The sequence below is a fragment of the Neovison vison genome, chromosome 1 (assembly GCF_020171115.1).
Source record: "Neovison vison isolate M4711 chromosome 1, ASM_NN_V1, whole genome shotgun sequence".
NCBI classification, from domain to species: domain Eukaryota; kingdom Metazoa; phylum Chordata; class Mammalia; order Carnivora; family Mustelidae; genus Neogale; species Neogale vison.
The window spans coordinates 306,327,598-306,399,686 of record NC_058091.1 but is presented as its reverse complement, the minus strand read 5'-3'; positions in this window follow the sequence as shown (position 1 = coordinate 306,399,686).

Sequence of the window (72,089 nt, the reverse complement as noted above, 5' to 3'; positions counted from 1 at the left end):
CTGAAATATCTTTGTTAAAATTACCAGTGTGGGGGCGCCTGGGTGGCTCAGTCCTTAAGTGTCTGCCTTAGGCTCAGGTCATATCCCAGGATCCTGGGATGGAGCTCTGCATCAGGCTCCCTGCTCAGCGGGATGCCTACTTCTCCCTCTCCCACACGCCCTGCTTGTGTTCCTCCTCTCATGTGTATCTCTCTGTTAAATAAATAAATTAAATATTAAAAAAATAAAATAAAATAAAATAACCAGTGTGATTGCTCAATCCTAACAGGACCCTGACTGATAAACTCCCCATTGCAAGTTCCACCACTCCAAGGTAGGGATGCAGATCCACTTGCCCAGTGGCCAAGACAGCCAGAGCACAGGCCTGTGCCAGAATGCTCAACTTGCCCTAATTTGTATGGGGCAACTTGGTTTTTGTACCACATGTCCCACATCCCAGAAACTCACCCAGTCCCAGATAAAACTGACAGTTGGCCACCCTACCTGTGGCCCATGTGTCACTAATCAGATGTACCTTGCAATATTAAGGAGAGCTCTCAATATTCAGGGAAGTCCAGGCATTTCCCTTGTATAAATGAGAAATAAGATATATAGAAAAGTACAGCACTCTATTTTTTAATAACTTTATAAATATACAGTAACTGGGATACAAAAAGCTGCATCTTTAATGTATACAATTAATAACACACTTTAGCACTTCACAAATAAAGATATTACTCTTGAAATACTGTAAGTATATTAAATCTATAATGTAGGCTCCTGAGAATAAGACCCATATTCTAGATGCGTTCTGTATCCCCAACATAATTGTATTAGTTTGCTGAAGCTGCCGTAATAAAATCCCACAGACTGGTTGGCTGAAATTTTTTATTTTATTTTCTCACAGTTCTGGAGGCTAGAAGTTCAAGATCAAGGTACCAACAAAACTGGTTTCTAGTGAGGTCTCTCTTCCTGGCTTGCAGAGAGCAATTTCTCACTGTATCCTCACCTGACTTTTCCTCTGTGCCCAAGTGGACAGAAATCTCTGGTGTCTCTTCCTCTTCTTATAAGGACACTAATCTTATCAGACTAAGCGCCCCCACCCCCGAAACCTCACTTAATCTTCATTACACTTTTAAAGGGTTCCGTCTCCAAATACTCACATTGGAGGGTAGGACTTCAATATATAAACTTTGGGAAGACACCGCTTAGTCCATAATGTTGATCTTCAGCCAACTGGGGAACGGTGGGATATATGTGGGATTCTATCTTTACATTAATAGATATGAAATGATGAGGAAAAATTTTTATTTTTAAAAAGTTTTTTTTATTAATTTAAGCATAGAATACCATATACCTTCTTCCCAATTCCATATCAAATAATTATCTTCCTTCAGAGATCAGTTTGGGATCCATGTGACTAACATGTGAGTTGATACACTTGTCTGGAGGAGTGACACAGTTTTCCAGAGATTGAATATGAAGTATTTTTTATATCCTTTTAGCAGATCAGAAGTAAAACTTAATGGTTTCATGTAATTTACAATCCTTATATCATGCATTCAGAGTGAATAGCTTGGGCAGGCCTAATCTGTCTGTAAACACCTGTCTTAACAGTTACTGAAATTACTGCAAAGTAACACTGTCTATTGTGCAAAATGCATTATTAGGATTACAGTCCCACTTCGGGGGCCATTATGTAGTATCTGTCAATGTGAGGTGTCTCATTAATTAATTCTTTCTGAGCTTTCAAATGGGTACCAAGGGATACCATCAACAGCAGGAAGGAAAACAACTTATCCCATGTAAAATGAGGATAATTCCCACCCCTGCCAGTTTCAGGAAGCTTAAATGAAAATGAAAATGTGGACATGCTGCAAGCTTTGGCACATTTAAATTGAAGGTAAATCTTAGGGTGTGTATTTTATAAGAGAAGTATGTGACAAAATTGCATTTCTGGCAAGCAGGGGAAAGACTGATGGCCTAATTTTGTCAACATGTTTTTCTTAAAGTTTAGGGATTTTTTCCCCCATTGTTGCAAAGTTGCCCTGATATTCCAAGACACTAAAGCTCCCCAGGACTAAATGATTCATTAAGATGAGGACACACTGGAATCACAGCCCAGGGCATGACCAAGGAGGAGATATGACTTGCCTCTGAAGAATGTGATTGCCCAATGTGTTATCAGCGGGAAGTTCTGACCACTCTAAATGTCAACGATTTCATAGCTATTGTCTTTGCAGGGAAAACTTCAACCCAATGATCAAAATTACAAAATTATGAGTCAGTTAATGATTTACTCAGCTTAAAATTAGTGACAATGTAGATACTAAATATTCAGACAGGTAAGAGGAAGGCAGGGCTAAAAATTCCATTCAGCCTCTCACTGGTTCAGCTTCCCTGGCCTTTCTCAGCCCTGGCATCCCACCGCCACAGAGGTCCATTCCTTACATGAGTGGTTAACTCCTCTTCATCATTAAAGTCTCCACTGAGATACTACCTTCTTTGGAAAGATGGTCTGGCAATCACAGTGTAGGAGAGAAATGGAGGTCCAAAGCCCTCTGTTCCCATTCCAGCTGCAGGTCTTCCCAGGCTATCTGACTACTGACTTCTCTGAATCACCTCAGTGGACTTGAAGCTTTATAGAAGGTATTTCAGTCATTCATTCTTTATTTAGACAGCCAATAGATATTTGCTGGGCATGTTACATGCCTCAAGCTGTTCTAGGAACAAGGACACCTCAGTGAACAAAATGGCAAAGTCTCTGACCTCGTGAAGCTTGTGCTCTAGTAGGGAAGGCAAGTAATAAAGAAATACACAAGCAATACTGCTTTCAAGCAATCCATGAAGTGAGGTGAGAGATAATGATGAGGGTATGATTTCATTCAAGGTGAGTGGTCAGAGAAGACCTCACTGAGGGAGCAAAAGAGAGATGAGTGCAATCACCCGTGGACAGAGAACCAAGTGTGAGAGTGCTAAGGTAGGAGCAGGCTCCAAGAGCTGAAGGCACAGGAAGAAGGCCAGATGTGAGATGCAAGAAGCAAGAAGAACCATACAAAGAAGGCAGAGAGGAAGTCCAGGACCAGACTATGTAAGGCCTTGGGGACCATGATAAAGGTACTCGGCTTTCTTCCAGGAATAATGAGAAGCCCGTGCAAGCTTTCTACTGGTTGGGGATTAGGTAAAGGTGGGGAAAGGAGACCGCTCATGAAGCTATTTCAGGAGTCAAAGAAAGAAGGGATTATGGCCTGGAACAAGGAGTAGAAACAGGGGCTGTAACAGTGCTCCAACTGGTCTCACTGGTTAACTGGCTTCAAGTTAACACACTCCTTACTTGCTAACCCAAGTCCCTGGATCTGGAGCAGACAGATGACTGGCCTTGAGGTCAGGAGGACCAGAACTTTCTCAGGCTGCAGAGGCCAGCAAGTCTGTGTGATGCAACCTCAGCTTTCTGATTAACCTAGCAATATTTTAGCAAAAAAAAAAAAAAAAAAAGTCATACAAATAATTTTATTAACCTCCTTTTGTGCATCTGTAGACCTTGTCCTCCTTTACAGAAAGAACACAGTCCTCCTACATATCATGACACAGGAGCCTGACCCCTTCACACAACCGTCAAACTTGGAGGTAACCTTTGTAGCTGGCATCTTGTAGTTTGTCCATAATCAGGAAACATCACAGACCACTCACTGTACTTTCTTTTTGATCAGCTATCCTGAACCCCTTTAAAAAGCCCTCAGGCCAGGCAAAAACCTCAAAGTTGGCTTTTGGACAAGACCCAGCTTCTCCCCAGGCAGCCAGCCTCCTGAATAAAAACTCATATTGCTTTCCACTCAAAACTCATCTCTCTTTTTTTTTTAATTTCTTTTCAGTGTAACAGAATTCATTGTTTATGCACCAAAACCAGTGCTTCATGCAATCCCTGCCCTCCATATTACCCACTACCTGGCTTCCCCAACCTCCCCCCTTCGCCCCTTCAAAACCCTCAGGTTGTTTTTCATAGTCCACAGTCTCTCATGGTTCATCTCCCCCTCCAATTTCCCTCAACTCCCTTCTCCTCTCCGTCTCCCCATGTCCTCCATGTTGTTATGCTCCACAAATAAGTGAAACCATATGATAACTGACTCTCTCTGCTTATTTCACTCAGCATAATCTCTTCCAGTCCCGTCCATGTTGCTACAAAAGTTGGGTATTCATCCTTTCTGATGGAGGCATAATACTCCACAGTGTATATGGACCACATCTTCCTGATCCATTCATCCACTGAAGGGCATCTTGGTTCTTTCCACAGTTTGGCAACCATGGCCATTGCTGCTATAAACATTGGGGTACAGATGGCCCTTTTTTTCACTACATCTGTATCTTTGGGTAAATACCCAGTTCAAAACTCATCTCTTGACTATTAGCCTTTTGAGCAATGTGAAGCCAAACAGGTTCAGGAACAGACTCATAAGAAGCAGATTTGGGATAATTTTTTTTTTTAAGATTTTATCTATTTATTTAACAGACAGAGATCACAAGCAGGCAGAGAGGCAGACAGAGAGGGGGGGAAGCAGGCTCCCTGCTAATCAGAGAGCCCGATGTGGGGCTCGTTCCCAGGACCCTGAGATCATGGCCTGAGCTAAAGGCAGGGGCTTAACCCACTGAGCCACCCAGGCACCCAGATTTGGAACACATTTTATAGGTAGACCAATAGCATTGCTGATAAATTGATAAAGACATGTGAGAAAACGTAGGAAATCAAAGATGACTCCAAGGGTTGTAGTTTGAGCAACTCTATGGACAAAAATGTCATTTACCAAGATGAGGAATAGAGGAGAGGATCAGGTTTAGACAGGGAATCAGAATTCTGTCTTAAGAAATTAGTTAGGCTTGAAAGCCCTACTAGTATCCAAGATATCAAGTGGGCAACTCAAGATACATGACTGGAGTTGGGGAAATGCATTTATGAATCATGATCATTTAGACAGCATTGAATCCACTGGCTTGAGATTACCTCAATCAAGGTCCGCAAACCTGCAGCTTGTGGTCAAATCACGACACTTCCCTATTCTGGCAAAAACACTTTCTTGAAACACAGCCATGTGTTCTGCTCCTTCATGCACTATCCATGGACACACTTTGATGCCACACTGGTAGAGCTGAGAAGTTGTAACAAATACTATATGGCCTGCAAAATCCTAAAATAATACTGTCTGGACATTTTTTTTTTCTAAAGCCAACTCTTGACCTAGAAATGAAGAGAGGAGGCCCAAAGACTGGGCTGGGGACTGTCCAACATCCAAGTCAGGGAGAGGACACAGGAAAGGGTCAGAAGGAGCCATGGCAACAAAACAGGAAAGCAGCTGCTCTTTTTCACAGTGTGTCCGTCACATCTAGAACAGAGTGTGCATGAATACTGATGGATGTCTGTCAGACTAATGAATAAATAAGTAATGGTATTAATAAAAAAAAAAGATTGAAAACTCTTTGCATTCCAGTCTACCAACACTTGAACACAGTTTTATGACGAAAGATTCTGAAGTCACCATGAGATTTTTTAGGGGAAAACATATTTATAAACTCATTTATGGGTAAGATGAAAACAGCAAGCTCCAGTCAACTTTTGATCTAGACTTCCCTCTTGATCCTAATAATGGGTTCTGTGTATTTTTATTGTAGGAACCAAAACCCAGTGGAGACTGACCAAAATAAAAAGGCTCAGACTCACATCATTCTCCATGTTCTATCACTGGAGAACATGGACATTTCAAAGTCAATTTGCATAGTGTAATTCATCCCAGCTGTCTACTGGAAATAAGTAAAACTCTGAGGCCCTCTCATATCGTAAGATTATTTTTTACTCTGGACAGGCACTTCTCACATCTTTCAGCTGCATTAGGTATCTGAGAGAAAAATCTGTTAGTCAGGGAGGCTATGTGTTTTGCTTCCCAACATCAGGCTTATCACCAAGTAGTCTACACAGCAGGTGACCTCTCTCTGCAAGTCAGAGCCTTCCTCAAAAGTGAGGCTAAATACAGGGAAAGGTGAATAGGAAAGGGGGATCCCAATTAGGGAGCCCCTCACATTTTTTTGAGCTACCTCTATATCCTACCTAGAAATACCAAATTTTCTATACGATGTAAGGAAATATATTCGGTGTCAGTTGTAATAATCATCAGCCTGCACTGAGCACCCTTCTTGCTAAACTCTCAGAAAAGCCTCACTATTGTCTTTGGAAGAAGAGTTATTTTCCTTTTATAAAGAAGGTAGCATGGACAAGCATGGTAAACTTATACACTACAAAACAACCTGTAATGTGAAGAGCCGTATTTTCACAGAAGTTTTGTGGGTTGTTGGTTTTTTGTTTGTTTGTTTTTTAACATCACCTCATGCTTCCGCAAGACACACCACTGAACTATACATAGATTAAAAAGAACATAAACAACATTTCTCATTAAACTAAACATTTCTCATTAAACATTTCTGAATTAAACTGTTCAGGCATCCATGCAAAGTACAGATCCCTGTGCCAAAAGGTAAACGGAGACACAATAAAAATATTTTTTTCAAGACTTTCTTTGAGCATACATGGGTTCCAACTGGGCAGCATAAAACCAAAAGTGGTTAAGAATAGACAGGAGAATAGACACAGACAGGAGCTGAGGGGGTAAAGACGCAGAAACAAAGCAAGGAAATTACTTAATTGGCTATAGCTTAGAAGGGTGCCTTAGTAGAAAGAGCCTAGTTGGCTGTCTGTGGCTGCTGTTCTTACATTGCATTTTCTCAGATTCAAGTGCACTGACTCTGGCTGAGGTTTTGGTTTGCTTACAGAGGCTACCAGAGCATTAAAGCCACTGCAATCTAATGGCCTCTTTGTTTCATTACTTGAACACTTTCATGGGTGGAGAGAAAGCCACTCCAAGTCACAAGATCCAAAGCCAATAAAGTTGACAGTAATTAACGAAGGCACTTTCTGAGACACAGACAAGCTGTCAGTCATCTGATTGGGAAAGATCAAATAACAGTTCCTAATCTAAAAAACTGTGCATGGTTACATTGATAAGCTTTTCTTCTTCTGAAATCCATGCCAAGTAAATATTATCAACCAAGAAATTTCAGGGTGCATTTCCTTAATCGTTTCTAATTATTCTGTTTACTAAGCGAAAACCAAAATTCTTATCCAGAACAAGTCCTTTTAACAAGCACTTTCTACAAAACATCTTGTACTCCGCAGCATTTTCATGTAGAGTAGCAGGTGTCTCACCTGATTGTCTCTGGCAAAACTTTTAATCTTTAATCTACAGGTTTAAATACTGGCATGCTGTTTTTTAATCATCGTTTAACTTTTGTACTTACTGTTTCATTTATCCTGCAGTTCAGAGTGGAGCCATGAGATCCTGCAAGTAATATTCTCTAATGTGTATTCATTTAAAAAAAAGAAAAAGGAAAAAAATACTTATGTTCAAGTTTCCAAACTCTTTCAAAGTACCTACTTGCTCCCAGCCTCGAGAAACACCATTTTTTGTACATCGTCTTTTAACACAATTTTCTTCACTACTCATTTATTCATCAGTTCCCAGTCAACAGTGTTAAAAGAAATGAACTGTGGGTTCTCTTTCTCTTCTTTTGGAAGACACTGGTTAAATTTATTATAATTCTATAAGATTTATAAGGGAACTATAATGTGCTTGTGTAGGGACAGTGAGTCTGGCAGATAAGAAACATGTATTTCTTACACAGATGTTTATGTCCCTCCAAAATTCATGTGTTGAAAACTGATCCCCAATGTAATGGTATTAGGAGGTGGGACATTTGGGGAATGATGAGGTCATAAAGGTAGAGCTTTCATGAATGGGATTAGTGTCCCTATAACAAAGGTCTCAAAGAGCTCCCTCACGTCTCTAGCCCCGTGAGGACACAAGAGGGAGAACAACCATCCGTGAGCCAAGAAGCAGGTTATTACCAGACAACAAATCTGCCAAATTCTTGATCACAGATTTCACAAGACTTCAGAACTATGAGAAACAAATGTTTGTTGTTTATAAGCCACCCAGTCTATGGTGCTTTTGTTATAGTAGCCCAAACCGAAAAGACAGAAATAAATTTATATAAGTAGATATATATAGATACATCTTAAATATGTATATATATATACATATATATATAAATATATATATTACAAGTTTTTTTTTAAAGATTTTATTTATTTATTTGAGAGAGACAGTGAGAGAGAGCATGAGCGAGGAGAAGGTCAGAGAGCAAAGCAGACTCCCCATGGAGCTGGGAGCCTGATGTGGGACTCGATCCCGGGACTCCAGGATCACGCCCTGAGCCGAAGGCAGTCGTCCAACCAACTGCGCCACCCAGGCGTCCCTATATATTACAAGTTTTGAGACTATAAAATGCTCAACTATTCCCATGAACTTGGCTAAAAGAAAAACAAACAAAACCTGTTTTACTTTCCTGGAAAGTCATCCTCTTTGTAGCACTTAGCTACAAAGGGAGAAAGAGGCACCTAGCTATCCTTCTGCCCTGTAGTAGGCAGAATAATGTACCCCCTCAAAGACAGCCACATCTGAATCTTTGGAATCTGCAGTAGCCAGTGGGACTGACCTCAGAAACCGGAGGTGGGGAGATTGTCCTGGATTATCTCAGTGGACCAGTCATCGAAGGGTCCTCATCCGGGGAGGTGGGAGGGTGAGAGACGAGATGTGATGAGGATAAAGGCAGTGCAGCAACAGAAGCAGAAAGACAGTGGGAGATGCTGTCTTACTGGCTTGGGGGATGGACAAGAAGCCAAGGAATACTGGCAGCCTGTAGACTCTAGAAAAGGCAAAGATGGGGTTCCCCTCCCGAGCTTCCAGAGGAACACAGCTCTGCTAACTCCTTTTAGAGTTCTGGTCTCTGGAGCTGTACAATAAATTCTTTTGTTCTGAGCCAATAAGCTTGTAGTAGCCAATAAGCTTGCTATAGCAGCCATAGAAAACTAATACATCTGCCAAATCCATTTTGACAATGAATAAGGGACAAGTATCACAATCAGACTACCTTGACAATAAAGACTCATGTGCATCAAAGAGAATAAACCTCCACTGATATCCACTGCTGTAAGCTGGTATCCCGTGACCGTTGGGTTCTTGTGTCATGGGGCTATTTCATCTTTCTGTGGTTCTGCAAGTGCTGGGCTATATCTCAGAAGGCAGAGCACATCGGTTTACCTGACAGGAGAAATCACTGCCAATGTCAATCATATGAGTAGAGGTGGGTCTTCAACTCTGTGAGGGCAGGCAGAGGAACCCAGTATCTCACCCTTGATCTGGACTCTGAAGTGACTAACCAGAGTGATGGGAATCAAAGTGAGATTTCTCCTAGAGAATCATGCCAGAGGCTAGAAAAGGACTGACCTTGGAAGTATGTGATTTCTCCCAGGACCACATGCTGACAAACCTGGTTTATAACCCTCAGGGCCAATCATATTTTATAATTGCATTTACCTTTATCTCTTAGTTATGAGTAAACTAAAAAGAAAAAAAAGAGACATTTTCTCATGTTATCTATAGGATATTTATGTAGGAGTTATAGAAGATATTTATGAATGGTCACCATCCCACATTAATGATGAATTTTAAGGACTTTTAAAGAAAAGGCCAGCTTGATTACAGAAACAGCAATTCAAGAGTAAAGGCAATTTCAGGGATCATCAGGCCATGGGGCTGGGTGCCCATTCCCACCAGCTCATTTTCTTTCCACTGACAACCTTGGTGATGTCCACTTCGTTTTTATTGAGAAGAGCAGCATTTTATGGAGCACAATGAGTGCCATGGGAGTGCAAGAAGCACTATGAGCATGCACTGACAAATTGTTGAAGGGAATCAGGGAGACAGACGTGAGGTGGGTCTTCAAGGGCATATGGATTTGGATGGGTGAAGAAGAGGAAGGAGAGTGTTCTGGGCAGAGCTGCATGTGGGCTGATCCCAGCAGGGACTCGGGCGGGCACTGGTAGGACTGTAAACTGTTACTAATAGGACCATAGTATTGAGCCATTCTCCCTGAAGTCAGTAAAATGATGGGATGGTGTTCACATGCAAGGAAAGAAGGCAGAGGCTCTGAGAGAACACAGCATGGGTGGAAAGACAGACCAATCTCAGAGGAAAAGGCTGGTGCTTCAGTTCAGTTAGGAAGAGTAAAGACTGCTGGGCAAGCACGGCAGAAGTAGAAATAGAGGGAAGAAGGGATGAACCTGAAACATATATGGAAGAAAATACTTAGATTGGCTGTAAGAAAAAGTAGAAATAAAAGGTGCTGCTTTGAGTTAACTAGGAAGAATTTCATAAGGTAGGTATATTAGATTTCTAGGGCTGCTATGAAAATGTATGGGTCTGGGTGGCTTAAAGAACATAAATTTATAATCTCCTAATTCTGTAGGCTAAAAGGCTAAGATCAAAGTGTTGGAAGGATAGAGGTCTCTCTCTATGGCTGGCCATCTTCTCCTGGTGTCTTCATGCAGTCTTCCCTGTGTATGTCCTAATCTCCTCTTCTTCTTAAGAACACCAGTCTTCCTGGATAGGGCTTACACCAAAGACCTTATTTTAACTCAATGTCCTCTTTAAAAATCTTTCCTCCAAACAGTTGCATTCTCAGGTATTGGGGGTTAACACTTCATATATAAATGTGGAGAGAATGCAACTCAGTCCATAATAGTAAGGTAGATCAGGGAGAGGGAGGGAGAAAATGGTAAGTTCAGCTTTGAACATGTCGAGTTAAGAGGATGTCAAGATCGTCCTACAACTTTCTGCTATGAAGGTTTCTAAGCAGCAAGCTTCTTTTCAATCCCCAGGTAATGATTCATTTGTTTTAGGAACTGTCAGTGCAATTAAGTGCTGGGAACTCTAGAAGCTGATTTCCTATAGATACTGGAGTACAGAGAGGTTCCTAATTCTTTTTAGGACTCTATGCTTTATTGCATATCAGAATGCCTCAGTGTGTTCCACAGATCATTAGGCCCACAAAATGCTCTGCAAAAACAAGCTTTCTGAGGCCAAATAATTTGGGGCCCTGCATGCTGTGGTATCCTTCCTGGAGAACCACAATTCACATTAAAAATAGGCCTTCAAGTCTTTCAGCTAAAAAATAACAGAATTCATTTTGTTTAATTTGCATTCCCAGCATGATCTGACCACGATTTGACCATTTTTTCCCCATATACCATTTATTACTGTATTGCAGAAGAGATTTCTGGGGAAAGCTCTTCTTAGATCTATTTCAAAACCATACTCTTATCTCAATCTCATAAGTCAACCTCAAGATTAGGGTCTTGAGTGTGACATGAGCTCAGCATGAGAAAGCCCTCAAACACCCGACAATAATGTCATATGCCATCAGGGAGCATTCATGGCAGGCAGAATAAGGTAATGGTGCCAACTGTGCTCTAGAAGTCTATGGCAGGCAGAATAATGATGGCATCCTCAATATGGTCGCATACCATCTCTGGAACCTGTGATATGATATAAGGCAAGAGGAAATTGTTTGCAAATGGTTAACTTTGTTGATTATCTTACTTTAAGAAAAAGAGAGTATCCTGAACTATTCTAAGTGGGTCCAATATAACCATAATTCCCTCTAACCGGGCAAGAGAGCAGTAAAAAATCTCAGAACCAGAGAGAGATGACAGCATGAGAATTCAGGGGCCACTGCTGGCTTTGAAGGTGGAAGCGGACCATAAGCCACAAAATGCAAGTGGTCTCCAAGAGCTGGAAAAGGCAAGAAAAGTGATTTTTCCCCTTGGGTCTACATGAGGAACACAGCCTTGGCCACATCTTGATATTAGCCCAGCGAGACCCACTTTAGACTTCTGACCTCCAGAACTGTAGGAGAACAAATTAGTGTCAGTAAATTTTTGGTAATTTGTTACAGGAGCAATAGAAAATTAATACAGAACCTCACCAGAATAATTTAGATAGATCTTACAAATTGCTGGTTTCCAAGGGTAAGTCATAAACTTGCTAGAGAAGTTAAAAAATAGCGAAATATAAGTGCTTAGTATTCATTTTGCATGCCAGTGATGTTTTAAATATTTATACTCCAGTTTTGATTATAAGAGAGCAACAGCAAGGCCACCCTAATTATAAGATACACTTTGCAGATCAGAGCATAGTATATCTACCATTTGGGGATGGTGTATTTTTTGATTGGAGGTCATATTCCAGAGCAAATCTGTGCTTCGCATTAGTATTACACATCGACTGTGTGCTTCATTTGATCCAGTCAAATCAGGACTCCATCACTCCTGCATTCATCACTCCCCATGCTAGGCCCAACAGCAACAATTCAACAAATACAGACTGCGTTGTACATACCACTTCCAGGCATGGTTGTATGTGCCATGATGGAGACAAACAAAGTAGGCAGCTTACACTCCAGTCAATGAAGGAAGCAGACAAGTAACTAAATAACATTTACCTCTCTAGCAAAGGGTGATATATTAATTCATGAGGCTGCCATAAAAAAGCAAACAGACTAGGTGGCTTTAACACCAGATATTTATTGTCTCACAGTTTTGGAGACTAGAAGTCAGAAATCAAGGTATTGACAGTGTTGGTTCCTTCTGAGGGCTGTGAAAGAAATCTATTCCATGTATCTCCCTTAGCTTCTGGTAGCCTCAGCTTTCCCCTGGCTTATAGGTGGTATGCTCCCTGTGCCTTCACTTCATATTCCCTCCACATATATCTGTCTCTATATCCAAATTTGTCCTTTAAAAAAAAGGATACCAGTCATATTGGATTACAGCCCACCCTACCAACCTTAACTTGATCATCCACCAAGACCCTATTTCCAAATAAAGTCACCTGAAATACTGGGGGTTAGGACTTCAACATCTTTGTGGGTTGGAGGGATACAAAATTCAACCCACAACACCACTGGGCTTAATGTAGAGCATGAAATCAGCCCTAATACCTGGCTTGCTAAAATGTAACATGGAGGCTGCTGAGGTCGAGGGCAGGTTTTGGCGAAGGGTGTAGACCTTTAGAATGCTTAGGCCTGTGTGACCACTCTGCCATTGGAATGCTGTCAGGACTTGCCTTCCTGAAGCTTTCTTACCTCAAACAGCCACTCTGTGATCTAAAAGGTATAAGCACTGTCCCTTAGGCTATGTTTAATAGAACGTGTAGAACATGCAGAGTAGCAAATCCCATCTTTCCCATAAACAGATTCTCCTAGTTTCAGTAAGACCCCTTGTCACACATCACATGCTTGAGGAACAGTGATAAGGACTGGTGATTATCCTGAAGGACCAATAAAAGCATGAGCAAAGAAGAGCACACGGTCTTCCTCTCTGATCACTGACCCCCTTGCCTTCTCCTCTCTTTCATAGCAAAGTTCGGAGTAATCGTTCATTCCTCAGTACAGGGATTGCTGGCCATTCCCAGCACAACACATAGGCAGGAAAGCCCTAAAACCAACTAACTGAAAGCAACGAGGTATCAGTTTAATCCTTGGGGATTTCTCCAACCAGTACCCCTCTCCCCCACCAATGTTATACTGGAAGACCTATGGTAAACAGCACCAGGTCCAGCTGTTCTACCAAGATGAGTCATTCAGTTACTCATTCACACTCTCCCTGGCATTCAGTTCTATCAAGTTTTCAGAATCTCTTCTTCAAATTACTGAGTGATGTTTACTTCCCTTCCCTTTCACCGTTACCTTGGATCTGCATGATAACATTTAACCTGGTCACCTTTCACTGGAGGCAAGTCTTACACATTTTAGTCACTCAGATCACAGTTAAGTTAGGTGTAGCTTAAATTATGGTCGGCTTAAGATATTTCTTCTTTGAGCATTTACAAATATTGCTTAGTCATGTCTGAAAGTGAGAGGACAATGTAACAACAATGCACATATTTGTATTGCTTTCTAAGTAGCTTCCCTATAGATATATTGCATTTAGTCCTTGAAATAACTTTATGAGATGTAAATTAATATCCTCATTTAATGAAGATAATCAGTTCCAAAAAGCTTACGACCCATGTACAAAGTCACAATGTTTCTCAATGGTAGGTATGGGATTCAAACACGAGTTACTAAAACATGACTTAAGATCATCTGTAACCTGAAATTATCTGACCTTTGAAAGGATGGTCACAATAAAAGGTGAGAAAATACAAGAATATGATTCAACTACTCATTAGATAAACATTTCCCCAAAATTATTCTTTCCTAGTATATCCTTTAAGTGAACTGAGAAACTGCCTCTTCAGGATCTGACTGAAGAGCTGATAAATCTTTCTTCCCTATGAGAGACATGTCAGGATCAATATTTTCCTACATTGAAACAACCTATGTTTTATCACAAAAGTTCTAGCTTTTAACGCAATTCCATTTATTTCACTTTCATACTCCTCTTATTCAGATTTTTAAAAAATACATATCAAACAAAGTTTTCAAAAGGCAGATTATGATTCCCACATGGGGGCTGCTCTAAATGGGCTTCAGAGAGAGGTTGATGCTGTCGGAGTTGGTCAAAAGGCTATCCCATCAGTAGGTGGTTATTAATTGAGAAAGAATATTGTCTGTATTCTCCAAAGGAGGAAGAAAAGCCTCACTTTTCATTACAGCTCTACCCTGTTTTCTCCATGACCTCTGTTGGAACTTGCTAGGTGGCAGGGCAGTGTACGGGCTTCAGGCGAAAGGAAGTGAACACTTAGCCTGTATAGGTCAAAGACTTCACCCCCTCATAATGAAATCTCAGAGACCAGCTCTTAATTCCAATACAGGAAACTCTGAAAAGGTTAATAGCAGGGAAAATCCACGGCCAGCAGTCAAGTTCACACCTGGAGAGTGCATACACTTAGGTTAACTGAGAAGAAAGCTTTGTCTGTCATGCTACAGTATGTAAGCCAGGAATCAACTCTCTGGCATCATTCACACTCCTTCATTCCCTTGATTCTCACCCAAGTTGAATATATTCTTTGGCTGAGTTAGCCTCTCAACTCTCTTTTGGAAAAGATTACAAGATTTCTGCACTGAGAACTGCACTGGTTTCCTCCACGGCTTCATGTCCTGCCACTTCGTGCTAATAAAACAGACAAGAATTTTGGGCAAAGGGCTTACTGGAAAGGTTTACAAAGAGAAAGCCCGTTTGTTATATAAATATAACTCCACTGGAAAAAATTCAAAAATGTCTTCTAGGCTTCCCTTAAAATGGTACTAGGAGGCGACAGGAAATGCAATCTTGTCAACTGTTTAGGAAGGAAAGTTGATGATAAGCTAAGTGCCATGACTTGCATAGATCTCCCTATATAGTTCACAAATTACCATGATATTTAGAACTTGTTCTTTAAAAAAAAAAAAAGAGGAAGTTAATGACATCCAATTAAACCAGAGCCTTTAAAGACCTAAGCAGTTAGGTACCAGTTCTTTCTTTCTTTTTTTTTTTTTTCCCAATTTATTTATTTTCAGAAAAACAGTATTCATTATTTTTTCACCACACCCAGTGCTCCATGCAAGCTGTGCCCTCTACAACACCCACCACCTGGTACCCCAACCTCCCACCCCCCCTTCACTTCAAACCCCTCAGACTGTTTTTCAGAGTCCATAGTCTCTCATGGTTCACCTCCCCTTCCAATTTACCCAAATTCCCTACTCCTCTCTAACGCCCCTTGTCCTCCATGCTATTGGTTATGCTCCACAAATGAGTGAAACCATATGATAGTTGACTCTCTCTGCTTGACTTATTTCACTCAGCATAATCTCTTCCAGTCCCGTCCATGTTGCTACAAAAGTTGGATATTCGTCCTTTCTGATGGAGGCATAATACTCCATAGTGTATATGGACCACATCTTCCTTATCCATTCATCCGTTGAAGGGCATCTTGGTTCTTTCCATAGTTTGGCGACTGTGGCCATTGCTGCTATAAACATTGGGGTACAGATGGCCCTTCTTTTCACGACATCTGTATCTTTGGGGTAAATACCCAGGAGTGCAATTGCAGGGTCGTAGGGAAGCTCTATTTTTAATTTCTTGAGGAATCTCCACACTGTTCTCCAAAGAGGCTGCACCAACTTGCATTCGTCTCCAAAGGCAAAGGAAACAAAAGCAAAAATAAACTTCTGGGACTTCATCAAAATCAAAAGCTTCTGCACAGCAAAGGAAACAGTCAAAAAAACAAAGAGGCAACCCACGGAATGGGAGAAGATATTTGCAAATGACAGTACAGACAAAAGGATGATATCCAGGATCTATAATGAACTCCTCAAACTCAACCCACACGAAACAGACAAACACATCAAAAAATGGGCAGAAGATATGAACAGACACTTCTCCAATCAAGAAATACAAATGGCTATCAGACACATGAAAAAATGCTCATCATCATTAGCCCTCAGGGAGATTCAAATTAAAACCACATTGAGATATCACCTTACACCAGTTAGAATGGCCAAAATTAACAAAACAGGAAACAACATGTGTTGGAGAGGATGTGGAGAAAGGGGAACCCTCTTCCACTGTTGGTAGGTACCAGTTCTTAAGTGAATTTGTTCGGTAGCCCTAAGCAGCAACAACATGTTTGTTTGTCTTAGATCTCTGTAGCTCTTTACAGATCAGATTACAAAGGATCCATATGTCTTCCGATTTACCCTTCCCCATCCAACTGAAAGGAAGAGGACCTGGGGTATCGCTATCCTTGTTTTTGTTGTTGTTGTTGTTGTTTTGTTTTGTTTTTTTAATTTGACAGAGAGAGATCACAAGTAGGCAGAGAGGCAGGCAGAGTGAAAGGGGGGGAAGCAGGCTCACCACCGAGCAGAGAGCCCCACGTGGGGCTCGATCCTAGGACCCTGGAATCATGACCCGAGCCGAAGGCAGAGGCTTTAACCCACTGAGCCACCCACGTGCCCCTCGCATCCCTGTTGTATAGATTAGGAAATTGAAGCTCAATTCACTTCTCCTTCAGTTAGTAACTGGCACACCTGAGATTCTTATTTTTGTCCAGGCTACACTACAACTCACTGATTAATATTATTATCTTAGCAAAAGTAAAATCTCCTACTTCCTACATCATCTGCTTCAGTTACCATTTAAATATTGATGATGATTTCTAAAATAAATAAATAAACAAATAAATAAATACTGATGATGCCCAAGTCCATACCTGTGAGCAAACCCACAGACGAGACTTCTTCCTGGATATATAAAACCAGATATCCCAGAAGCACTTCAAATTCAATAGGTTCAAAATTAAATGCACCACCAAGCAGCCTCCTTCTCATGGCATCACCCCTCACTCAATTGGTAAAGATAGATGCTGCAAACAATTTGAAGAAATGCCCCAGCACTAGCCAAATGTAATCTATCCCCCTCTCCATCGTCTCTCCATAGTCTCAGCATTTACAGGGTGTAGCATTTATGCCATTCTCTATCTCTTCATATCCCAGTGTGTGTTTACACATGTGTCCTCCTGGATATTTAAAAGTCTTTGAGAGCAAGGACTATGTGACCTGCCGCTTGGTAAGCCTGACATACATATTTGCTGAAGCTGATCTGAAAATTAACATAACTTTTAGATTAGAAAGTCGTTGGTTTTTTTTTTAAGATTTTATTTATTTATTTGACAGATGGAGATAACAAGTAGGCAGAGAGACAAGCAGAGAGAGAGGAGGAAGCAGGCTCCTCGATGAGCAGAGAGCCCGATGCAGGGCTCGATCCCAAGATCCTGGGACCGTGACCCGAGCTGAAGGCTGAGGCCTTAACCCACTTAGCCACCCAGGCGCCCCTAGAAAGTTGTTTTTTTAATAAAGTTTTTATTTCAGAATAGTTTTAGAGAAAAAGTACAAGGATAATAAGAGTCCTTGTATGCCTCACAGATTCCCCTATTAGTATCTTCCATTGGTATATTTGTCACAATTAAGGAGCCAACACTGATCACTATTAAATTCCATACTTTATTCTGACTTCCTTAGTTTTCACCTAGTGTTCTTTTCCTGTCTTCCAGGACCTCATCCAAAATTCCACATTACATGTATGTATAATGTCTCCTTAGGGTCCTTGACCCTTGAGACTCAGGGTCTACTTGTTTTTGATGACCTTGACAGATTGAGGGAGTACTGGTCAGACATTATGTAGAATGCGCCTCAATCTGCATTTGTCTGATGGTTTTCTCATGACTAGACTGTGTTTATGGGTTTTGGAAAGAAGACCAAAGAGGTAAAGTGCCACTCTCATCACATGATATCAAGGTTACATACTATCAACATGACTTGTCTTTGTTGATGTTGACTTTGATCACATTGCTGAGGTAGTGACTGTCAAGTTTTTTCCACCATAAAGTTATTCTTCCCTCTGACCTGTTCCATATGGTACTCTTTGGAAGTGCGTCTCCATGGGCAGCCCACACATGAGTTATGCTTCACCTCCTTGAGCGCGGAGTATCCTCAAGAACTATTTGGAATTCTGAACAGACTTATCTCTTCTCTCCCATTTACTAATTCACTTATTTATGTCAGCAGAGACTCATGGATATTTACTTTATACTTTGAGTTATAATCAAATACTACTTTATTTTCTTGTTCAACTTGTTCCAGCTTCAGCCATTGTGAGTTCTTTCAGTTGGAAGAAGTCTTTTATTCATAAAAATAAAAATATCATTTATGGATGCAAGGTAGTTTTTTATAATTTCAGAAACTAACACAGGCCATGTCATTTAGATGCTTAGGACCTAATTTTAATGAACAGTAACATGTGGCTTCTGTTCTTTTTTCGTGTTCTTCCTCCCTTTTCTTATTTTAACAGTTGTAAAAATTTATAACCCTTACTCATCTTCATATTGTACCTAACTAATCCCCACATCCAGCCTCGCAAGATAATGAAGGATTTTTATCTCTATTTTACAGATGAGAAACTAAGACACAGAGCAGCTAAATGGCATGCCCCAAGGCTTTGCATGGCACACTAGGGAAATCAAATCTGTAATTCATCATGCCCAATCTTCCTTCAGAGACCTGGGTCACCACTGCCTCCCTCCCTTCTCCAATTATGGAGGGCTTTGCAATCAACGTGGTAGTTATCTTGCCCTTTGCTAAGGCTCCAGTTCTCCAGCAAAGGTTAGCCTGTGTTTTGCAGTTCCTTGGGCATGTTTTGCCTTCTCCTGCATGTAGAGCCCCGTAGAGCAGGGAAATTTCAGCTACTTCTCAAGACCACCTGGAATTCTCAATTCCCAGCTCCCCCAAGAAGCTTCACAAACAAGCTTCTTGTTTTTGCCCTGATCCCGCAAGACCTTTATTCAACATCCAGTAGCCTGTTCAGTTTAGCTTTCCTTTCAAAACAAACAGGACTCCTTTCTGTTCTGAAAAGCTAAGCCCTATTAAGCCACTGTCTAACACTGACGGGAGATGAGATTTTGAGCTCCCCATGCTGTATTACATAGGGATCGAAAAGGAGGACAAAGAAAGAAGAATGAACACACAGTAAAACAAAAAGTGCCTGTGATTCTATTTAGGGCTTTGCTGATAATTAGCCTTCATGACCTCGGGCTACCCCCTCACTCCCTGCAGACCTTAGTCTCTCCATCTGCAAAATGAAAAGGTTGTGGAGACTGAAGTTTTGTGGCCTTTTATATTAAAGCCTTCACAAGAACAATTTCATTTCATACATTTATAACTGAAATCAAAGTTCACTAGCCATTACTTACCCTTTCTACATGTGATTACTCTGATATTTTATATTCTACTCCATATCATTTTTTTTTTTTTAATGCAGGTGGCTTGGGAGTCAGTAAAATGGACAACCTGGCCCATGAATGGATCACGGTCTGCAGTTCTAAGAATCTTGAGGCTGGACCATATCTGAGATGCTGGCCAGCACTTGTTCACCAAACCTCTAAACTAAGTTCCCAAGAGATGTTTATTGTCAGAGCCACCAGGGCACATCCTAGAATCCTGCCCACTTGTTCCGATTTTGTCCCAACTCTGCATTAGTTGTGTGACCTGCAGCAAGGAACTCAACTTTCTGAGCCTCGGTGTTTTATCTCTAAAGGAGTTCTGTTGTCAGGAGTATATTAGAGCATGTACAGAGCAATGCAAAGTAGTTGGCATCATTATTAAAAAAGACTGGAGGAAAAAAAATCTTACCCAGGATGAGGCATCTTCCACAGAAAGGGAAAATGAACAGTGGAGACTTCTCCACGGAGGAGTCATGGAGCACCAGGTGAATCCTTGCTGCACCTTTGGGCATCGTTCTCTCTCTCTCAAGCCGACTGGCTGCATGTGAGGATGCTGTAGATCTGCGGGTGCTGAGCGTCAGCAAGACCCTTAGAAACCCCTCAGCTATGTGCACGAAGATGCCATCAGACAGCAATACTACTACTTAATTTTATAAGTTCATTGTCTCTCTCATACTTTATAAAATAGAGAATGTAGACTCGAACAACAAAATGTCTTTCAAAGCTTTGCTCGGAAATCTCTCTCTGAGTGTGTTCCAGCCCTTTCTTACATACCCCGAAACCCCATATCCACGCATTCCAGACCCATCAATCTCCAGGTTCTTCAGCCAACAAGAAGTGTTTTCCAGGAAGAGAACAGGTTGGCCCAAGCAAGGCAGGCTTGTCAGCAGGTGTCATCTTTAAGTCAAGTCTTCTATAGGGAAGGAGGGTTTTTTAACTCCTCTGAAATGAACAGATATGAGAACAAATGCAATGAAAGTAAGGGAAGAAACTCCTCGCTTCTCCCTTTTCTTAAAGCAATTTCTTCAGAAAATTTGCAACTGTTAAGTTCTTTATCTCTTTGAAATATATGTAGATCTTTTCAAATGCTAAATGGGCTTCTCTGCTTTAGTTTCTCCAAGGATCTGACCATCTCTCAGAAATGGCTCAGCGGGTTAAAGCCTCTGCCTTCCGCTCAGGTCGTGATCCCAGAGTTCTGGGATCGAGCCCCGCGTCGGGCTCTCTGCTCAGCGGGGAGCCTGCTTCCTGCTCTCGCTCTCTCTCTCTCTCTCTCTGCCTGCCTCTCCGCCTACTTGTGATTTCTGTCAAATAAATAAATAAAATCTTAAAAAAAAAAAAAAAATTTTAGAAATGAGATCATCAAAGAAGCCAGCGCCTTCTCTAGGGGAGGGTAGGCGTTCAGGGGAGGAGGTGTGGGCATGGCTAGTCATAGTGATAGTGATGTCTGTGACTTTCACCAGGGAAAAGTAAAAAAAGTACAATGAATTAATCTCCCTAGGAAGCTAAAATCCTATGGGAGGAAGTGAGCTGTGTTATGTACCAAAGGTCACTGTGACCCTATACAACTCTATTCCTCGCTTATAAGTACGTGAATAGGACCCTTTTTTCTACCTTGCCTCCTCTCCAGGCTTCTTCTTTTTCATTAGCATTCTCTGAATCTAGAGGTAATACCTGGATCAAATAAAGATTCGAAGTCTAAAAAAAGAATAGCAATGGACAGCTCGCCCTGCCCTGGCCGGTGCCAGGTCCAGGGGATACGTCCACTGTATGATGGCAAACGTCCACTGTATGATAACCTCTGTGAAATAGACAATGCTAAGTGCTGTCTGATTGTCACAATAAGCCACGAGACAGACCATGAATCCCATTTTACAAATGAGGAAATTAAAGCTTGGATCCCTGAAGCAACTGGTGTGAGGGAAAATTCCAGCCCCAGTCTTGGTGACTTCAAAGAGCAGACAATCACCACTGCAGTACAGCTGTAGGTTTCAGAAACGTGGGCTCGTTCCTACTCAGTGTGAACTTGGGAAAGCAGTGAACATCTCTGGCTCTCATGTTCATCTGAAAGGCAGTAGATTTATACTGACCTGAGTCCTGCTGCCTCAGAGGATCAGGCTACACAGCAGATACGAAAGTACTTGGAAAGGTCTGTATAGTGTGGTGCAAGCACAAAGCACTGTTATTTACCCTAACAGCTCAGAGGATAGGAAACCGGGGAGAGTCCTGCTCAACAGAAATTTTATTAACACACTCAGAAACCAAAAGAGCGGCAGAATTCCTGAAGATCCTCCCCAGGCTTCCCAGTCACCGTGGGACTGCAGAGCACATTCCAACTATGGGGCCATGGCCTCCCTCACAGGCTCCATCAGAAGAAGCTTCCAGAGGACTCTTCAATGTGCAATTCATGTGAAAGACCTACTGGTCTGGGAAGATCAAGGCCATAACCTTGGGACAGAGGCTCCTATAGGGGTATTTTCTATCCAAGACCTGGCAAGTGGTTCCTTTTCAGAAATACAGGAGGAAGTTCCCAGACTCCAGTACAGTACAGTACTCCAGTACAGTACAGTGGCTTTCAGAGTGGTGAGAGGGTAGGCTCAGGCCACAGAGGGAGGGTGTAGAACTCGCGCATGTGGCCCCCAGCGCAGAATTCCATGTTTGCCCTTAGTGCACAGGCGAGGCAGCTGCAGTGAGACTCCCCAGGCCGTGGCTGAAGCGAGGTGGCAGGTGTTTCTCATCTGCATGGCCATCCAGAGGTAAGCAGTCCAGGTGAGGAGGGGCCTCTGTCCTGGCAGAGCCAGGCTGGAAGTTCCACTTCCCAGTCCTCAACATAGCACTTTCATGTGGTGGTATTGCTAGTAAAAGCATAAAACCAGCTCTCAGAGTAAGCAAAAAACAACATCACCACCACCAAATTCCTGATTTGTAGCATTTGCCAATTTCCATGCTACAGAGACTCAAGCTACCACAAAGACGTCACTGCATGCAAAACAGAGAGGGGGTGTGCACAGTCCGCTCTCCATGGCCCTTGTGAACTGCCCCAGTCCACTGCTGCTCCCAATTCTGCAATCCAGGAAGCAGTTTCAGCTTCAGCCAACGGAAAGGGGATGAGGGAAAATGATAGTAACCATCTTCTTTATAAAAAAATGTTATCCCAAAGCTCTCTCTCTATATATGCTCAAAAATGGGGCCGTGTGACTATCCCTAGCTGCAGAGGTGACTTAGAAACATGGGAGCCATTAGATGGACATGTTGCATATATTCAGTTGAACCTTGAAAGACAAAGGGAGGGGATACAGATATTGCCCTCTTTTGATTTAGCCCTAGGTCCCCCAAATGACAAGTTTCCTCACTTTCTCTACCCTCACATGCAATTCAATGAAATTCTGTGAATGTCTGCCTTGGGATCAGAGAAATCACATCATCATCCCTCCTCCACCCAAAGGAACAAGGAGTCCCAGGCTGAAATGAGACTGAAGGGCAGAATTATCACATACCTCAAGGAAACGTCCACGTATACACTAGAAGCATTCTTTACGTGGGAAAATCTGGCTGCAGTTATGCAGTGATAAATAACCAGTGGAAACAAAGTCAAACAAACAAATCCAGTAACCTGGATACTGGATAAGTCTACAGCTGGACCACTTTTCAAGCCAGTGGTTGTTTCAGGTATACTCCCTGTGTGCTTTTTTTTTAAAATACAGGCTAAAAGTGGTACTCATAGACAGTTCTGGTTTCCCTTGCAGGCTGAGTATGCATCATTCATGTAACAAACTTTCTGAGCATCTATTATTTTCTGGGCTCTCAGCTGTGCACCAGGGCCATAGTGATGAAGAGAAGTCCTTCACAGCAGGGACTCGTAATGCCACATGACTTGGGTGTGCAATAATCCAACTAGTCTAAATTCATCAAGTCTGCTAAGAAAGGTCACTAAAAAAACTAATCAATTTAGGCAACATATACTAAAGGATTTTATAGGCAGTATTTTCTAGTGTAGAAGTTCTATTAACATTTGGGCATTGTTACATATTGAATGTCTGTCTTCCCAAAACCCACATATTGAAATCCTAACCCCCAGTGATGATGGTAAGAGGAGGAGAGATCTTGAGGAGATAATTAAGTCACAAGAGTGGACCCTCAGGGCTGGGATTAGTATCCTTATAAAAAGAGACATAAGGGCCTGGCCCCCTGTCTCTGCTCTCCACCACAGGAAGATGGAAAGACCCAGGGACACCTGCAAACAGGAAGTGGGCTCTCATCAGACACCAGATCTGCAGGTGCCTTGAACTTGCATTTCCAGCCTCCAGAAGTGTGAGAAATAAATGCCTCTTACTGAAGCTACTCAGTCCATAATAATGTATGTTAGCAGTCTGAACTGACTGAAACAGCTTTGCATTTGTTATCAACAAATTACTGTAAACCTAATGGCTTAAGACAAAATACATTTACTTTCTCAGTTTCTCTGGGTTAGAAGTCTGGGCACAACTTAGCTTGATTCTTCATAAGGCAACAATGAAGGTATCAGTGAAGACTGGGTTCTCTACTGGGGCTTGACGGGGAAGGATCCCCTTCTAAGCCTGCATAGTTAGGGGCATGCAGTTGCCTGTAGGCTTCCAGATCGAGGGCCTCAGTTTTTTGTTGGCTGTCAGGCAGAGGCCATTCTCAACACTTTTGCCACATAGCCTCCTCTGAGGGGCAGCAAACAAAATGGCAGCTAGCTTCTTCAAAACTAGTGGGAGAGAGTTCCTAGCAAGAAAGATATATTACAATCCTTCATAACATAATCACATTTACCTAATCACATACATTCTGTCACCTTTGTTGTATTCTACAGTTAGAGACACCATTATATGTCACTCCAGCACTCAAAGGGTGCGGATTAGAAAAGAGGGTGGAGGCAAAGAGTCCATGGGCCATCTTGGAGTCCGTCTGTCACGGGTGGTGTAATTATTCCCTGGGTGCTACTATCCCACACACAGAGGATGTTTAGCATCCCTGCCCCTGTGTACCAAATGCCTAGTGCCCCTCAGTCATTCCAACAAACAAAACTGTCCCTATGTATTTTCAAATGTATGTCACGTGGCAGTATCTCTTCAGGCTGAGAACCACGGTAGCCTCTGGTTATCAAACTGACCACATAATTCCTCAATTTCTATGCACTTTGTATCCCATGAATGTGACCAAGAACTGACTAGAACACACGTCTTCATCCTTCACCTTGTAAACAGTGTATCATAGTGAGACGCTGTAACCAGTGCACCAGCCATTGAGTTACATTAAATAAAGCTTAACTAGAAGGGAAACCTTTCAATAAAGTCACCGTAGGGATATACATTTCTTATATCATCATGAAAAACATTTTTATTATATGTAAATGAAATATAAAAGATAGTGCAGTCAAAGAAATGTTAAATCATTAAACAGCCACAAATCTAGACCCACCATTTTTCTGATAAAAAGCCTCTATAAACTTCTATTCAGTTCTTTTGAAACCAAAGTATTCACTTCCTCCCACAGCATGGTGGCACAATTGGTAGACCACGGGTTTAAATTCCCCAAAGGACGGACTTCATTTAATGTCTTTCCCTACTCTCCTTACAGTCCTTGATGCAAGAAAAGATAATTGTGTCGTTTTCCATTCTCATTACACTGGAAGATTGTTCTGACAATGGATTTATTTGATGCCTTTGAGAGCTCTCCTCAAAGATACAATCAAAAGAAGGAGAGTGCATCAAAGAACTCAGGGTATTTTTTTGTTGTCCTTCATCCTTCATGATTGAGACAAATTAAAAATAGAAACAGACTCCAAAGGAGATCTATTCTTGTTACCTTAAGGTTCTTCTGGGACTAGGTTGCTAGTTGTACAAGCCACCTGTCTGTGTTGAAATCTATTTCTGCACATATTTAAGTTAAAAAAAAAAAAGTAGACAAGACTTCATGGCTGGTCCTAAAAGCTAGCTGCTGTATAAATATACTTCATACAAGCTTTGTAAATTTAGAGGAAATTTAGGACCATCTTCATTTTAGAAACTCACAGAATCTGAGATCTGGTAAGTCAACATTAAACCAAAAGTCTTCTTCCAGGATAAGGTGAGATACAGACCATTTGAAAGCACAAGCTCTTAAGGGCATTTATCAAACTTCAACATGTGCATGAACCGCTTCACGGTCTTGTTAAAATGTCAGTTCTCATTCAGTAAGTCTGGGATGGAGCTTGAGAGCCTCATTTCTAGAAGCTCCCAGGTGAGGCTCATGCTCCTGATCTGGGTTGGGATTAAGGTGGGGAAAGTGAGGACTTGTCTTGAGCATGAAATTTAAGAAGATACCCAAAACCTTGCTTATCAAAAACAATCTTTTAACACAGTATTTTTAAAGTTAAAATGAATGTAAAGATATCCCTGATTAAAATATATCAAAAAATTTAAACAAGAAAAAACAAAGGCTGTTATTAGCTTTACAGCTCCACACTGTTGTGCAACAGAACCGGTTATTTCCAACCCATGCTTCTTCGCAAACCCCACCACACAAGCTCCTGAGTACAACAGTGGCTTGGAAACCGGCTGCACATGGCAAGGCTTTAGATATCATAATCCTTTATTACTGTTGTTGCCATTGTTGTTGTTGTAGGAGGAGAGGTTTGGTTTGGTTTTGTTACTTTAAGATTTGTTTTAGAGAGAGACAGCATGAGCCAGGAGGGGCAGAGGGAGAGGAAGAGAGAGAGTCTCAAGCAGACTCCCCACTGAGGGCAGAGCTCAATGTGGGGCTCAATCTCACAACCCTGAGATCATGACCTGAGCTGTAACCAAGAGTTGGACACTTAACCAACTGCACCACGCAGGTGCCCTGCAGTAGAAATTTTATCAACATTTTCCACAAGGTCTGAAACATGGTAGGGTATTTGTTAAGTGTATATTTCCTTTGGCCTCAGGGTCCAAAATGGCCCCGCGGGGCACTGCTGCTTATCTTCATATCATAGCTGGAAGAGCAAAGCTACCATGGCTATCCAAGCCATCTGTATCTAAGATCTGGCCACTCACCATATGCTCTCCTGGCCATTAGCATTGACATCATCTGGGAACTCCACAGAAATGCAGACTCTCCAGAACTTCTGGACCAGAATCTGTATTTTAACTTAATTCACAGGTGATATGGGGCATAATACAACCTACAAAGTATGGCATTATGAATTTCCAATCAAGGAACTAGGATCTGCAAGATTGTGAGCTCTTCTTTCTCTAGCTCCTCCATGTGCTGCTCAGTACTTTTGGGCCATGGTCTTTGAGTGGTTTCTGTGTGTCGCAGGTAAAGAGGAAAGCAAACATTTATTTCCTGCAGTATCCTTAAATATTTTATATTCCTTATTGTACTTCTGAGCCAAAGGTGATAAATGACCTCAAGAATGACTCCTATTCCCATGTGGAAGAAAGAGAAGAAATAAAAAAAATAATAAGCAGGCTTTATGGCCACAGGAATGTTTGACGTCCGCCCAGCACCAACTCTTCTCATGTACATAAATGCATAATTTTTCAAGAAGAACGTCAGGATTAACTGCATTAACCTTGAAACATGGGTCCCTTTGGGTTGTAAATTCCTGCAATCTCACAGGTGAGGCTTTTTCAAAGAGAAGAGCAGAGAGGAAGGGAGTGGGGGTGGAGGAAGTAATCCCCACCTCCGGAGCAGAAAGAAGGGTGTCCTCTGAAGCTAAAGTTAGGTAGTTTCATGGCCCAAAATACCATTTCTCACTACTCATCTCCAGGATGAAATGAATACATCTGTATTCAATAGTACAATAGTACAATAATCTACCACTCCCCCTAGGAAAACAAATCTTATTAGACAAAGTTTAAAATAAATTGCATTTGCACCTTTTCATCAATGGGGAAGCAGAATTCTGGAGAATTAAGCAACTTAAAAATCATGGCATTACAGAATTTTAATGTCATAGAATCCTTCCTTACATAGCCATGTTCCCATGATTATTTATGATCCTGGAACAAAACCTGAGCTCGCCATTACAAAGTATGCATATTTTTAGAGTTCACTGTCTGCTGTTCAGACAGTAAGACATAAGATTAACCTGAACTCTTCCGTCTGTCCTCAGAGGACTCGCCACAATGACACAGACGAATAACTGAAGGGATGTGGCCAGAATAGAGAAGAAAAACCCAAAACCGACAAAGACGCTTCGGGGGTGGGGCGAGGATATGAAATTGATGAGGTCCTGGATACAGTCTATTTCTCCTGATAATGAAGTAGCAAATATTGATGAAAACACAATTTTCTGTGATATACTGTGCCCCTTCAAAAGCCACAATTCAATTGGTAAACAACCTCCAGAAACCCCACTCCTATGGCACCTGACATAAACTGGTTCATAAAACTTACTATCAGAATGTAAGAAAATACTTGCTGATTTTGAGTAAAATAAAAAAGAATCATCTTCGATTTAAATAGCTATCTAACGAGGAAGGGTTAAATCCAGGAAACCGCAGCTGAAAAACACCATTTTTCTTTTGACAGTTTAGGTCACTAGCACTGTTTAGCAGCACCACATTTTAAACCTGCAAAATCCATTTTTCCCCTCCAGTGTTCTTTCCTTTTATTGCCGTATATATGCCACTCAGTTTGCTTTGTCTTGATATTTGCTTTGACTGTTATCCACTTCATTTTTGCCCTCCCCTTCCTACTTTTTTTCATTGTTTTATTTGGCGCTTGCTGAAGGAGTTAGATGGACAGCCCACGAGACCCAAATCCTCTGTTTATCCAGAGAAAAAGTAAAGAGAAAAGCAATGAGGCCAGGCTTCACTGACACCCAGCGCGCCCTCGGGTTTACTGCTGAGCCCCTCAGCTTATCAGAAAGCTCATCCACAGGCGCTCCGCTGTTACCCTCCAAGTTACTGTGGGGCAAGGCGCAGTACTGACTTCTAGGGAAATACCTAATGTCTTGGCATTTAATGTGGGTGGGAGATGAAGTCTGCCGGAAAGCAGGGAACACAGAGATCTCTTTAACTGTTCGTTTTCTCACCTCCAAACCTCAGAGAGCAAGCTTTCAGAACGGTGCACGTGGATGTGGATGTACCTGCAGTGAATCCGCACATTTTCCGTGTGTCGTATTACCTGGGGATCTTGTTAAATTTCCAGACTTTAATTTGAATGATCTAATATAGTGCCTGAAATTCTGTATTTCTAAGAAGTTCTCAGGTGATGCCGATACTGCTGGTCCAAGGATTGTATTTTGAATGACAAGACTTATGTACATTTGGGAAAGACCAGGGATACTTGCCACAATCAAGTTCCTCAATTATTTCTAGAGTTGGTTTCACCATAGAAATAGGAACGGTGCTGTGATACTGTGGTTTAGTGATACACTAAATCCCCCCAGAGTGAAGATTATTGCCTTCTGCATCAATGCTTCATGGCAGCAAACACTGACAGGATAAGAAATCCATGATTCATGAAGAATGCCAATCCTTTATTATCTACAAAGCCCTGGACTGGGAATATGAGGCCTGTACAGGCTGTAGAATACAGGATGCAGATGCCCTGCGCTTGTACTTAAACTCGGGCTCTATGTTGATTGGTACAAGCCCTCTTGGCTGGTTGCAAGCCTGCCCTAGTAGTCTCTAGCTGTCGTGAATCATTTATTACTGCAACATCAGCTGGAGACTAGATCAGATTTTATTCTCCAACAATTGCCTTTTTTGCCTACTTTTATCACAGACCTCAATATGCTACCATTTTAAGCCACAATGAGAACTATGAATACATTTTTAAAAATAGCTAGAAATGACTCTTGCCCAAAAACTAGAGGCCAATGTTTAACTCTGGGAGCATCCAATGCCTAGTCCACTAGTCTATCCTAAAAAAAAAAAAAAAAAAGAAAGAAAGAAAGAAAGAAAAAGAAAAAAAAGAAAGAAAGAAAATCCCAGGGCACTTACTTATATAAAGATGTAACAAGGTCTATTTTAGCAATCCCTAGCCAAAATTTTTAATTTGTTTCCTCATAATTGTGGGCCATTATAGAAAGTTCGGCCCACAACAATGCGTCTCCACAGAACTTCTTCTCCAAAGTGGCATAAAATCAATGGATAGAATAGTGAATTATTTAGGGTTGGAATGTAACAGCACTCCGATTGGTCTTAAGGGTAGTCTTGCTTCAAGCGTATACACTCCTCACTTGCTGTCCGAAGGCCCATAGTAGCAGAACTAACTTGCTTTCTTTGAGATTTGCAGGCCACTGGCCTTGAAGAGTAAAGGACCAAACTTCCCCAAAAGGTCTGACTACACTTGAAACAGCCAACAAACCTTTTGTGTTTCTGTAGACCTTGCATTCTTTTGCAGAAAGAACAAAGTCGTCCTAAACACCAAGAAAGAAGAACCACAAGTCTCTAGCACTGACGGCAATGTCCACAGCTGGCTCCGTCACATCTGCACGTAAGCGGTGTTACAGACCACTTCACTCCCTTCACTGATCAGCTACCCTGACACCCCGTTTCAAAACCCCAGGGCCAGGCAGAAACCTCTGAGTTGGCTTTTGGACAGGAGTCTACCTTCTCCCAAGATGCCTGTCCTCCCGAATAAAGCTCAAATTCCTTTCTAATCAAAACTCATCTCTTGAGTACTGCGCATTTGAGAGATGGGCAGCCAAACTTGGGGTTCAGTAACAGGAAGCTGAGAGTTTCTGAATGGAAAATTATCAAAGGTATCAAAGTTGGCAGACATCTTTTAGAAAATAATGAGAGAAATCCTCTTACTCCACTACCTACAAACATCAGAAATCCTTACATATATTTATGAGAAAATAATATCAGTAAGCAAGAAAATTTCCTGTCATTTTCCTTTTATTTTTATTTTTTCTATAATTCTTGTGTTTTTTTAACGTGCCGTCACCCTCAGAGCCTGGTCAACAAGACATCAATCATTTGTTTCAATCCTCGCCGCACTATATCCTGCACCTCACGCCCTTGTCTCACTTCCTCCAGGTCTAATTCCCATTTTTTTATGGTCTCTGAATGTGACATGATTGTACATTTATGTCAAGAGAACTGACTTGACCTTCTCTCTTCTCTAGAAAAACAAACATTACATTAGTTGCTTCAGGGTTTCTTCTCAAAGAAGCAGGCCAGATTTTTGCTCTTTAAATTCTTCGTAATATTTTATTTGAAGACTTTTTCTTAAAAATCAAGAGAAACACCTTCTGACTTGTGCAATAAACTGTCTTAAGAATAAAGCAATAGAGGTGAACCATGAGAGACTATGGACTCTGAAAAACAATCTGAGGGGTTTGAAGTGGCGGGGGGTGGGGTGGGAGGTTGGGGTACCAGGTGGTGGGTATTATAGAGGGCACGGCTTGCATGGAGCACTGGGTGTGGTGAAAAAATAATGAATACTGTTTTTCTGAAAATAAATAAATTGAGAAAAAAAAAAGAATAAAGCAATAATCACTCCTCATATTCAACAGGTATCAAACTTGTTTTCAGAGTCCTCCTGGTTGGAGATCTCTGGGTTAGTGTACTAAGACCATATTACATCTGAAAAGAGTCTATATTGTAAGTATAAATTGTACTGTTTCAAAAATGTTTATTTATGTAGCCCTAAAGTCCTTACTTTCAGCTGAGTGCTCTAAAAAAAGTGGTAGATCTCCAAAAGTTTCTAAGAGAGATGCTTATAATTATTTTCCCAAATTATGTACGTCATAACACCAGTTACAAAAATTAGCAATAGGTATTGTTCTAAAAATAAAGTAACATAATCAAGTAAGTTTGAAAAACATGAAGCCAAACACAGTTTAATAGGCACTTTATTGCAGGACTTCTGTGAGTTTTTCAGTTTTGTGGGGTTTTTTTCTTCCCCCACATACAAGCGCTTGAGTTTTTCAGTTTTGTAGTAGAGACGGGCCAAGTGCTGACCACTTATTTTCTATTTAGACACATGGAACTGCCACATTTCCAGCTACCTCTACTTAAGGTTGAGGCCACAGGACTGGTTCTATCCAACAGAATGTGGTCAGGGTGAGGTGTGCCATTTCCTGGTCTGACCATCAAATGTCCTACCTCGTTATCTTTCCTCGCTTCACTCCTTGGGAAGCTTAATGCAGAGGGTCCACCAGGGACTCCCAAGAAGCTGAAGAAGATGGTAGCACCAGGGGAGAAAAAAACACAAGTCACCACATGGAGCACACTTACCAAACATCTGATCACGTTACGACCTGAGTGAAACTGCGCTTGCGTTAAGCCACTAAGATGTCAGAGATGCTTGTTCTAGCAGATATGCAGTACCCTTCCAGTTGCCTTTCTGCCTCCACTTTGCCATCAAATTAACCTTTCATAAATCTACTTTCATCATTGGCTTCCTTCTTCAAACAGCTTTGTGGGCTTTATGTTAACCTTATGAAAGATTTGAACACTTCAGTCAGCCTTAGGAGTCCTCCTCCATTGGCGTGTAGCTTTATATCCTTCTCCTAGGGTGAAACCTCTGTGCCAACAGGTCCACTGTAAAGCAAAGTTATGCCCACAATCACCCATAAAAGTGCAACTTGAAAACCAAATCCAAAGGCATGGTTTAGAGCACTAGCTCAGAGGGTTCTCTCTCTGTTTGAAATTGTATTTCTTTCGTTTCATTTCATACATTCACATTTTAGAAAACCACTCAGTCAGCCAACCAAAACCAATGTTTATTAAACATCTATTAGATACCATGAGCCATACTAAGTACTTAAGACTGAGTAGGAAACAAAGGATCTGCCCTTCCTCCCACGAAGCTAACATTCTAGAAATAAACTACCTGAGGGGATGGTATCTTACTGACTTCTTTTAATACCTGTATTTAACATGACTCACTGGGGCTACTCAAAACACTGAAATGCCATTGCAGTTATCGTCTTGGTGTGCTGATAACTTTCCCTTTATTATATGTTATCTTGAACCTTTTTCTCGCATTCATGTATTTTTGCCCAAGGAGACTATGGTAGAGACAATTTAAAAGATGTCTCCAGAAGATCCCTCTTACTCAATAAAACACTAACCTAGGAACTGCTCTGAAGGAGGTCCTGAATCAGTTGACCTGAGACAGAAAAATTCACCAAAAAACCAACAGAAAAATTGGGTTTGCCCAATATAGTCACATAAGAAGTGGAGGAAGGCAGAAGAGTTCATCTGAGAGATGCAGCAGAAGGGAAAGTGGAAGAGATGTGAAGAATGAGACCCACCGTTGTTGGCCATAAAGAAGGCAGGAAGAAGATTGTGAGCAGACTCTAGGAACAAAGACTGACCTCCCAATTGACAGCCAACAAGGAAATGGGACCCTGAGCCCTACAAATGCAAAAAACTGAATTTAGCCAATGACCTCGAATGCACTCAGAAGTGGGATCTTGTCAAGGACTACAGTACTGACAAAACTTTGATTTTGCCCTAGAATGCAAATACGGAGGACCACGCAGCCCTGCTGTGCTGGGCTGTGTTGTGTGGACTTCTGACCCAACGAACTGGGGAAAATACAATTCTGTTGTTTGTAAGTCACTAAGTTAGTAGTAACTGTTATGACAGTGACTAAAAGCTAATACAGAGATTGGCACATTCATTCCTTCAACCACACTGGTGGAGTGACCATTCTGAACAAGGCTGTAGATGAAAATAAAAAGTTAAAAAGACACTCTCATCCGAGCAGCCACAGCCCCATGCCCTAGGGCGTCAGCTCACTTTGGCGATCAGAAGGCACCTCTCTCCATTCGTGTGGGGTGGTGTCAGCGATGACCCCTGCGGGAACCCAAACTCTCAAGCTGGCCAGCAGAAGCCTCCCCTCCACCAGGCATCAGTGGAGGCCAAATGAGGAACCTGAGCCAAGGCAAAGGAGAGTTTTAAAGCGGGTTTAAGTCAATGTCCAATCTGGCAGGAAAAATCAAGTGAAATTATGACTTAAGGAAACATGCTCTGTATGTTATTTAGAGACCGCTGATGACTTTAGATTTTAAGTGATTTGTCGTGGACAGTGGCAGATGTAGCAGATGAGGCTACGACTGTAATAAATACGTAAGAAGTAAAAACAGTAGAAAGTGGTTTGCCTTTTTGTTTTTTGGGTTTCTTCTTAGGAAACTTAACTAATAAGGAAGGGCACAGGGAGATAGCTAGAGGTAAAGAGAAGGATGTGTGTTACAAGAAGGTAAGGATTTAAATGGTCCTACCATAAACAGAAAGATTCTTTGAAGAACAGGGCCAGAACAACTGCAGAGCAGGAATGGGTGACTGTGAAGTTCTCCAGAAGCCTGCAGGGCTCCAATTACCAGGGGATTAGCCCTGGATGGGAAAAAGACTTCCATCCCTCCCAAGATCTCAGAGTGGGAGGAGGCTGAGCACAGAGACATATGTTTTTAGTGGCAGGGAGTCTAATCAACCGAGTGCTTTCGTGATGATTTTGGGATTTTCTCAGTAGGTCAGAGGCACAGTAATTTGCAAATAGAAAAGAGGGGGAGATGTGTATTTAAGATAGTCTAGGACAGTTATACCCAACCAGTATAATTAAAGAATAATTCTTTGATCAGTAATTATAATAAATTGAAACGATGATGTCTCTGATAGTTGTTTTCTTTGAGCATTCACATTAGTTTTGAAAAATCATTCCTTCTCTTCCCGTGTAATAAAAAAGAACATTAGTAAAATTGCAGTGCTCTGCTAGTGGTTTTAAAAAGTGAATTATAGCTCTGCCATCTCCCAGGTATTTTTAGGCAATTTCTACCATTTATTTGGGAAGAAGAAAACCAAAAAAAAAAAAAAAAAAAAGAATAAAAGTCTTATTTTCAACTACACAATCAAAAAAGAAAAATCACTGAGTATAACATTTGGCTACCTCAATCAGCGCTCAGCTACATCACTACTTTTTGGTAATAAATGTCATGTTCCCCTTTTTTATTCCTCTCTTCATTATCTCCCTTGTTAGGAACCAAACGCTGGTATGTTTTCCTATCCTAGAGGGCAGGGGTCTAGCCCTATTCTCAGGAACTGGAGACACACAGCTTGTTCTGCAAGTAAGTGTCTGAGAGACAGAATCAATATGTGGGAGCTCAGACAGTGAAGCGGGGAGGGGGCGTGTTACCATCACAACAGCCAGTCTGATCAGGAAGCCCCAGGAGAGAACAGAATGGAATAAAAATGGGGCTGAAGACACGTAAGAGAGCAGAAGCCTGGTTAGAAAGCGCTTTAACCAAAAAAGAAAAAGATAAATGTGCTGATGTCATCTACCAGCACAGGGATGCCATAAGCTCTTGCCCTGTGGCCTGGCAGGGCTTATGAGGGATTCCATAGATGTGTCCAATCTACATATGTCGGCGTGGTTAAGTGTATCAGTCATGCCCTAAGATATGCCAGACGTGGAGCCAGGTTCTATATGACCGCACCGTTTGTTACGGTGGGTGAGGACCGAACAGCGGTGAAGTCACATACAGAACACCTGAGAGCCAGGCTGGAAACAGGAAACTCTTGCATGTTATTTGCGACAGAGCACCTCTTTGTACTATGACTCCTTCTACTTAACACCAAAAAAGGAGTCATCAGATGATTCTGGAAGGGTCAGGTGATCCTTGTGCTAGTTCACCACGATTTAGCTCAAGAGCTTCTTCAAGTAACTTAACCTCTTCAGAGCTCCAACCTTCCTTAATAAGGAAATTGAGATCTTTGAATTGCTGAGGTCCAGACACATTCAAAAATCTGACAGGCCCCACCCCTGAAATATAAACTTGTGTATAGACACACAGACTTCAGATACTCCATGTGTCAGTGCAGTCCAGTTAAAGACCATATTGTGGGTTTAACTGTGTCCCCTAAAAAGATTTGTTCAAGTCTTAACCCCAGGTACCTATGAATATATCCTTGGGAATGAAAACTGGGTTTGGCATATGTAATCACATTAAGATGAAGTCATGCTGGGAAGAGGGGGGTGAGTGCACCCAATTCCAAATGCTGCTATTCCCTAAGGTGAAAGAGAGACACGATACCTAAGGAGAACAGCATGTGATGATGGAGGCAGAGACTGGGCTGATGAATCTAGAAGCGAAGAAATGGCAAGTACTGGGGTGCCTGGCTGGCTCCGTCGGTGAGCATGCAACTCTTCATCTTGGGGTTGTGGGTTCGGGCCCGCACGGGGTGTGGAGATTACTTAAAACTAATATAAAAAGAAGAAAGAAAGAAAGAGAGGAGGGAAGGAAGGAAGGAAGGATGGCTGTTGCTAGAAATGACCAGAAGCTGGAAGAGGCAAGGAAACGTCCTCCCCAGAGCCTTCAGAGAAAATATGGTCCTGCCAACACCTTATTTTAGACTTCCAGCCTCCAGAACTGTGAGATGATAAATCTCTGTTGTTTTAAGCTCTTCGGTTTGTGGTACTTTGTCATGGCAGCCCTAGGAACGAATACAGACCCTATGTAAGAAACCCCAGACAAAGTGACTGTAAGTCCTGTCTGTATCACACTCATACACACTCCATCAGCAACTCTGTTAGCTTTACCTGCAAATTTTGTCCAGAGTCTGACCACGTTCAATACCTCCCACCCTAGTTCTCTGGTCTAATACACTGTCCACTATCTTTTGCTTGGATATCACATTTCTCTACCTGATTCAGTGCCAGGCTGCACCATTACTTACTGCTAAGACACGTCATGTTCCCCCTTTTGCCCACCTCTTCATTGTCTTCCTTACTTATTACATATCAGACATGTTGTTGTTATTCTTAGACATGCAAACTTTTGTGTCCCTGCACACAAGCATAAGTTCTTCCCAGTGGAGGAAGGAGCTGGGAAGAGAATGGTTCCCCTGTGCCACCATGTTCCACCAAGAAAATCCAAGGAGTCTAAGAATTCTAATTTGAACTTGGTCTTTTTAAAATTATGGAGACAGATTTGTCAAGGTCAGAAGAGAGAACACACTTTATTTAACATATTTTAGCATGATGTATAACTTTAAATATATAGACATATGGGATATGGGTCTCCTTTGGATTGCATACTGCTCCCACAAGTGTTAATGCGCCTGCATCAGGAAAAGATTCTGGTAGAACTAAATTTCCATTTTCTTTTTTTTTTTTTTTAATTTGACAGAGAGAGAGATCACAAGTAGGCAGAGAGGCAGGCAGAGAGAGAGGGGGGAGGCAGGCTCCCTGCCGAGCAGAGAGCCTGATGTGGGGCTCAATCCCAGGACCCCAGGATCATGACCTGAGCCGAAGGCAGAGGCTTAACCCACTGAACCACCCAGGCACCCAAATTCCACTCTTTTATATGAGCCCAGGAACCATTCCATTTGCCTTATCAAAAAAAAAGTGTTTATAATTAATTTACAGATATTAATATCTGGCAAAGTTGAAATACATCTAATCCTAGAATGAGAGTCTGTTAATCTACAGATGCTCTGAAATTCAACTGATAGGAACAAGGTGTGGGAAAAAGATGATTTTAATGAATCTTCAAGCCAACTTCTTATTTTGTTGACACCAATGGCCCTTCTAGCAGCCCATGAGAATATGGTAAACATAGACCATCACCTATAAAATGAGTCAAATCTGAAGATACCTGATTTAAAACATATTCTTTCCTTCACTATTTACCAACTAGCCACCCTGTAAAGGTAGATATAAATCACTGTGATTATGATATATATACATAAAACAAACACTGAGACTTTGCCGGCGGCTACCCTTACAAGTTGCTCTGGTGAAATATTCCTGACATTTGCTATGACAAGAGTCACTGTTGAGTTTCCAACCACAGACTGTCACAACATTCATTCAACAGATTTTCAATGATGATAGCCAAGCTGTGCACATAAATAGGATTGCTAATTATGCTCCAGTAGGGGCATATCAGGGAACAATATAGCCGCACTTCATGCTGCCATGGAGCGTATGGTCCAGTGGGTAAGCCAAAAATTAAGCAAATATTAGTATGAAAAACATACCTATTTGAAGTTCTTATATGCTAGGAAAGGCAGTGAAGGATTTGAAAAGCAATTAGAAGAGGTGAACCAGCCTTAGCTGGCAGGGAGGGGGTAAGTCACAGGTGGCTTCTTTCAGGAAACGACATTTAAACTGAGCCCAGTAGGATGCACAAATGCTAGCGGAGAGAAGACAGAGCAGTTGTCACAGCCCTGAAGCAGAAAGAGCTTTGATGAACTACTGGACGACAGTGTGGCTGGAGAGGAGTGAGCAAGGGGGAAGTGATGTTCGACAAGACTGGGGAGGGCTGCTGGAGCTGGAACAAAGATGGTCCTCCATGGGGGGCTGACACACGTTTCCCATAAGGGGCCCGCCCCAATGGTAAGTACTTACGTGTTGTGGGCCAATTAACAAAATTAAAGATATTTTACAGGAAATTTATATCAGGAAAGAACGAATTCCCACATTTTTTATCGACAAAAATCAACACATAATAACAGTAATAATAACAATAAAGTATAGCTTTCATTTGTTATACATATCTAAAATTGAGAATGGAATTCTCTGGAAGGGGGATAATATTTTGCTTAGCACTCTAACATCGTGTTTCCTATGATCAAAATTGATTGGATTTTATATATTTTATCTCTGAAGACATCTTTTCACATATACAGGTACTACCAAATACTGATCCATGAATATATAATTCCAGCATGTTCATCACTTGGAATCGGGCATTTATAGAATTCTTCCTCTCTTGATATTTGCCTTTTAGCATATCATTATGTCTCCGATTAATCATTTCCAATCAAAAGTTAGGTAAAAGCTCCTCAACTGCAGAGTTAAACAGATTTTGAAACACTAAATTTCCTTTGCACATGCACTGAAGTCTGGAAAGTGCTGCTAGAATTATCCACAGAGTCTGCTGAAAGGTCATTTATTAGATTAAATAATGCTGCATAATCTTTCTTATCAAGCCCGGAGAAAGGAAAAAAAATCTAAGATTCTACGCTTTAATTAAATAGTGGTTTATCTTCTATGATGAGCAGTTTTGTCTATTTTTATTTTTATTTTTTTTAACATTTTATTTATTTATTTGACAGATCACAAGCAGGCAGAGAGGCAGACTGAGAGAGAGAGGGGGAAGCAGGCTCCCTGCTGAGCAGAGCTCGATCCCAGGACCCTGAGATCATGACCTGAGCTGAAGGCAGACGCCTTCACCCACTGAGTCACCCAAGTGTGCCAGTTTTGTCTATTTTTAAAATGTCTGCCTGGTTCCCTTCTTTTACCGATCCAGTTTCTATGGCACACATTATGTATATGTTTCTCTTTTAGTTAAAACTTTTTTTTAGCATTTATTGATCCTGCAGATAAGATGATCAGGAAGCACAGGGCCAACAACTCCCTTGTGGAGGAATTTGAACTGAAAATATGCCACCTCGGGGGGCCTGGGAGCCTCAGTGGGTTAAAGCCTCTGTCTTCGGCTCAGGTCATGATCCCAGGGTCCTGGGATCGAGCCCCGCATCGGGCTCTCTGCTCAGCAGGGAGCCTGCTTCCTCCTCTCTCTCTCTGCCTACTTGTGATTTCTGTCTGTCAAATAAATAAATAAAATCTTAAAAAAAAAAAAAGAAAGAAAATATGTCACCTCACAAATCTACTTCTTTCTTGGCTATTCGCACAGCATTGCTCACCATGGGCAAGTTCTTGGCCCAGACTATCTTTTGCTCAAAATTCTGTTTCAAGAATCTCAGAAGAACTTTCTACCAAATTGCCCTAAACACTTAGATGGCAATAAAGATACCAAGGACACGTTCATTATAAAACTTTCACAAAACATAATCCCTCAGACGTTAATGAAGAAGAGAATTTAATGAATTTTTTCAGTCTTTGCTGGAAAACACCCCACACACTGACAGCACTGGGTGGAGAGATTTGCTGCGATTCTGCTTCTCACCGTCAAATCCTGACCCACTCAAGAGAAAGCAAAGCAAAGGAACAACAACAAAAAGAAAAAACCACTGACGAATGGACTTAAGAGCTGACAACAACATTGGAAAGAGACCCTTGATAAATACACTTCTATTTTAATTTTCTAGGGATGCGTAACTAATGTTCATACACTGAGAGATGTGAAAAGCACCCATTTATTAACTCACAGGTCTCAGAAGGTCCTTCAAAGTGTGAGTGGGCTCTCAGGGCTGAAATCAGATGGGTTGAGTTCTAATCTGAAGGAGCTATAGAAAAATCTGTTTCCAAGCTCATTTTTTTTTAAATATTTTCTTTACTTATTTCAGAGAGAGAATGTGTGTGCATGAGAGAGCACAAGCAGAAGAGAGGGAGAAACAGGCCCATCACTGAGCAGAGCCCATAGTGGGGCTCAATCCTGGACCTGAGATCATCACCTGAGCCGAAGGCAGGTGCTTAACCCACTGAGACACCCAGGTGCCCCACGAGCTCATTCTTATTGACAAAACTTAGGGACTTCAGGTTGATGGGTTGGAGTCCACATTTCCTTGCTCGCTGTAAGTGGGGGGCCATTCTCTGTCCACGGAGACTGCCACATGCCTCAGCATGTGACACCCAGACAGGCCCACCCAAAGAACTGTCAATTATGCCAGATAACCTAATCAAAGGAGAAAATCCATCAAAATCATAACCTGAGGTTTATGAAGGGTACATCTACACAGTAGGAAAGAGAATTGGGGGTGGGGTCTATCTTGGAATTCTGTCTACTAACAACCAATGGGATTTCAGGAGAAAAAATAAGTTCAGTACACACACACACATATATATACATATATCAGGATTCAATTCTTTTATCTTTTGACTTTTCAGATTTCATTTCTGAATCTCAAAATGTAATCTTCATACTAGAAATGGTTTTGCAGGACAAGATTTGTAGCTGAGCACCATAATGGTTCCATAAATAAAAATGATAAAATATCAGAGGGCCAAAGAACTTTGTGGACATAAGATCTCAAATTATAGTTTCATTTCTAAGGCTAAGATCACTCTTCCTTCAACCAAAAATTTCCTTCTCACCTAAATAGTTTCCTTACAAGGATTATAGTAGTTGAGAGCATTTAGCTACAAGATGCAAGAGTAAATATCTGAGTGCATAAGTATTCAAAATATTCAAATATTCAGAAGCTATAATCCATTTTTTTTTTCAGAAGAGGGAATATTTTTAGGGTCATAAAATGCACTCTATTAGGGGGAATGTATGTATATGATGTAAAGAGAATCCATTACTTCCCACAAAATACAAACTTTTAGTAGAGCATTAAAAGTGAGCACTTTTTAAACTATGGGTGTCATTAACAAATTTATACAGAATACACACACACACACACATATTTCTGTTTATTTTCAAGCCTAAACTCAAGAATAGGCCAATGAACTAAGGATCTTTTTATCTATTGACCACTCAAATTCTTATATCTCTTTCCTGAAATATATAAATTAGACAGAAGAAATCATAGTTATTTTATTTTTATATTTTAATCTAGCTCATATTTGATATCCAATGTCAAATCACCTTATTAATTTATTAGGCTTAGCCTAAATCCAACTCACTCTCAGTGTTTAAAGGTAGTTTTGTAGGTAAATTGTCTTTTTTTTTTAATGGTAATCTAATATAAGACCACTAAGAAAACATTAAAACATTACAAAGAAAATATATCCATACAAATTTCTTTATCGATAAAATTACTCAAGATGCTTTGGCATATAAAATCCTACACAGAAATCATGCTATGGCTATTCAAATTCTCTAAGTTAAAAAAAAATCAAGAAATTAGATTACATAAACATTAATTTCAGGAAAAAAATTTATAAAAGGAGAGAAAGATTGATTAGAAGGAAGGAAACAGTGTATAAATCAATTCAAGATTATAAGGAGGGTTGCAAAGTTGTTTTGCTTTTAGCATGAACTTTAAAAACAAGACATTATCTCAGTTGCCATGGAAAGTCAGCTTTTCTGTGCTGGCATTTGTTTGCAATCTTTTTGCTTTTTTGTTTTGGGGGGGTTTGATTAGCATGCTCTCTGCTAATATAAGTCTATAAAATTAACTTTTTTGGAGTAAGAAAGTAAACTATTATTAGATGTCTCCAAATTGCCTAGGATGAATTTTTCTTCTTCTCAAGGAATAAAACCTACACCAGTCAACTGGCTGCCAGCTTGTCAGTTTCCAGTCTTATTCCAGTTATCTACTGCTGCAAAAAGTTATCCCAAATCTTAGTGGTGTAAGAAATTAACACATTTATTATGCACTGCATTCTGTGGGTCAGAATTCAAACAGTAGAAGAACCAATGACTTGTCTCTGCTCCATGATGTCTGAGGATTCAGCCGAAAAGACCCAAATTACAGGAGATGACTCAACAAAGCAGGAGGTAGATATCATCCAGAAGCTTCTACACTCATAAATTTTGTGCCTAGGCTAGAATGATATGAAGGGCCTTCCTTCACCGTGTGGCGGCCTCATGGTTTCTTATATGGTGACACAGGGCTCAAAGAGAGAATAGTCTAGCAAATAATACAAAATCTACATAACATTTTACAACCTCATCTCAAATGTAACATGGAATTTTTTCCTCCAAATTTTACTGATCAAAGTAGTCACAAGACCACCCACCTTGAAGGAAAAGGGACATCAACCCATCTATCAATGGGATGAATATTACAAAATTTTTTGTCATGTTTAAAAACCAATACTTTTCACCGCTATCAATTCCCTGCTAATTTTCCATTGCTGTGATTATGAAAACAAGTGCCAAAGAATAACAGAGTTTTATGTTTATTAACTATACATCAAACACATACTGTTTGGACATTCCCAGAAGCCTGGCTTGGTCTTGAACACACACAATCTGTTTGATTGCTTTAACTGATTAAATGATTCATATTAGCTGAAAACAGAACACAGTTAAACTGGTTTTTAAACAACTCACATCAAAATAAATCAGTCAGTATGTAATAGGTAATAGAGCAAGGAGCACACAATAGGGGAATTAAAAACAAACAGTATCTGAAAGAAAAAAATAATAGTAGACATTCGGTAAGTATTTGTTAAAATACGATCTGTAGGTCCGTATCACCTCAGCTGTATTTGAAGTTCTTTTCGGAATGATCCTGCATCAGATGTGACCCTCATCCTGAGAGATCAGCATTGAAACTAAAACTAATAGAAAGCAAACTGGATCCAGGCTAAGATAAAGATTCTAGTCTTCTCCCATTTATTATGTAACCATAGTCATGTCATTTATCTCTCCTGGCCTCCCTTTTCTTATCTATAAAATGAGCATTTGAATCTTAAAAACAACAACAACAACAAAACTATGAATTCCTTTCTAATACTGCCAGTTTCTGTTAATGTTTTTTCTTTTCTATAGACTGATTTCTTTTGTTATAGAACTTTATATATGAAAGCTGATAAATCAAAACCATATTTTGAAGTGGGCTCGCCAATAGAAATGATGGTAAATAAAGATGGTTATCATGCTACCCCATACACCCCAGTTGTATAAGACTACAATCCAGCCATGTTTGGAGTCTAACACTTTATTCTGGCCTTCCATTTGGGATAGAAAGTAAATGGGTATTGTTGGTGGACTAAATTGAGAATCTACTCAAAATCAATAAAATCTATTTTTGAGGGAATGTGCTCCAAGACAAAATTGAGGACACATGAGACATACAACCTGTTTTCCTAATCCCCAGCCATATCTGCATCAAGATCAGAAATCAAGTAAAACTGCATTTTTCTCTTGAAACAAGCAGTAGCTGACTGCCAACCAGCCAAAAGGAAATCCTTATAGAAACTTACTGGGAGACCTGTCCAAAGAAATAGAGTTTTTGTTCTCCAGTAAGTACCTCCCACCTCCTGGTGTGGCTGCTACTTACTGGTACCTTGGAGGGAATTAAAGACTGCCCTACCTCCTACCTTCAGAGCTGACTGCCACTGACCAAGTGCACAGATTTCCTCATATATCATTCAGGCAGTTCAGCTGCTGCTGCATCTCTTTGGAGTCTGAGACAATGGTAACGAGTCAAAACTGTGCCTTGAAACTTGAGTTTCTAGAAAAGAGTCTGGTGGCAGTAGGTAAAATGGTGGTGGATTCACACTGAACAAATCTATTGGTGTATTTCCACAGAGCTTCTAAAACACACATCAAACAATGATACTAAATGGCACCAAAGTGGAAAAAAAAAATCATCTTGAGTTCCACTATGATAACAGGAAATGGTGGAACTTTACAGCAAGGATCCAAGCAAGAGACACCACAATTCTATTCATCATCCAAAAAAGTAAGTGAGCTTTGGTTGTCAGAGTCAAGAATCCATTTCTCACGAAGTGGTATGGGGCACTGTATACCTTGGAATCCACCACATCCCTAGAAATTAACACAGTGCCTGGAACAGAGAGAGTACCCCATACTTGAATTCAACTCGGTAAAGGCAAAAGGAAATGAATCGGTGATGTGTATGATAAGCAGAGACAGAAGAGACCTGAATTTTAATAATTCTAGGCCAATTACCAACTAGATCTATGCCAAAGTTTTTGAAGCTTTCTATTAATTTATCTGTAAAATCATAAAGTAGAGCAGGACTTGCTAACACCCCCTTTAGTGCTAACTCATCTGACTAAGGACTGCTATGTCCTTGAGTTTTGGTTACAATTTGAGTGAAACCAAAGTGCTCAAAATACCCTCAATCAAAATACTCAATCACAAAATTTAAGACAACTTAATCTCAAAGTCACGTGGGAAGAATGACTACCAGAGGCACTGTGTCATACCCCACTTGCACCATCATAAACTGCAAACTGTGTAAACCCAGAGACCCCTTTCGTTTAGAGGGAGACATCAATAACAACTTTGCTGTGTTGAAAAGAAAACTTTGGGATAAATTTCTGTCCTCTTCAAAACTCCCCTTTACAGAAGCAAATTTTTGTCAAAACCATGAGAAACCCTAGAAGAAATATCTAACTTTCTAGTAAAAATTACAGTCGATTATTCCAAACAAACATGCCCTTCAATTGTATCTACTTTCCCTGTGAAATAGTTGTTGGCTTGCCATTTATCTTTTTATTCTCTTACCTCACATAGATATTAAAGTGTAAGATAATTTAATTAACATCATTTTTTTATCACAATGAAGAATTACTGCATTGAAATCTGGCCCTTTTCTCTAGTAGTAATTTCGTGTAAGTTTTTTAATGAAATTATAGTGATATGAAAAACACAGATGCATATTTAGTGTACGGGGAATGTCACAGTAATGAACTGATGAGGTACAGATAATTTTCAATCTACCAAAATTTATGTTTCCCACATATACTGTGCCTACCATTAGAACTATGATTCCCAGTCCCCCTTACACCCTGATGGTCATGTTGCATAAAGCAGTTGATCTCACCTATGGAATATGAACCCATGTACCATGTGTCACTCTTGGATAAGTGTGTTCAAGAAGCAATTTTGTCTTCTGCACCCTCTCTTCCCCTCTATGCCAGATGAATGCACAGGACTCTGAAGCAGTAGGGTGGTTGGGCCACAGGATGAAATAAGTCTGTGTCCCTGAATCACAGCAACGAGACACCTGACCAGGAACACTGACACTGATTTGTTACACAATAAGAAAGCTACTTCTAGTATGTTTAGTCTCTGAAATCCTAGGCATTATTTGTTACAGCAGTTGGTATTACTATAACTAATAGATTTTCAAAGTGAACACAAGTGCTTAGTCTCAATTTCCTTACCAGTGACGCAGAGACAGTAAAATCCACCGGGAGCACTGCTGTGAGAGCAGATGAGACAACGTATTAAAAGCTGGCAGCCCAGGTCCCCGCATGCTGGGGGTACTCAGTAAAGAACTGTCACAATAATGCCATGTCCCTCACTTTCCCCAATCCTTCCCCCACCTGGTTTTAATAGAAATCCTTCAAAAATTATTACAACTAATTTTGTCAAATAATAATAATGTTAAATTTCTGTGATACTCTTTTTTTTGAACATTAGCAGAAAATGTCAATCTAATACAACAGACCACCACCCACTCTCCCCCACACACACATGCACATAAAGAACACAAACTTAAAACCTACCTTTTCATACAACAGTGTTTGCAACTGCCATAGGTTTTGGGGTTTTGTTTAAGATTTTATTTATTTATTTGACAGAGATCACAAGTAGGCAGAGAGGCAGGCAGAGAGAGGGGGGGAAGCAGGCTCCCTGCTGAACAGAGAGGACCCAGGACCCTCGGATCATGACCTGAGCCGAAGGCAGCGGCTTTAACCCACTGAGCCACCCAGGCACCCCTGCAACTGCCATAGGTTTTAAATGAAAGCAAGAGAGAAAAAATTGGGACAACAAATAGGATGCTCACAATAACCCTCTTAGTATTAGTTTCCCTCTCATTATTGTCAGCCCAAGATATTTCAGCCTATGACTTAATACTAGCATGCACACACACACACACACACACACACAAGTGCAAACCAACAGCAACAACGAAACATAGTTTCCTTCTCCTTGGTCTTGATTACTCTAACTATACCCATCTGTCTCAGCAACTTCAATCAAGATAACTAATTTCGAGAAAATTGTTAAAATATAAATTTTAAGCTATTTTGAGGGATTGTGTGCCCAAGAAGAGTACTTGTGAATTTCAAAGTTATGCTAATCATCAGTTTCTCCTGCAATACATGACCATTATGGAAAATCAAATTCAGTTTGTAGTAAGTCCATTTTGCATCGGGACAATGAGGCACATAGAATAGCAACAAAACCAGGCACTGCTTGTCAGTCCTTTGCTCAGTTTACACAAGGCCTGTCAGTCCCTGGTGCCTGGTAAAGCTGGCTCACCCCCACAGGCATGATGGGTTTGGCTTCTGGGTTGACCAAGTCCCAAAGGAGACTGGTCAGTCACACTTTAAAAAGGGAAAACAAGACTTAAATTCCACAACATGCTGATGTTTGTCAGGGAAATTCTTTCAAGTTCCTCTAATATAAATTCTTTAATTCTGTACTACTTCCACATTGACTAGAGTATGTATTGGATAATTTAGAAAACAGAAGACCGAAACTCCCCACTCCAATGTCATTACCACTGGCGTATTGCAATTTTTCCTCATTATGCGCATGTTGTCCATTTGTGTACATGTATATACAATACTTGATAGTGTGACATCTATTTTAAAGTCACAATTAGGTGCTCTCTGAAGATTGCCTTAGCAGATGGTCTACAATTATTCTAAGAGTAAAAAATTTACTTTCCAGAGCCACCCTCTCTGCCACAGCAGAACTGGTATTACAGAGCTCCTGCTGTGTGGTTGAAAGTTCTCTTTTTTAGAATCACCCGCAATAAAAACGTATTTCTTCAGGCCTGGCATCATACTGGGTGAGGTCACTCTCTCAGGTCTTTCTCCCCGTGGAAAACTACCAGACACCATACCCTACAGACTCACCTTAAAAAAAAAAAGGAATACATGTTTATATTCTCTCCCCAAACATCTTCAAAATAATTGTATGAGAGGAAATTTTCCAGCACAGTTCTACTTTTTTTCAGGTTCTGTGCTCATAAAAGGAGGAAATGATGCTCCTAACAACAATAAATGCCCAGGGAAGGCAGAAATCCTCCCTGGGCAAGAATCTCCAACTATGATAAATAGTATCTTAAAAGCAACAGTAAGAGAACTCTTAGGAGCAGAAACGGGAATTTTCTGGATCTCAAAGAAATCTATTGTGACTGGGAAGAATGATTAAAAACCACTTAAAAATCTGCAAAAGAAAACAGCATTCAAATCCAATACTGTGATCATACCATGCAAGATCAATGAAACAATTGTAGGCAAGCACTTAAGTACAAAGAATTTTAAAAATTTAAAGAACCCACAGGTATTATTTCTTGGTGCTACCATAACAAAGTACTGCAAACTGGACTATTTTAACAACAGAAATTTACCACCTCGTGGCTCCGGAGCCTAGAAGTCTGGTGTCAGTATGTGGGCAGGCTTCGTTCCTTATGCAGGCTACGAGGGAATATGTGTTCCAAGCTTCCCTCCAGCTTCTGGAAGCCTCAGACATTCTTGACTTGTAGACAGTGTCTCCCTGCATCTTCATGTCACCTTCCCTGTGTGTGTGTCTGTCTCTATGTCCAGCTTACTCCCTTTTATAAGGACATGGTCATATTGGATCAGGACCCACTTTAATGACTTTATCTTAACTTGATTATCTACAAAAACCCCATCTCAAATAGGGTCATATCCACAGGTACTGTCAGTTAACCATTATGCCTCTTGAAATTCAGTAAAGAAAAAAAGGGGAATGAGTTGCACACCCATGACATTTCTATATATGTTTTTTTTTAAAGTTATTTATTTATTTGACAGAGAGAGAGTGGGAGTGAGAGAGCACAGCAGGGGTAACAACAGAGGGAGGGGGAAAAGTAGACTCCCCACCAAGCAGGGAGCCCGATGTGGGGCTCCATCTTAGGACCCTGAGATCATGACCTGAGCCCAAGACAGTCGCTTAACCACCGAGCCACCCAGGTGCCTCTATACCTGTTTTAAAATATCATAGCCCCTAACTCGCACACTGTCTGTATCAGATTATCTAATAACCTGAACTAACCACATGTTCCCAAAAGGAGATTTCTGAAACAGTAACCTAAGACACTTTACATTATTTTTATTTACTAGTTTCACCACCTAGAAGACATGCTGCTGACAAGTTCTTAATTCAGAAAAGCACACATATAATCTTTCATTAAAGTTTGCGTCTTTGAAATAGCAAGCTAAACTTTATAATTTTTTTCATGGACAAATTAGCAGCAGTTCCTGTATACAGTTTTTGAAAATTCAAGGTCTACCTTCTGTCTTTATCTGATCAATTATTTGACTCACACAAAGAAGCAAATTGTCAAGGGATTTTATTTCTATGCATGGATCTGGATAAGCAGCACTCCTCTAAGAAGGAATTGACTTTTGTTTAGGACTCACAATACTGAAATACACTGGTGGTCAGTGCCATGGGTGCTCAAGAGGACTTAAGCAGTCAACTATTAGGACTCCCTTATTTTATGGACCAGCTGAATTCCCAAATGAGAACTTGAGCCAGACTGGAATACCAGCATCCAGAAAGTCCCGAGATCTTTGTTCTACTGGACTCCAAGAACACATTTGAGCCACGAGCACTGAACAGCAGTCGGCTTCTATTGCCTACTCTGCCCAGCATCTAGAACTTAACACATCTTTCCTAGCTGATGTCAGAGTAGCCTGTCAAACCCAGAACAATGTGGTCCTTCATGATCTACTGTCACAGAGGTCATTTTTAAAGAGCCCATCTGAATGAACTTGGCAACCTTCAGAGCTGCAATTATCTCAACTTTTTCATAAGCTGCAAACTGTCAGAGAAAAATCACGAGTTGTTTCTTCTTGATGTGTTTAGAAATTCTGCCACTGTTTGTCTGTTTTCCAGTTTGTTTTATGGGCTTTATCCTGTTATCCCAGAGGTGAACATACACAGTCCCACGCATCTGTACCCTAAACAGGAACTGAAATGACGAGATGGGTGATAAGTTGGGCGGTAGGCAAAACTCTGAGAAGTCAGGCAAGGTTCCTAGAACAAGTGGACACAAATCCCTCTCCTTGGATGTGGACGGGACCCATGAGTATGATGGGACATCACCTCCATAATTAGGTTACCTTCCAGGAAAAAGGTGAAGGGATGCTTGCAGACATAATAAAGTTTCCCTAATCAACTGACTTTGAATTCATCAAAAGAAAGATTACCCTGTATTGTTCTGACCTAATAAGAGGAGCCTTCAAAAAGGACTGGGCCTTTCTTAGAGTCAGAGACTTGAAGGGTAAAAAAGAGATTCTCCTCCTGGTTCTGAAGGAGCAACTGCCACATTGTAGAGAGGGTCTGTGAGAGGGTGATGTGTGTGGCAGAGAATGGTGGCAGGCCTCCAGAGCTGAGAGTGAACCTCAGGGCACAGCCAGCAAGAAGGGGGAGGCCTCAGTCCTACAACCGCAGGGAAGTCATTTCTGTCAACAACCCAGGAGCCCGGAGAAGGCCCTTGAGCCTTGGATCCAACTGAACCTGCACTGACACTTTTATTTCAGTCTGGAAGACTCTGAGCCGAAGGCCCAGTTCATCTTGTCTGGCCTCTTGACCCCCTAGAAATTGTGAGGTAATAAATGGATATTGTCTGAAGCCCCTCAGTTTGTGGTATTTGTTATGTAGCCCTCAACAAAGAACACAGGAAGTAACAGAAGGCAGAGATCCTGGAGGAGAGGGGAAGGAAACTGTAAGCAGCAGACGGGGTTCACCTTCCTCTTCTCCCACTACATGGCAGTCTTCATACAGCCGGGTCAAGAGAAACACACCTGGGGCTCTGGTTGGTGTCTCACTCCTTCTGTCCCCATGGCATTTTTACAATGATGAGTGGTTGCTGTGGCAACATCACAGGATCCCAAATGATTTCTTCTAATTCACTGAAATAGTCAAATAAGGCGTGCAGTGAGCAATGCTTGGGCTCAGTGAGAGCTCCGCTCGCTGGCTGTGATAAATCTGTTTCCATTACTCCACCTGCCACCTGAAAACATCCCAATAAAAACTTCAAAATAGACTGAATAGTTTTTATATGTACAAAAGAACCCTGTCTCCCACAGGAGAAATGCAACTGCCTATATTACAGATAGCTAATCATAACCATGGAAATTATTCTTCATTAAGCTATCTTAAAACTAAACTCCAGGGAAACTGTTCCAATTCTCTTTACTTAACCATCAACAAGTAAAAGTCATTCATGTGTTTAGCCATTAGCTAATTGCCTCCATCACAAAATGAACACTTTTATTAGAAAACTTATTTTATGCAAAAGCAATAAAGTTCGTCCATAACTGAAAGTAACTGGAGCTCCCAACTAAGTGAGGTAGCATTTTGAGAGGCATCCAATCACAATTTAATAATGGTCCAATCCTTAAAATGTCTCTAACCACCACACTGGAAAGAAAAATCTCTAAAAGCCTGCTTATAAAATGGACTACCATGTTGCGTACCAAACATAAAATTAAATATCAAGGTCTCCAATGTGGGCCACTTACCCATTAATCACTGTTCTTTCCTTCTGTGTAAACCAAACCCTGTTTTGTGACCATGCTTTTGGGGAAAGCCGTGCTTCTCCCCAGCACCAGACGAACTGCAATCAATTCCAGTCAGAGGTTCTCAACCTCTATCTCCCATCAGCTTCATCTCCAGGGCTCAGGAAACAGTTTGCTGGGTGTGGCCAGAGTTCCTTACCCATGGGTGTGGGATGGGGCCCGAGAATGTGCACTGTTAACAAGCTCGCATGTGATGCTGATGCCACTGACCCTGGGGGCTCCAATGTGAGAAACATGCCAACCATTTCTCTCCCCAGTTAATGATCTGTCTAGCTGGGGGCCTATAATACCATTCCAAACACTAAACCAGGAGGGTAAATCTGCTGAGGGCTTTGGAAATATTTTTTGTGACAAAAAAAATCCTGAGACATACTAGTATACTTCTTCCTTTTCCTTCTTCTAACTTTTGTTGATTTCATTTGATGCCTAGAACGTGGGCACTTACCTTTAGGGAAATGAGCCTGAAAGAACAAGTCAGCGGAACAGGCTGAAAGGTTAGAGATAACCTGAATCAGGAATCTGTTGAGATTCTGAACTGACCAGCCCTAGGACCTTCTACTTCTGAACTTGTTCTTGCACATGGCTTATTAGCTTTGAGTCAACGTTGGTTTGGTTTTCTGTTACTTAAAGTCTTATTTAGACTCAGAGTAACAGAACCATTAAAAATTGGGGCACGCTATTTGTAATTATGAGGTTCGGATTAAATAAGTAAGAAAAAAGTTATTTTTTTTAAAGATTTTATTTATTTATTTGACAGGGAGAAATCACAAGTAGATGGAGAGGCTGGTAGAGAGAGAGAGAGAGAGAGAGAAGCAGGCTCCCTGCTGAGCAGAGAGCCCAATGCGGGACTCGATCCCAGGACCCTGAGATCATGACCTGAGCCGAAGGCAGCGACTTAACCCACTGAGCCACCCAGGCGCCCAGAAAAAAGTTATTAATAAAGAACTATCACATGCTCGCCACATTCATGTTCTAGGTCCTACTGCCTTAGCTATTGAAATATTCCGGCCCCTGCTATGAAAACTGATCAGACCCAAACAGTATTTTGGATAGATTTTAAGAACTGGAGAAGAAAGCACTGGACAAAAAATTTATTAAATGCAAAACTAAGTTTAGAAATAGGTTTCAAAATCTTAGTACTCCAGACATTAGTAAACATTTACTTTATTGTCAACAGAGTATGTTAAAATGGTTAACTGATTAAAATTAAGGGGCTGAACAGCTGGTTTATAAAAGGGTGTTGTGGTCATTTCACTTTTCTTTCCCAGGCCATCTGTTTTACTCAGGTTTGGGTGAGTCCAAGATTCAGACAGCCCCTTTTGCAGGAGGATTTATTTAGCACCTGAGTGTGCCCCATCCTGCTTCCCCAAGAACCTGCCCCTGGGACCTGCCCATGGGACAGCAGCTCTCATTCTTTAGTCAGAATGGGGCTGTTCTCCGCTTCAAGTCCAGGATGGGGCTGCATCCTAATCAAGAACTCCCTTAGCCACATACAGTACTGTCTCTAGTTATAAAGCACAATGGGATTAGAAAAAAAATAAATGATCATTGGGAACCTGTGATCAGTGGTCTTCAAACCAATACTACAGAAGAGCTCAGGCATTCCATAATGAAAAAATCATTTTTTACCAAACAATAACTATTTGAACTGCCTGAAAAACCCACTCAATGAACCTGCCATATTTACACGCTAGGATCATGAATAATGATTCACCAAATGTATTAAGTCTGTTGCTTAAAAAATAAAATAAGGAAACCACAGGCATAGTGCCAAAGCAGCAGACAGAATATTAGTCAATTTAAAATTAAGCTTCTTAAAAAAAGCAACTTCTCTTTAATTCATCTCATTGCTTCTCTGGACATAGAGACTGAAAATTTTTCAGAATGTGTCCTATTTCCAGGTTTTATAGCTGCACCCTTTTACTCAATGACTTTGGAAAGTCTTGATTAGTTATTCTTCTCTAGGAAAGAAAAATCCATAAAAAAGATATTTTTAAGTTTAGTTTATTTTTATATATAATGTATTTTTTTATATAATGTATTTTTTTATTTCAGAAATAATCCTCATAAAAAATTAGTAAAAGGTAGGACAGAGAGAAGTAAACCATCCATATCCCCAATACTCAAAGACACACATCACTAATTCATATTTTGATAAATCCGCTTTAAAATCTTTTGTCCTTGTTTTAATCTCTACATTTTCCAAAACTTACAGACTTACGTTTCTTCTCTTGCAATGATTTCTCACCAACTTTAGCTAATTATTCTTACTACGCCTACCTATTAAGCTTCGTTATTCTTCAACTTCTACCCTTAAACATCTTCTAGTCTTACTCAATATACCCACTGGTTAATGTGATCAACATGCACTGGTAAGTTCCAAACACCTTCCATTTACAACTCTCTGATCATTAAATCCATTTTTCCATATCCTTACTGTGTAACTCCAACCGAATATCTTTACACGTAAGCATCAAGTCAGCCCTTCCTTCCTTAGTCTCCTAAGATTATTTTGGTTGCAAGTAAGAGAAAACCGAAGTCAAATGTGTATGTAAATAGAAGTGAAGCTAAAAACAATATATTGGTTCCAGGATAGGACTGGCTTGCTGAGGAAGCTCCAGCACTGATACAAAGTCGGACTGATCATTGCTCCATATCTGCTCTAATAGTTCCCAATGGCTATTCATTTTTTATTTCTAATGTTACTTCTTGGTTTGTAACAACAAAGTTACATGTAACAACAAAATTCTAAATGCTTCCCAGCAAAAAAGTTCTAGGAAAAAGAACCAAAAAAACGGAAAGTATGGAGCTGCTCAGGTAAACTTGCATTAACAAGAACGTGCTTTTGTTTCCATACTCTGTGCCCCACTGACCCAAATGTCCACTCTGCAGCCAGCCTTAGAATTCTGTTTTGCCATGTGATAGTCTCTACTCAACTCTGAATCAGGAGATGCAATGGAAGCCCTGCCTGCATCAGTGGGAGCCCTATGACTCAATGGATAGTAGAAGTCCAATCATCACCCCTGCGTTCTCTCCTTCACTGGAGGCTCTGGAGGCTCTGAAGCAATTCCACTCATACGGTAGAATACGGTCATAATTCACAGGCATACACTTGAAGCTCAGTGAGCTGAGTGAGCTGTCATGTAATCAGGAGCCTTAATCTACATGGTTTTGAATAAGAAAGAAGTTGCTGCCCCAAGAGTTCACTAAGGAGGGGACTTGCCAAAAATAAGAAAGCTGTGCAGATGGTCATCGGGATATTTCAGTGGAAACAGTATGTTTCACTGTAAGATGAAAGACTCAGTGTGTCTAACATTGAGGACACTGCTGTACAGATTTTTCTAGTGCCACACTATTAGCAAGCCAGGCTCTGGAGTCCACAAAGGAGGAACTGGTACAGTTGTGGATAAGTACACATTTTTTTTTCAGATTAATCTCCTTGGAATTACTCCTTGCCACAACATAAAAACACCAGGAATCCTTTCTCTGAGCCACGATTATAGAGCCTTGGCATATGGTTGTCAGCTATTTCTTCGTGTTGCCTAGTATCTACTTCCATAGAAAATAGCTGGTGCAGTAGCCTCGTTCTCCTTTGCTCCACTCATCAAATTAGCCAACCATTTATCTCTCTGATGACATATACGTGTGTGTGCTGCATGTATGGTGCAGTGGATCCAGCTTTTTGGCAATAAAACAATACCTTATCTTATTGCCTGGGACACTGACCTATATGTGATGCCTCTTTAACCTTCCACTTTGTTTCAATAAAACAGTAGAGGGGAAAACCAGGATTTGCCTGAATAAGCTGGCATTATATCAATTACACATACACAACACATACAGATAGCAATCAGTTAGAAGTGAACCACATAATTTTCAGGTATAACCAGCCCCTAAAAACCTGTTCCCTTAAGTTCTTCAGTTGTTAACTGCTTACAAATGGTAGGACCTTCTTTTCTCACTTTGAAAACCTTTAGCATTTGTAGAAAAGGCAGTTGAGTTCCTGTCCATCCCAGTCACCTACAAAAGATACTAACTGGACTGCTATCTTTACCCATGGCTATCATGGTAGAAAACTGCATACGGGAGAGAATGTTGTTTGGTTTTTTTCTTTGTTTTATTCCCCAGGGATGGAGGGTCATTTGGTGTTAACATCTTACAAAGTCAAACATAGTCTTACCCTATGATCCAGGAATTAAACTCTTAGAAATTCACTCAAATGAACTGAAAACTTATGTCCACATAAAAACCTGAAGATGAATGTTTATAGCAGTTTATTCATAATCACCCAAAACTGCAATAAAACAAGATGTTCTTTAATAGGTAAATGGATAAACAAACTCTGGTACATCAGTACAATGGAGATTATTCCATGATAAAGAGCAATGATGGATGAAGCCATAAAAAGACATGGATGAATCATAAGTGCATATTGTTAACTAAAATGATTCAGTCTACATACTACCATATGATTCCAATTACACAGCATTCTGGGAAAGGCAAAATTATAGAATGGTAAAAAGAAGAGTGATTTCTAGGGATTTAAGGGGAAGGTGGGAGGGCTGGATGGATGAAACAGGATTTTTAGGATGGTAAAATTAGTCTGTACAATACGATAATGGTATATCCATTAAATTAATATCCAATCTATATTTGGATATTAAATTAATATCCAAATCTATAGATCTTAGCAGAGAGAGTAACTCTTAATCATATGTAAATTTTTAAAACATCATTTAGGAGATTGAGGATCCCAGAATGGAATGCAAAATGTGACAAAACAACTTATATTACAAATGTATAAAATTACCTCACTGATTAGAGTGGGAGAAAAAATACTGACTTAAGCAACACTGGAAAAGTGTTGAGCCTGTAAAACGAAACACAGAAGAAACTGTGCATAAACACTGCACTCTAGTTCATAAAGTTTGTTTCCCATGACAGATACAGATTCAGAAGTATGATAATTGTATACAAAAGTATGATAATTCTATATACATATGCTAGAATTAGAAAATTAAATAAATGGCAGATGGTGGAAATCAGGTTTCTTACTATTGGAGTACAGGTTACAAAGAAACAAGGAGAAGAGGCTAGACTGGTCCTTGTGGTAAAGAATTAGAGTCAGAGACATTAGTATAAACTCATGTTTAGCTTAACATAGATATATATCTTACACATAAAAGTATTTCTTGAGATGAATATGCATACCAGTTAGTACACATACATATATTTCCTTGCTCTGTTCAGCTGCAAGGGCCTAGAAGTAATGACATCCCAGTGAAAATGAGCACACCTAATGCCCACATCTTGGTGTCTAATACCATTTTCCAATGAAAGGAACCTGAGTTTTTGAGAACAATGACTGATACTAGGACTGGAGCAGAAATACACATGAGGAACCTGAAGCATCATGTGGTGCTGCAAAATAGGGCAGTGTTAAGGAAGAAGAGATGAAGACAAAGAAGAGGAAACAAAAATACTATACACACATACAATGATAGAGTTTGCAAAGGGGTCCAAGAGCCAACATAAAAGCTCCCAGTAGCCAAATTGTGAGCAAATCAAGCAACAAAATAAATAGAAACAGATTTTGCACAGCAAAAATAGTAATAATAATAATAATAATAATAAAGTAAAAAAGCAATCTACAGATTGGGAGAAAATATTTGCAAACCATATATCAGATAAGAGGTTAAATATCCAAAATAGATAAAGAACTCATACAACTCAACAATAACAACAACCAAACCCCATAAATAATCCAATTAAAAAGTGGGCAATGGGTAACTAAATATACATATTTTAGCAAAGAAGACATTCAAATGGCCAAGTGTAGCCACTGTGGATGGAAAACAGCACAGAGGTTCCTCAAAAAAATGAAACTACCATATAATCCAGCAATCCAACCCCTAGATGGGTTAGCTAAAGGAAATTAAAATAGGATATTGAAAAGACACCTGCATTCCCATGTTTATTACAGCATTTTTCACAATAGCCAAATAGAAAAACAATCAGTGTCCATCAACAGATGAAGGGGTAATACTCCACTGTATATGTGTGTATGTGTATACACATATTCCACATATTCCACATATACACATATTACACTGTATATATGTGTATATGTGTATATGCATATTCCACATATTCCACATATACACATATTCAATTGTATATGTGTGTATACACATCAACAGATGAAGGGGTAATATTCTACTGTATATGTGTGTATGTGTATACATGTGTATACACACATATACAGTGGTAATATTCCACTGTACATGTGTATGTGTATACACACTGTATATGTGTGTATGTGTATACATGTGTATACACACATATACAGTGGTAATATTACCCCTTCATCGGTTGATGTGTATATACACATATACAATGGAATATGTGTATATGTGGAATATGTGGAATATGCATATAGACATATACACATATATACAGTGTAATATGTGAATATGTGGAATATGTGTATATACATACTGTATGTGTATATGTGTATACACATACACATACACTTATGTGTATACACATATATACAGTGGAGTATTATTCAACTATGAGAAAGAAGGAAATCTTGCAACAACATGGATAGACCCTGAGATCATTACATTAAGTGAGAAAAATCAGAAAGAAAAAGGCAAATTGTCTATGATATCAATGTAGAATCTAAAAAACCTGAACTAATAAAAAACAGAATAGAATGGTAATTACAGAGGCTGTGGGTGGGGGAATTGGGAGTTTTTTTAAGAATATAAACTTGCAACTAACAGATTAAAAAGCCCTAGAGATCTAATGCACAGCGTGGTGATTATAATCAACAATATTATATTATAAACCTCAAAACTGCTAGTAAAAAGTTGCTATGGCCCAGGTCAAAGAGATGGCTGCCTGTATTCTCCTCCAGGATTTTGATTGTTTCCTGTCTCACATTAAGTCCTTCATCCATTTTGAATTCATTATTTTGTATGGTTTAAGAAAGCGGTCCAGTTTCATTCTTCTGCATGTTGTGTCCAGTTTCCCTAGCACCATATGATAAAGACATTGTCTTTTTTCCATCAGGTAGTCTTTCCTTTTTTGTCAAAGATTAGTTGACTATACAGCTGTGAGTCCATTCCTGGGGTTTTTAATTCTGTTCCATTGATCTATGCGTCTGTTTTTATGCCAGTACCATACTGTCTTAATGACTACAGCTTTATAATATAGCTTAAGTCCAGAATCATGATGCCTCCAGCTCTGCTTTTTGTTTTGTTTTGTTTTGTTTTAAAGATTTTATTTATTTATTTTACAGAGACACAACAGGAGAAGGAACACTAGCAGCAGGAATGAGAGAGGGAGAAGCAGGCTTCCCACTGAGCAGGGAACCCGATGCGGGTCTCGATCCCTGGACCCCAGGATCATGACCTGAGGCAAAGGCAGATGCCCAACCAACTGAGCCAACCAGGCACCCCCAAACTCAGAAGTTTTATTTACCACCACCACCCCTGGCATCAAACACCAGGGCTCATCTCTACAGGAGAATCTATCTTCATCTTTGATACCATGGATGAGGCAAAGGTGGGGTTTCTGGGAACTAGTTTTAGAGGTACTATCATTGCAGTGATGCTTTGTAGAACTCAAGAAACTGAACATGGTTTTCTGGCCAAAAATTACTCAGAAACATCATTAAACAATAATTTACAAAGTATCTGTGATACTATTTGCCTTTTCAACCAGTTGGAACATTAGTAGGTTAATAATTTCTGGTCATCAAACTGGTCATCGAGCACTGTAATTAAAAAGGAATGTACAGAAGTACGATTCAAGTCTATAGAGGATACAGAAGTTTGCTTTTCCCAAAACATTTAAGTTCAGTTTTTACACCTGTGTTTCATTTTAAGGGACTGGACAAAAAACTGAAATTTTAATCACCAGTTAGTTTTGCTACAAATGCAAGTAATTAGTTGCGTTTATTACTACAGTTTATTTACTAGGTATCCAAGGTTTTAAAAAGAAATGCTTCAACAGATTCCCATTATCTAGTTCATGTAAATATCTGAAATTTCTTGTATTTCATTAAAGTTGATGTGCCTGTGCTACTACTTCATGTTTATGAATAATAATACATGCACAGTTGCAAAAACTGTTTAAGTCACTTGATGCTGAATTTGTGGTTGATGCTTTGAGGTTCTTGTATAATTATAAGTTACATAAAAGATATTCCTCAGCCTCAATGGAGAGCACATTCTATAAAATTCTCTTCGGTATTTTCTTTATGATATTATAGGACTTAATCCTTTATTTGCAAGAGTCCCATTGTTACATCTGTCATGTTCCATCCTTTATTTGGCTGGCCTATTTTTTAAAAGAAAGAAATTTCATTAAAACATTTAAATAACATTTTCTAAGCTAGAAAAACTACATCATTTTCTCTCAGATCTAGAGAATAGCACAGTTGCTATTTATTTCTTGCTTCAAAAGTCTTTCTCATTATTATGGAGAGCTATGTGTCAGTTAAAACATTTGTCAAGAATCACTGATAAAGAATCATCTAAGCCACTGACTGAAAGCAGACTGATTCTTTTTGCAGCCGTGTACAGAGGAATTACAGCCGATGGAGATTATTCAGCCATTCAGTGTAGCAAACATATGAGCCTCTACTTCTGTACCATGCGTGTATCAGAGAGCAGGCATCAGTAAACTCCTGTAAAGGGGCAGGGAGCAAATAGCTCAGACTTAAAGAATCTGCCACATTTACTCACCTCTGTTGCTGCATGAAAGCAGCTACAAAAAACACATGAATGAATGACTGTGCTGGTGTTCCAGTAAGACTTTATTTACATGCGGGTAGCAACAAGTGCATCGTCGGATTTGGCCCACGGGCTCCAGTTCGCCAACCACTGTCACAGACAGGGAGAGTGGGAGAGAGAATGGAGACGGCAGAGACTCACCGTGAGGTCTAAAATGTGTTCTGCTTTCTTCTCTCTTTTTTGCTTCCTTCCTTTCCTTCCTTTTTCTTCCTCCTTGCAAATCCTCTCTCACTTTACCAGCCCAGCTCATACAGCCTTTCCCTGCTTAACCACACACAGTTCGTTTTCTCTTTCTTGCACTGCGCTATTATGGCTCTTCGTTTGCAAATCTACCATTCTTGGCTATTCACGGAGGTCCTTGGGAAGGGGCCAGCTCCGTCACAGAACTAAACAAATACTATACACAACATAACCAGGTCCTTTGGAGCTGAGCAACACATGGCGGTCCTTCCTGGAGAAGGAAAAATACCTCATCCATCTCTGTATCGTCATATATAGCAGAATGCCATTATCTAATTAATAAAGAAAAAGTGATGAGAAAAACAAATGGAGGGCCACAATGTGCTACATGAGCTCAGAGGAAGGACAGTGCCCTCGATGGAGGGCCAAGAGAAAGCTGCATACGAAGCTGGTACTGACACAGGGTATGTAAGGAGGAAACAGCAGCTATTCTAGACCCTGAGCATGTCAGGCAGCCTCCAGGATGGCCCACGATGATCCCAAATCATGATATTCAGGCCCCGTGCAAACCCTTCCTCTTGGTTGTTGGCAGGACATAATGACTTCTTTTTTAAGATTATATTTATTCATTTGAGAGAGAGTGAGTACATGAGCATGGGGGAGGGGCAGAGGGAGAGGAAGCCCGATGCTGGACTAGCTCCCAGGACCCTGGGATCATGACCCAAGCTGAAGGCAGATGCCTGATAGACTGAGCACCCAGGTGCCCCATAATTCCTCACTCCTAATGAATTAAAACACAACATGATGAAATAAGGTCTCTTCCACCTCTGACTACTGTGGCTTCCATCTTGCTCCCTCTCTCTTTTGGTCGCTCTGGGAGAAGCCAGCTTACACACTGGGAGCCGTCCTGTCGGAGGGCCTCATGACAAGAAACTGATGGCTCCAGCCAACACCGGCAAGGATCTGAGCCACAGGAGGGAGCCGGGACATGCTGCCTTGTCCCGCGCAGTCTGGAGAAGACTACTGCCCCAGCTGACACTTCGATGCGGACTTGTCAGAGGATCTGAGCTCCGGGCTGAGCTGCGGCTGGATTTCTGCCTAACAGAAAAACCCTGAGACAATAAATGTGCATTGTTTTATTGTGCTCAATTTTAAGCTAATGTGTGACAGTGCAGCAGATAACTACCACAATTGTGTTAGATGATTTAGATACAATCTTGCATTTAATCTTCACAATAAACCTAGAGCATACAGTTACTGTCAACTTTATGGACAAAAAAATAAAGCCCCAGGAGATTCTGTAACCTATCCAAAAATTCACAGTTATGAGTAGCAAAAGTGGCACTCAAATCTTTGCTGAAAAAGCATGAACTGAATGAAAGATAAAGCTGAAGAAAGAGTGCTCTGGAAACCACCACGCAGGCTCTGTTCTATTTCAGTAGACACGGAAAACAGGTGATCTTAGCCAGTTCACTACACAAAGAGGACTTGCGGTGTGTCATTATAAAAGCAACTTTTTTTTTTCTTTCTTGGCAAGGGGGTGGGTTTCTTACTGTGCCTTTATGTTTGCTCAGCAGGGCTGTCCTTCTGCTATAGAAAGCAAACTCTGCCAAATCTCATAGCGTTTTTGGCCTCTCTTACGTAATCAAAAGACCACTTTATCCAGATACAACCTTAATTCAGTGATGCAAAATGTCCAGGGTAATACACGATCAACTCTTCAACCCTCGTGCAGAAGTAATGCCTCACCCGCTCCCCCATCTGCAGACGTGCTGCCCGGGGCCTGGGTCCAGCCGGTGCCGGAGGTCTCTCTGTGTTCCTGCGGCCTCCACACACGAGCTGATGTCTCTACTCCTGCCATGGCTGAGGGGCTTGGGGGTGCAAGCAAAGGCTCAGTGGCTGGAAGAATCCATCCTACCTAGCACTGCTGTGAGGTAGCTCAGTCATTGTTGGGCCTAGCAACTACTTAAAGTTGATTTCTTCTCAGAGTACTTTCTCCAGTTGCCCATGTGTCCCTCTGCCTACAAAATCTACATCAGGAGCTAGACCTCACCTTTTGCTAGCCTCCCCCTCTCCAGTGAGCTCTATCCCTAGCAGTACACACATACCATTTTACTTGACCCCCACCCGGAACCTGACACCTGCTCCCTTGGGCAGAATCCCCCCTCGAACCGCGCCAGACTGACACTCCTGCTCGGAGGGGCGGAAGCATCCAGGCTCAGCCGTTTGTTCTGCTTTGACAGGCTGCTTTAGCTTCTCCGCACGGGAGTCAACGCCATCCTGATCCTGCTGTGTTCTCTAGCTGCAGCTGACTTGAGGCCTCTGAGGGGCCCCACCGAAGCATCGTTCTTCAGTCCTGAAGACATCCCTATCCCAAAACAGTGCAGGTAAGTGGGGCTCACAGCACAACTCCCGTCCGTCCTCAGAATTCTTTCCCAAACTCAGTCTCTGAACTCATCAAAATCTCCCTTATGGGTAGAGGATTTCAAAATTGTGAAGCCAATTCCCTGATTGCCTTTGAAAACCTGCTGAAGGTCTAGTGCCTTGCTGCTGAAACTTCCATTTGAACATCAAATTACAGCACGAACAGAGTTTTGCTTTAGGGGGCTCATCTGGTGTCTGCAGGCAAGGCTGGAGTTCGACAGCACTGGAGGAGGGAAACTTGACAGGCAGCTACTGAGTAACGTGACGTATAGACTGGTGAAGTCTGAACTGGGGCGGTTGTCGTGGGAAGAAAAACAGGAAGACTATCTCAAGACTCATGGCAGAGGTAGGGCAAGAGGAACTGAAAGAATGGGAATTTCAAAAAGCGGGGCTTGAGAGCCAGAAGGAAAGAAGTCTGGCCAGAAGTCTGGCCAGTAACAGAAGTCAGAAATCAGAAGGATGCATCTGAAGGGGAAATGGCATGATCAAGCCTGTGGCCCTTTAAGCACTACTACAATCCCGGCTAGAGATGAGCGTCGGAGAATGAGAAAATGGGCCTCAGGATCAGAATGGAAGCACAGCGTCATCTCCATGGAGGTAATTACTGAACCCACAGTAGTCATAAGATTAACATTGAAAGTATGTAATAATAGAAAATGACTGAGAAAAAGAGGAAAATGTCCCCACAGAGATGGTAAGAACATTCAGAAAAGGGAACCCCAGGAAAAGGCAGGCCTTTGATGGGGTAAAAAGCTGAATAACAGGATAAGCGAGAAAGTCCTAACTATGGCCTCAGGAAGAGGCCCGTCACCAGACATGTCTCCGGGAGTTGCTGAAACCAAGCCCACATGTCAGAGGTTGGAGACCAACTGGTTAAGAAGCGGAGGCAACAAGCACAGAATAATTCGGGGCAATCTATCAGTGAACAAGAAGAGATGTCTTGAGAAGACAGAAGGTCAAGAGAACATTTTAAAACAGATGCATTTGGGACACCTGGGTGGCTCAGTGAGTTAAGCGTCTAACTCTTAACTCAGTTAAGCATCAGCTCAGGTCATGATCTCTGGGGTCATGAGATGGAGCCTCCTGTCTGACACCTGCTCAGCAGGGAGTCTGCTTGAGGATTCTCTCCCTCTGCCCCTCCCTCCCAATCATGTGCATGTGCATACATGCATTCTCTCTAAAATGAATGAATAATTTAAAAAAAAAACATGCATCTGTACATGTTTGTAGGCAGAGGGTGAAGAGCCAGTGAACAGAAAGTGATTTGGAGATGCATTAGAGAAGGGAGCTGCCAAGGAATCGACTCCCCAAAGACATGCAGCAGGACAGCAGGACAGGCTCAGGAAAATGACAGATAAGTGCTTCTCCTACACTTCTCCTAAAGGAAAGGAAAGAGAGGATGGCAGAAAGCCTGAGGTGCAGAAGAGAAAGTTGGGAGACACCAAATTAGAGGGTTTAAATTTTTCAATAAAGTAGAAAAAGTAAGGTCATTTTAAGGAGACAGAAGGGTAGGAGTTGGTCTTGCAAAGAGTAAAACAGATTGAAGCCATCACTGTGTGGGATGGAATTTTTAAAAGAGAATCAATTAGACACTAATAAAGAATTACTGATCCAAACGGAGGGTTTAATTGAAACTAACCTCTTCCTCACCACTTACTCCATTATTAATGTCATTTTTCTTCCAGGTCAACTAATTGGCCTTGGGTTGTGACTTTCTCCAGGACTGCATGCCAAATCAAGATGAGCAGAGAAAGCAGATAGTGCCCTGGGCAGGTACCTGGCAAAGTAGCTGACAATATAGGTCAGGGCGGAAGAGTGTTCAGGACGAAAAAGAGAGCAATCTTCAAGTGCTGACCACGGGTCATGCAAGAAGAAAATAAGAAGTAGTAAGGTAAAGGAAATGGCTAAATCCGCAGGGATGGCAGATGGAGATGGAAGGGTGATAGGTAAGAATCAAAAGGTGGAGTCCTGCAGGAAAGCATCAGAGTCCCCCGAGCTGGTGGAACAGAGCGATACAAAGAAGGCTCAGCGTTCTGAGCAATCACAGAGACCAGGAAAGCTGCACATGCCATAGGTAGCTGCCATTAGGGAAACCACTTCTGCCAGACTTCAGGTACAGCCCTCCAGGTGGCCTCTCCACTCTGCCCCACACAGGTGGTGTGACTTTCCTGACTGCTGAATTGGGCAGAAAATACGGAGACCACTTAGGTCAGCCTCCACCTTTCCCTCTAGGGTGTGAGCTCCTTGTTGGAAAAACACCATCTCTGCTGCTATTCCACAGACGGGACCCAAGTAGCATCAAGCATTTTCTCCCACTGGGCGAGTAATTGTAGCCAGTCCTGGGGTTCTGGTCCATTTGACTCTCACAGAAGTACATCCTCCAACTTGGCTGCTCTCAATTATTTTACCCTCTAGCTGCCACTTGGGAAGGAGCAGAAAGAAGAAAAGTTTTTACTGAACCTTCCCAGAAATCTAAAACCGCCTGAGGTCTGGAATGTTTCTGGTTTATTTCCGTTAGAAACTAAATTGATGGAAGAATCCCACTGAAGAGCCTGTTTAGCTCCTTTCCACACCCACTTCATGATGTATGTCATGAGAATAATCTGGAAGTCATGACTGTTTAGTGTTCTAATGAATGGCCGGCCGTGCCCAACAATCAGAATGTTCTATCCAGCCATGGAGAATACACCAGATACAATTCTACTAGCTAAGGAAAGTTTGCCAGTGACAGAAAATTATAATTCCAGACAGGTTCTCAAAAAAAAAAAAAATGTTAAAGGAACTAAAATTGGTCATATTTTAGAGCAGAATATTAAAATCTGTCAGGTCAAAAAAAGAATTAGAAGGGACTCCCAAATTTTAATTGGAGGTAATAGATAAAGAAGAAAACTTCACAACTTGAAGCGAAATTCCCTTCTGTAGTTCACAGGCCCTTGTTTTAGATTCATGGATTATTTATAAATATGCAATGATCCAGCTCCATATAAGAAACCATTTCTATATGATTGTCTTCATTTCTAACTACAAGGGTATAAATTTCAATCCAATGCTTAAATTAAGTTTGTATGTGTGAGTCTTTGAAAACTGTTTCTGCCAATGAATTGTTGCCATAGTAACTAATGCACTTCCAAAGAAGGAAAAAACGTGCACCAATCTTTTGCCTGAAATGGTAAACATTAAATTAAATAACAACAGATCGCAGCCATTTCATTAAAAGGTCATTCTTCCACAAAATGGTATTACAAATCTCACTCACTTCCTTGAAATAGAAAAATAATATTCTCTTCCCCATCTTCGTGTGTTCTCACTCGAGGACAAGAACAAAAAGCCCCTGAACACTACACCGAGAGATTCATGAAGAACTCACTAAGCAAACTTATGTGAAATAAAAAATGGCATGTTATAGCTTAAGTGGTCTCTTATTTTAAAAATGAGATAACTAATTCAATATTAATAATAACTGTCACTTCACGTATTCAGGAATCTCCTGCACAGAATATGTAGGCATTCAAATTATATTAAATTCTATTTAAGCTCTAAACTTCAGGGACTTAGAAGAGATCCTGGACCATGAAAACAATGATATTCCACATATACTACTGAATATTCATAAACTAATACCTTTGCCCTTACTTTGTTTTCCTGATGTTTTGGGTGTAAAATAAGGTTTTGAGCAAATACTTCTTACCTGAGCTGGGTCTTTTTTCTTTTTCTCATGTTGAATCACTATGATATGAAAGGTGAAAGTTCATCTATAAATTTCCATTTAATAAACTTTATATTTCTTACGTTTACTGATATTAGAAAATGGGGTATGCAGAACAAGTGTTAGAATTTAGATTTTGGTTAACTGAATATGTCCTTCTCTAAGAGACTACAATAAACAAATAAATTTAGTACTCACCCTGAGATTTAACAAAAACAAAGCTCAATATCAATTCCTTCATTTGATCTCACTGCTACTATTTTGAGTCTTTTTTTTTTCATTTAGAAATAACATCTCCAATATAGAACATTATGCTTTATATTTTCTGAAAGTCACCAACTTTGAAATCTGTGGAATAAAGCTGTATACACTTCCTAGTAATCATAGTAATCATTCCTGTTGGCATCAGTAACAGAAAAATAAACAATGTGAGATAAACAGAAATAGAGGAAAATAAATTGCATATCAAAGGGTGAGAAAATATCATCTTTTTTTTATTAACAACTCTAGAGTAAGAGACAGAGTTCTTTAAGCCAAATATTATAGGTATCACTTCAGACACTAAAGCAATGATAAAAGAATACAACACAAAGTGAAATTAGATTTAGATAACAAACAGATGGATGATACACAGATGTTCCCAGAACAGCTGCTGTAACAATAATACTTGAACAGTCTTCGGGAAAATTTAGGTGATTACTTTCTGTTTGTGGAATGAAGTGTAGTTAAGATTTAGATCTAATAAGTAGTGCTACTTCATTCCTTCATGTGCCTGTTAGCCAATGTGAAGTGCAATGAATTGGGCATTTATTTTAAAATGTCTGTGGCGAAAAAATAATGAATACTGTTTTTCTGAAAATAAATAAATTGGAAAAAAAATTTAAAAATTGGGAATACCAAAAAAAAAAAAAAAATGTCTGTGGCTTATAACAATAGAGACATTCAACCTCATGGTCACGGCTGTCATTATCAGATTATGTCCCTGATGGATCCAAGTCTGGCCACAGCTTTCCTGGGAATAATTCTACCCCAAATGTTGTTGATTACTACACACAGCATTCATTTGGAATGATCTATGGCTTCCAGTGCCATGTGAAAACAACGTACCCTGGCTCCACTTTGGGGCAACCCAATCCATCAGAAATCCAGCCAAACTCAGAAGACATTTTGGGTTTTGCCATACATGCGGCAAAACTGATACCTGATTGAGGACCAAGGCCCCAGTTTAATGAGTTTCCTTGGTCTTGAATCCATCACTGCCAGACTCCAAACATCAAAACTTGGCACCTTCCGTCAGAAACTATTTCACCTGTAAGTCTGCATGGCATAAAGAATTGCCAGCCTGGACATTTGTAATAATGAAAACTTGCCTGGCTAAGCCACAGGATCAGGTGCCTCACCAGTAAGAACCTTGAAGATTGAACCATTAACACTGGCTTTTCCATACTTTTAACAAGTATAAGCAATTACTAAAATTTCATTTTTTAGGGCTACCAGGATCTAAATAGCAGGTACAGAAACAAAGCATAAAAATCCATACGTGTAAATTATTTGTGTGGTGATCAGTATTTATAGAAACTAATGCAAATGTACTTGAACAGGCCCATTCAGGATGGTCTGGACCCTAAAAAAAATATCAACCCTAGCAGAAACAACTACTTTGGATAGCCTAATGACAGAATGAGATCATCGACCCATGTGAGACATGGTCTTGAGGGTGTGTGTAGAGAGGAATGTACTGGTCACCGATATCCATGTGTTTCTCAACATGTCCCAGTTCTCTTGCAGTTATCCAGGGCTCTATGACTACTCTAGACAATACACCATGCATAGGAATGAAATGTGCTCCCTCCAGTTTGAGGCATAAAAGTGGGTGTTGAGTTTTTCATGCATGTGTCTGTCCCCTACTGGAGTAAGCCACATGCTGAGATGTGAGGGTCACAACATGATGGCACTTTTGGGAGTCTGGGTCTCTGTCCACCACCAACAACGTGTATTAGTTATAGCATAAGCAAGAAAAACTCTCCGTGTACTGCCAATTGAGATACTGAAATTAATTTTCTGCTGTAGAACCTAACCTCACACTGACAGAGAATGTTGGGAGTAAAAGTGACCCTCAGGCAAACCACTGATATCAGGAATGTTCTAGAAAAGGGTAATAGGTAACATCTAACTACCAGAGCACTGGGATAGGCAGTCTAGGCACCAGTTCCATTATGAGCTCCAGGCTGATAAGCATAGCGCTTTGGTCATGGAATGTTTTTGAAAAAGAACTTCATGAATGGCTGTGTAAGACTTCATAACTGGAATGGGGGATTACAGTGAGAAGATGTCGTCACAGATACAGGAGAGATGCTTGTTTATCTGAATGAGGACACCATACAAGGAGAAGCCCACTGAAGCTTCTGTAAAAAGGCTCTGAAACTCCCTGTGACTAAGAATAAGACTTTTACCAAGGCTGGAATAGGACTAAAAATACCAGTAGAAGTCTTAAAATCCAAGCTCTGAGCAAAGGAACTTATTCTGAGGCAGAGAGCCAAGCTGGTCATGACAATAACTTCAAAAATTTAAATGAAAAAAGCTTAAACCAGACCCATATGGTGATCAAGTCCATATTTATCATTAAAATGATGGTGAGTAGATTCTCTCACGTTGAGGTGATCCTCACAGACCATGTAGGCTGAAATCGGAAAAAGCTTCAGGCAGCAGGGGCTGATTCAAAGCCAGATTCCTGCTAAGGCTACTTTGTGTCTATCAGCATAAAAGAAGTCTCTCAGCTCTCCTATATAAGAAGTTTTTCACAGAAATTTGATGTCTTCAGTATCGATAATCAACTTTATCATTTCATGGCATTCATAAAAAAAGTGTGACTCAGTGAAATCCATAACATTTCTTCCTGCTTCCACAGACTTAAAAAGACATTTTCAAACACGTCTAATTGCCTTTTGAGACGTGGCAACATGAAAAAAACAAATGTGTGTGTGTGTGTGTGTGTGTGTGTGTGTCTTTACCTATTGGCTTTGGCAAACAGAAGCTTCCATTCTTATGCAATAAAATGCATGAATTTTGGTTTGGTTTTTTTTTTTAAGATTTTATTTATTTATTTATTTGACAGAGAGAGAGAGATCACAAGTAGGCAGAGAGGCAAGCAGAGAGAGAGAGGAGGAAGCAGGCTCCCTGCTAAGCAGAGAGCCTGATATGGGACTCGATCCCAGGACCCTGAGATCATGACCTGAGCCGAAGGCAGCGGCTTAACACACTGAGCCACCCAGGCGCCCACATGAATTTTGTTTTAACCAATGTACTCAAACATGTCAAAAAGGAAAATCAGAAATAACAAAGTAAATTAGGATTTAGACTTTACCCAGACACAAATCGGTTTTGCTAAATTTAGAACCATGCAGAAAATTCAGCAAAACACTCATATTGGTCTTTAAAATATTAAATCAGCATTTTGACAGATGTGTGTCTTTACAACTGTGATCTGTCATGTTATAGATGGAACTACATCTAGTTTTATAAACCAACATCCAGATGATTTTCAAAAGAAGAAAAAGACTGCCAATGAAGAAGTCACCCAGAGATTTATGAAAAAGACATATATATGACAAGAAACTGAAATTTCATACAGAGCTAATCTTATGGTCACTAAATCAAATACTAACTGGCCATCCACAGTGGACTCAAACTGAAACAAACTTGAAACAAATATAAGAAACTGTTAATCAGTTATGTAAAACAATAATCAATTTGCAAATGATCAGGTAATTGATAGAAGTCTATGTAGATCAACTAAGTCTACATTAAAAAAAGGCTTGATTTGATTAACAGTGGTTAAGTATTTAAAGTTCTTACAGTATTCTTTTACCTACTTAGTAAAAAAGAAAGTTCTTTCACTCTTTAGGAATTAGTGAAATATTTATACCTCTTTCAGGCATCAATATTAAACTGTCACTTTGGTTGTTCAATAACCTGGTGGCAAATATACATACAAGGTCATACACATCATATACACATGGAGATTTAAAATACCATCCAACTTAAATCAATAGTGTAAAATTTATTGATTTAATTCCATCTTGAAGAGAAGGAAAAATGAGCAGTATGACTTTCTTACAGCCTAACATCGTTCATACAGAGTTTCAAATTTGTTCATGATTATAATGAAATCCATCTACTTCATGTCAAACGGATAAACAAGTAGGCCAGGGCATTATCAAGAGAACCAAACAATTTTCAAAAAGCCAATAGATAAACACATCAGAAGATATTTTGTGGCTAAGGAATTCAAGAATATTAAACTTTTTTAGAGCCATATAGGTCATCTTTTCTAATTATCACAATATAAAAATACTTGGGATTTTGTTCTAAGTATGGGCAAAAATATGTGTGGGTGCATATGCATTGTACATACAGACATACACACTCAATTATACAGACATTCCCTAGGACACTGTTGCCACATGTTTCTTAAGCAAAGTGAAATTAATTTAGCAGATATGTTCTAGAATATCACTGAATTATAATAAAATAAGTAACATAAATAAGAACACAAAAATATAATTAACCAAAAAGGAAAATACTGAGGTAACTGATAGATGCAACCTTCCTCCCTGTAAGGGAGTATCTTAGTAACAGTCTTTGATAAAACACCACTGAGTTTATATTTTAAGTCAAGCCAAGCCTCTCCACCATTCCCATGGTCTCAAAATCCAAGGCTACAGATAGGCAGGTAGACATCCTACCAACTTTCCTGGAACAGGACACTAGGTTTGGGTAGCTCCAGCCAACAGATACATGGGCTGAAGCATAAGAGCCAAACAGAGAGAGAAGGTGGTAACCAGATGGGAGATATGACATGAGATATCAGATATATACAAGAAAGAAGGCAAAAATTACTGGTTGAAATAAATATCCAATAGAGGAAGCAAAGCCCAAATTGGTTATAGGTAGAGTACATAGAGTACACAGCATCACTGACTTCTGTACTAGAACAAAACACAGCCTTCCAGGTGGGAAAGGACAGTCAAGCTGAGTCCCTGAATGAAAGTCAAAAATTACATTCCCCTTGGGAATCTCTCACAGATCAGAACTGTGTCCTCATGCTGAGCACAGAAGTGGGCTTCTTTCAATTTTATATCATCCTAAGTAAAGATGAACTCCACGTTTTCCTCACTCCTAGCTGAAACAAAGCTGGAGCATGACTTTATTAGGTTGGGTTGGCGGGAGGGTGGGGGGGATCAACATAGAATGCCATGAATCTAGGCAATATGAATTTCCTGGTGAAACAAGAGAGACTGAATCCCATAGGCTTTTCTAAGAATAGATGGCCAGTGTCAGGATTATCTTTGTATTTCAAAGGAGACCCTGATCTCAACACATAGAAGTTTGACCATTGCAGACCTCACCGGGATACCCACATCTTGTTTCATTCTCTCCTTCCATTTAAAAAACATTCAAGCTTTATTCTTCAAATGACTGCTATCAGCAACTCTAATCTACATTAATACTTTTGCCTTCTGACTTCTTAACCCATATGTATATACTCATTTTGACATTAAGTTCTAGATTCTCCTACATAATAATAGTTTAATTAAATTATTTCACCAAGAACAGTAATAAATTCTTTTTTTTTTAAAGATTTTATTTATTTATTTGACAGAGAGAGATCACAAGCAGATGGAGAGGCAGGCAGAGAGGGAGATAGAGGGAAGCAGGCTCCCTGCTGAGCAGAGAGCCCGATGTGGGACTCAATCCCAGGACCCCGAGATCATGACCTGAGCCGAAGGCAGCGGCTTAACCCACTGAGCCACCCAAAAGTTTCCTGCATGGTGGGGCATTTGGGTGGTTCAGTCAGTTAAGCATCTGACTCAATTTCAGCACAGGATATGATCTTAGGGGTGTGGGATCAAGACCCAGCTTGAGCTCTGTGCTGGACTCCACACTGGGTATGGAGCCCACTTGAGGCACACTCTCTCCCTCTCCTCCTCCCCACTCGCACTCTCAAAAACAAACAAACAAACAAACAAACACTCCTGCATGGGTCTCAATATGCTAGGCATTTTGTACACAATAACTTGAATTTTATGAGACTTAAATTCTCTACAAAAATTTTCCTTAAAATGAATATTAGATTTATTGCATGGTCAAGCACAACTTGGCAAGAGGATATTCTTTCTGTGTATATTAAAATTATCTTATACAAAGGCATATTCTTACAGTACATTC